This window comes from Melanostigma gelatinosum (assembly GCF_949748355.1).
Source record: "Melanostigma gelatinosum genome assembly, chromosome: 7".
Classification (NCBI taxonomy): Eukaryota; Metazoa; Chordata; class Actinopteri; order Perciformes; family Zoarcidae; genus Melanostigma; species Melanostigma gelatinosum.
In genome coordinates, this window is record NC_136640.1 from 2,287,754 (window position 1) to 2,348,701 (window position 60,948).

At 45.4% G+C, this 60,948-nt stretch overlaps 3 protein-coding genes across 5 annotated transcripts; 1 reads left to right on the forward strand and 2 right to left on the reverse strand.

Annotated features, from left to right (window-relative positions):
- Window positions 1-9,777: 9,777 nt before the first annotated feature.
- zbtb44 (zinc finger and BTB domain containing 44) lies at window positions 9,778-21,971 on the reverse strand. 3 transcript variants are annotated; one of them, XM_079271781.1, is made up of 6 exons: window positions 21,763-21,971; window positions 17,310-18,401; window positions 16,380-16,464; window positions 15,453-15,604; window positions 13,716-14,016; window positions 9,778-11,589 (listed from the first exon to the last, which is right to left on the reverse strand). In XM_079271781.1, exons 2-6 carry the CDS (start codon window positions 18,361-18,363, stop codon window positions 11,142-11,144), a joined length of 2,040 nt encoding a protein of 679 aa, XP_079127907.1. In that variant the 5' UTR covers window positions 18,364-18,401; window positions 21,763-21,971; the 3' UTR covers window positions 9,778-11,141. The 3 variants fall into 3 exon arrangements, with proteins under 3 accessions (XP_079127907.1, XP_079127906.1, XP_079127908.1); XM_079271780.1 differs by having other exon boundaries at window positions 21,649-21,971; XM_079271782.1 differs by having other exon boundaries at window positions 11,506-11,589; window positions 13,933-14,016; window positions 21,649-21,971.
- A 1,195-nt stretch (window positions 21,972-23,166) lies between these two features.
- LOC306779310 (A disintegrin and metalloproteinase with thrombospondin motifs 8-like) lies at window positions 23,167-38,552 on the reverse strand. Its single transcript, XM_079271172.1, has 9 exons — window positions 37,741-38,552; window positions 35,607-35,846; window positions 33,654-33,786; window positions 33,389-33,556; window positions 32,385-32,677; window positions 30,487-30,673; window positions 29,267-29,439; window positions 28,634-28,809; window positions 23,167-25,756 (listed from the first exon to the last, which is right to left on the reverse strand). The coding sequence occupies exons 1-9, from the start codon at window positions 38,458-38,460 to the stop codon at window positions 25,012-25,014; spliced, it is 2,835 nt and encodes a 944-aa protein (XP_079127298.1). The 5' UTR covers window positions 38,461-38,552; the 3' UTR covers window positions 23,167-25,011.
- A 1,498-nt stretch (window positions 38,553-40,050) lies between these two features.
- Window positions 40,051-59,615, forward strand: LOC306780233 (A disintegrin and metalloproteinase with thrombospondin motifs 15-like). The gene is made up of 8 exons (XM_079272515.1): window positions 40,051-41,123; window positions 43,726-43,858; window positions 49,120-49,287; window positions 53,188-53,471; window positions 53,569-53,746; window positions 54,423-54,598; window positions 56,036-56,211; window positions 57,164-59,615. The coding sequence occupies exons 1-8, from the start codon at window positions 40,185-40,187 to the stop codon at window positions 57,939-57,941; spliced, it is 2,832 nt and encodes a 943-aa protein (XP_079128641.1). The 5' UTR covers window positions 40,051-40,184; the 3' UTR covers window positions 57,942-59,615.
- The last annotated feature ends 1,333 nt before the right edge of the window (window positions 59,616-60,948 follow it).

Sequence of the window (60,948 nt, forward strand, 5' to 3'; positions counted from 1 at the left end):
AAAACAAGAAATATGTGTTGAGTTCAAGCAGAAATATGCGGCGTGCATGCGGGCAGCAGTCACACAGCAGGACTTCTCTGCTTCTGTGCGAGAGGCCGCACTCCTTTCATATAAATCATAGTCTCAGGGCAGGAAGCCACCTACGCAGGAGTTAAATAGGTCGTCACGGTGGTAACCGTGCTGTACCGTGATAAAGACATGCAGCAAAGGTTGATTTATGTTATGCAACTGACTGGATGGCTCGCTGATATTTCGGAAAAATGTGCTCCTGGCCTCAGGATAGACAGGTGGCCGGATAAATTTGGAAACAGTATCTGAAATAGATTTTTCGAGTCAAAACATTTTCATACAAATGAATGTTTTACCACTTACTATCACTCAACAGTAGCTTTTACGTTGACCGCCGCAAATACAAGCCATCTTGTCTTTCCTTGCTTGTAGAAAGTATAAGTCCCACTGTGGGCCATGTGCTTCTGTTTGGAGTAAACAGAGGAGAATAGCTTGTATAGTTTGCGTGAGCAGTAATGACAGCTCACAGGGAAAGATTTCTGCCTACAGAGACGCAAATTACAAGCAGCAGAAATCCACCCAAACAGCAACCAAAATATTTGTTATAGCAAATAGACTTTGATGAAGGTATGGCTAAGATCATGCGACAAAAATATTTAAGAATCGGAAGATTATGGTCACCAAAATCAGTGGTTTTCATCCTCTGGGAACCATGAGTCATGGCAATACATCCAGATTTTGTTACTTCAGTCTTGAACAAACTGGTGCAACGACCAAACAAACATAACCACGCCATGCGCAGCATCGCCAAGAAGTCTGAAAGGACGCAAACCAGGTGGCAACTTCTGGGTCTGCCGAGCGAAGCCAATGCTAAAGTGTCTTAAGCCGCATTCTCTCTAATAATGTACTGAATGAACATCATGCTGTATTGAAGAAGACTTGAAACTGGAGATTGAGACCATGAACTCATGTTTACAATGTTTACTGAGGTAATAAATCAAGAGAGAAGTAGAGTCATTTTCTATAGACTTCTATACAACCAGAGGAGTCGCCCCCTGGTGGACACTAGAGAGAATGCAGCTTTTAAGACATTTAACGGCTTCACTCGGCAGAACCGGAGGTTGCCGCCTGTCCTATATCCTTAATGTTTCCATGTAAATTAAAAATATGCTGTCCTCTTTTTACCTTTTTTTTGGTCACTGACAACCCTGTGTTTGACGTCACATTGCTATGAATTGTGGGTAATTCCCAGAGGCAAAGTTTGCAAAAATGCGGACTTACGTAAAGTGTTAATAAAGGGCTCAAAATGCCTGCGAGAGAGATTCAAACACTCAAGGACTTGAGAGTGAGACAGAACTAAACCCTCGTGGACGCTTGCCCTAAAAACCCAGGTGTGAAGAACGGGGTTGGGCCTCGCTCTCTGCCTCGCTACATAAATGGCACACTGCTTCCTGTGTTGGCAATGATCGTAAACCCTGAGGTGCGGGATTATGAAAATGGAACATCATTTCTCGGCATACTTGGCTACAAAAAGGGCATCACAGAGCTGACACACTGCTTGATTGATGGGCAATGCAAAACAAAAACATCACAGTAATGACTTAATTGCAGAGAAAAAAACTGATAAATTATTTAAAATGGCAAAAGGGAAGTGTCTGGAACATCACGATCAGACACACTGCAACAACAATACGAGGCGTTCTGCAGGGAAAGCATGACCTTAGTTTTTAATCAGGCATATGATCCTCAGAGAATATGGTGTTTGGCTTTTTTGTCAATCTGACGTTTGAGGTGCAGAAATTAAACTGATGCAATGAGAATTATACGGCGAGAGCTTTGTTTTGGCTGGTGTAATGTTAATGTGGGCCAGGGGACAATGTGACCAATCAGAGAGCCCTCCTGAGAGCGATGTCCTGGGCCTCCAGTGCTCCGAACATGATGCAACCTCTGATGTTTGGAGACGAGCTCAGGGCCATGCAGGTAAACTCTCCACGTGGGTAGCACATCACCTGACCAGCAGGCCACAGTTTGCACACTTGGATAGAACTTTGATGAGCTAAACGGCCCCCCAGGGGACTGTCCCCTCCTGCTTCCTGTTTACTCTGAACATTACCAAGACGAAGGATCTGATCGTGGACTTCCGCAGGATTAAACCTCCTCAGTACCCTGTATTCATCCATGGGGGAGGGTGTCAAGCCGGTTCACTCCTATAAATACTTCAGGACTATCTCCAGTTCTGAAATGTGAAGTCAACGCTTCATGTGTTAAAGCTGCATTCTCTCTAGTGTCCACCAGGGGGCGACTCCTCTGGTTGTATAGAAGTCTATAGAAAATGACTCTACTTCTCTCTTGATTTATTACCTCAGTAAACATTGTAAACATGAGTTTATGTCTCAATCTCTAGTTTCAAGTCTTCTTCAATACAGCATGATGTTCATTTAGTACATTATGGTCCATTTAGAGTCACACAGACCATAAAGCAGGGGATGCTTTAGGGCGGGGCTACAGCGGCTCCACGTCACTCCTCCTCAGTCCAGATGTGGTCACTTCCTGTTCACTGGTTGTAAGAAAGCCAAGAAGGAGACGACCAAAATGCCAAACTCTAAACTTCATAACATCTACAAACCAACGAGTGACATCACGATGACTGTGTCCACTTCTTATATACAGTCTGTGGGTTGGAACCAAACACAGATCAACAGATTTAGACGCAGCAGGAAGAGTTCAATGATTTATTGAAAAAAAGAAATGAACAAAAGCATTTAGCACGGTAAAAAGTAGACACTAAGACAACAAGACTCTCGGAAGAAGGGCTTGAACACTGGACACAAGGAGAACAAAGGCAGTGGACTGGTAGTGAGTGACTGATTGGGGAAGTGAGAACAGGTGAGCAGGAGGTGAGCTGAGTGCAGGGCTAATGAGGGACAGCTGACATTAATCAGGGCAGACGTCTAAACTGGCAAGAAAACACACAAAGGTAGAAATAAAAGTGATGTGAAATAAAACAAGAAGCATTTAACTTGAATGATGAATGAATGTAACGAAGCAGCTGGGCAGATTATTCCCACATTAACTTCTGAATTATATTTACAAGCATTTTGCACACCTTACAGCAATTTGCACATTGAATTAAAACTTTTTATATTAGTATCATAGACTGCATAAGTGTGGACGTCGTCATCGTGATGTCACTCATTGGTTTGTGGACTGACGTTTTGAAGCCTCGAGTTCAGCGTTTTGGCCGTCGCCATTGTCACAAACCGGGCCGCACGGCCATGACAACAGACTGAGATGCACACAACCAAGCAAACAAACTTATTATTAACTGAAAGGCAACATAAGAGGCGAGCGGAAACCGTTTTAGCAATCAGTGAACAGGAAGTGAGCATATCTGGACTGAGGAGTGACATAGAGACGCCGTATACGTCTCTGGTAGAGACCTGTCAATCACTGTGTAGCCCCGCCCCTAAAGCATCCCCTGCTTTATGGTCTATACAACCAGAGGAGTCGCCCCCTGGTGGACACTAGCGAGAATGCAGCTTTAACACATGAAGCTTTGGCTTTATTTTTCAGAACCGAAAGTTGCCATCTGGTTCGTATATGTGTTTGACATTTGTGATTGCACCATTCTTTCAACATTTCTCCCCAAGGGATGGCCGATCCAGTGGCATCACAATAATGGGATGTAGAAAACAACGATTTTCCGTCATTAAAAAGCCATAAATGCGATGTGGAGCAACGGGAACAAGGTGTGAGCTGTTAGCTCCAGGCCCTTTCGGACAGCCCTCTCACATGTTTACCTCCTCTTCCTTCCTCCGTCCACGCGCTGCGGAGGACGTCACGTGATCCGAAGGAATTTACACTGGAATGAAGGCTGGCTGTTCCTCGTCTGGCTGAGACGAGGCTTTTCTTCCCACACTAGAGAGCAGATTCATTTCTGAGCCGTAGTGGAAAGAATCAGCGAATAAAAGGTCTAAGAAGCACGTTAGAAAACCGACATAATACGGGATGAAGTGATTCCCTCACTGCCTCTATCAGCAGGTATGTGGTACAGTGGAGCTGCTGGTGGACAGACATGAGCTGAGCTGTGGAAAAAAACAAGGGGAAGAAATCAGCGTGGTCAATATACTTTACTCCTGTCATCGCCGTCCCCCCGAATCCTGGAACAGAATGTATTCACTTTTGTTGCACAACATCAGCCACGAGAATGGGCCGGCAGGTCCACGGGGTCACTTCTTGAAAGGCGTTTGAATGTCCTGACTAGTATTTTTTTTTCGTGGGTACAAAAAGCAAAATGAATCTGGCAGGGATGTGATTTGTGGAATATTCCGTTGAATCCAACCCCTCCATTGATTGGGAATGTATGACACGTGTATTAGTCATGCAGTGTGTTTTATTTTTCCTGGCAGCGAGGCCTCACCGCAGCATTATCTCTCTCTCTCTCTCTCTCTCTCTCTCTCTCTCTCTCTCTCTCTCTCTCTCTCTCTCTCTCTCTCGCTCACAAACTGCTGTCTCCAGTTTTGTCCAAAAGTCCCCCTCCGGCCGTGCACGTCCAACCGATAAGCTTCGAAATGTAAACAAGTCATGAACACATCTGCAAACACATTTTTGGCTCTCCAGTAAAAGTTTACAAGGAACAAAATAAGAGCCCTAGAGTTACGCAACAGGGGGGGGGGGGGGTGTAATGGAGGCAATGCATGCAGAGGGTGAAGGGGTGAGTTCCATCAGAGTTCTCAAGGATGAACCTCTGTATTGGCCTTTATAATTAACAACTCGCTTGCAGCTGTTCTGAGATTTCTTCTATCAACAATACGGAACACTGCAAGGACGGCAAGGGCCTATAGGAATATATTTCTTTTATATATTTCATAAAAAAATTCTGTGCTCTTAATTTGACAACGGAGAAGTTTCTCTGATGAGTCGACAGTCCTACCAGAGGCCAAAATCAACAGAAATCTGGCTCTGTGAAATGGAACAGATCAGCTTCAGAGTCATCCAGCGATTTCTGTCCTCTTCACCAAGAGTTCCAGTCATACAATAAAAAACAGTTGGTCACGAAACACAGACTTAAAACCAGACCTGACATGTTAACAATGCTCTTTCAACTAAAGATCCCTTAATAGTCATTTTTGAGATAAATGCTGCTTTTAAAAAAGCAATATATTTGATCATATTTGGATTAATCGGTCAGAAGTGAGGAAACGTCTCCATTCATTCGGGAGATGCAATGACTTTAATGAGAGCTATGAGTGAGGAAAACTAACTAACTTACTCACAAAAGTCTGCTAGCTGCTAATTCATGCATCGTAAAACAGCAAATCACATGGTAGTGGCACGTAATGTGTTAAAATGACGCAACGGCACCACGAAGACAACGCCAAGTCAATTAGGATCCATTTTCCTGGTGGACACGTACTAAACGTATCCGTGTAGTAGATGCAACGAGCTAGTGACGCAGCATGAACATCGACAAAGACCTCGAACAACGGTGGAGAAGGAGGGTCAATGGGTCAAACAAACACAGGACTTTCAACCAGGAGACCAGTGTTCGTGTCCCAAAGCGTTGTTGAGTTATTATGAAGTTGCATTTGTGACGTTTCAACTAAACCTGACTGAGTGATTTTGTTGCTTACACCTAAGTTGAACTACTTATTTAAAGCCCAACCATGTTTTGACTGAATCTAAGTCTAAGTTTTGTTGCCAGGGTACATTGTTGTCAATATGCCGACACGTCACTTCAACACATTACTCGACGCTGCAGAGATTGTGGTCATTTCAGATATTTCGGTGCGATCAAGTTGAAAATACCGTAGACTTTCAGGATGTGCCTCGTCTTGGAGCTGCTTTGGGGAAACCTAATTTATTGTAGATTAAAGCCAGGCCTCCGGTTCAACCGAGTGAAGTCAAAGCTTCAAGTGTTAAAGCTGCATTCTCTCTAGTGTCCACCAGGGGGCGACTCCTCTGGTTGTATAGAAGTCTATGAGGAAATGACTCTACTTCTCTCTTGATTTATTACCTCAGTAAACATTGTAAACATATTGTAAGTTAATGTTGATTGCAGGTCTAAGACAAGATGGGAAGAGTTGCTCTCCTGCATCAAAGTTGAGCCTCGTGTTATGGCAGGTCTTGAAATAGACAAATCCATTATTCTGTGTCGCTTAGCACAAAAACAATGCTAATGGGAAGTCAAATAGGATCCTTTTTCATGGTGGACACACAAATTTCTTCACAAGTCTTCACTAGAATCTTACTGTATCAAATAATTCAGACTCGTCCTGACTTCTTTCATGCGCCGGTGTTTTAAATAGTTCAGATATCGCTACGCTGCATGTCTGAACTACAACATGCATGCTTGGGAAGGACCTTTTTTAAAGGTGATTGTGTAACATCTCTTTTGATTTATAAATGTTGATCCCATCAATGCAGCCTGTTCTTGACAGCCTTCTCTGTTCTAAACACATTCCATATGAACTCCTCAGCCACACAGGCACTGATGCCGTCTCTGTTTATGGAGACAATGACTCTGGAGTTTTTTTTGTTTTGTTATATATGAAAGAGAAACACAGGAGTTCGCTCTGGCAGCCGAGTGTCATCAAATCAGACGAAGAACTCAAATTCCACCAACAGAAATGCAGATGAAGAAGAAACAGATGGATGGCTCGAGGTTGTTCACTGTTGAAAGTACAGGATTAGTGGTAAACATATTTTTTACGTTTTGCCGTCGATGCCTTTGTTTTCCTAGAAAGACAGCGGTGCTGACCTACATAATGGCATCCGATGCTGTGGGCTGATAAACCTGCTGTTCCTTATAGTTCTGAAGTTAAAATTTTACTGGGAACGCCAAGTTACAAGAATAGATCGGAGCCACACTGAGCATCTGTGCATCTCTGAAACACTGGTACGTCTCCATTGGTGGACTGTAGGTCTTTCAACGGACATTCTAAATCCAAAAATGAATTCCAAATGTAAAATAACAAATATTGAAATATATGAATTGTGAAAAAAGGCAGCGCTACCGAATCTGTCTGCCTTGCGCACATTGAATAGAGAGGGGAAGTCCCTCCTCTTCCGGTATATTTTGGGAAAAATGTGAACCGGAGCAATGTACAATGTACGTCACCAACATGGTCGTTCGCTTGGCTTGCTAGCTAGCTAACTTAGCTATGTTCCAAATGTAACGTTGTCTTTACCCGATGTGTTTTATCTGACATGAATGTTAAATACTGACCTGGCAACATAACTCCTCACAGGGCCAGTGAAGACGACAATGTTAACAATTTGAACGATGAAGTTCATTCCCCATTTAACAGTATACTTCACGTAATAATCACGCTCAAAGGCCCGCTAGCCTTCAGCCGAGCTAACGGTAACGGTGTTGTCTGATTGACGTCTGAAACACAACACAACGTATGTTTCTGTTTCTCCGTCAGCAGTCGACGAGTTAGTATTTATGTAACTAAATGTGTTTTACAACACGTACAATGTATTAACATGTGTATATATATATATATATATATATATACATATACAACAATTAACAATGTTAAGGTATGTGTTACCAAAAAAGATTGTTCAGTGAACTCAAAAAAAACGAATTCAGACAAGTGTTTAGACGTATTTCGACATAGGTTTTTCTTTTTTATTTACATTTCATACTTTTTTTTTAATAACAGGACTGCAAAGCCAGAACACTAGCAAACAACCATGAGCTCTAAAATACAGAGTGGTCTTGTCAGTTTTTAAACAGCCAACTGTGGAATATGATCCAGTTAAAACACTCAACACCACAAACGTCACTTCTCCCGATACAATGTGCAGGTTGCATTACTATCGGGGATGTTTTGCACAGTTTCTCCAAACTACAGTTTAAATACAGTATCAAAGACACAAAATACAACATCTGTCTCAAAGCAGGTTGTAATCAAGTAGCCTACAGTATAAAGAATATGCAACATAGTATGAGTGTATATATACTGTATATATATATATATATATATACACACACACTGCAGACAGTCACAAAGTGAAGACTACTAAGGCCCCCGTACTCCCACACGAAGCTGTTCTATTCACATTTAACAAGAATATCCAAAGATGCCATGAAACAGCAACCATAATGCAAAAAAGTCACCAAAAAAAAAAAAAAAAAAAAAAAAATATATATATATATATATATGTATGTATGTATGTATTCCGTTATGAAGAGCTACCATGTGTTTTATCTTGTATTTTCCTTTCTTTTAAATAAAGCAGAAGGACTGGAACACATATACAACATCAAGTGTACATTGAGAAGGCATGTCCTGTATATAATCAGAGATTAGAAAAGAAACAAAAAACATTGCACATTGATAGAAAAAGAAGGGATAAATGTACAGACAGAAGAGGGCATGCTGAACATACGCTGGATGAAGAACCGTCGACTAATAAGGCCGTGACAGAAGCAACTGAAGACATGCTCTCTCACTTCACACGCGATGAGAAGATGCAGCTCCAGAGACAAACCGCCGTTTGATATCCGAGCTTTGTTCCTCGTTTCACAGATCAAACGGGGTCCTCGCCTCTTTCATTCACCTTCACTCACATTTAAACTCAATTATACATTGTTGTTTTTAATATATATATATATGTATATATATGTATAATTCACCATTCCAAAGACTAAATGAAATCTTTTTAAAAAACGACACCTGTCCATTTATTGCACAACCATCGGGTCACAAAAATATTTTGGGCACTTTTGCGTTTTTCAACAATACAGCAGCATATTTCATTATAAAAGAGTTGTTTGGATACAGACAACACGACATGATGACAAGCAATCACGTATAAATGGAGAATAGAAAACTTCCTTTCATTTGTTTTTTCATCTTGATATTGTGCAAACTAGAGTGTATAGGTCCGTTTACTAAGGCTAGCCTCTTCAATGCACAACATCGTGTCCTGTGTGTGTGTTTTTGTTTTTCAGGGTGAAGACAGCAGCACCCCCTTTCTGCTAAATAGCATGGAGCACTTAAAGAACGATTATCTCTCTTTTATTATGTGCGATTACTGATTGCCATGGCAAATCCCTAATGAGATAGAGAACATTTGGTCCTGTACCATTTCTACCCGGATACAAAATAAATGAAAAAAAGGGCAAAACCTTTGACTCGGGGTGACCTTTGACTCGGGGTGACTCAAGCTGCTGCTAAGACAGCGCTCAGTGACTTTCATTGATCGGGGGAATATTGAGGCCGTCATCACAGCGTGATATTCATCTTTACATTTACAATCAACCCTGTATGTGAGGTCTTACATCCTGCTGTGATGATCCTTAATGGCGGCTGTTTGGACTACTTTTAAAGTGTGTGTGTGTGTGTGGGGGGGGGCGACAGGAAGCGAACGATAAACAACACGCCCAGTCACAGTCAGTAGCATTCAACTCATGGGTTATTACCACGGGTGTCATTAACTCCTTGGAAATACAGGCACAACTATGTCCCAACTACACCGTCACAGCCGTCACAGGAGCCGGAGGTCTGCACTGAAACAAAGACCAACGAAGGAAATGAAACGAGTGACTTCTAAAAGCCCGAACTGAGCTCAATCAGTTCAAATGATAAGCTCTCTTCTTTACACAATATATATATATATATATATTCATCATTTATAATGATTCAACTCACAGTATTTTGCATTCGCTCGTCAGCGTGCTCCTGTTGCTTAGCAACGTTATCACACGCACCCCCCCCCCCCCCCCCCAAAAACAACAGCCCCCACCTGTAAACTGGCCATCACAGACAGCATTCATCATCTGTTTGCATCACTTCCTGCTTCCTCTGGTCTGCAGACATTGTTACTTTTTATTTTAATTAAATTTTACTCGTGGACTTTTACACAATGTGTTTTTTTTTTCTCCCTTTGTGACAAATTACGTAAATCAAACAGAATACCGCCGGTCGATCCAGCAGTATTCTACACGTGTAACTTAATATTCTTGGTTTACGTTTTCAAAAAAGACAATCGTTCTCTCAGAATATCAGCGATGAAGCAAGAACTCCATTTAAATATTCAGAACACAAGCTGCCTCCAATGCAGAAACCATGTGATAAGCGCTGCTACATTATCGTGTCTTAGGAGCACATTCGTGAATTTAACCGCAGTCGTGAGAAAACCTTGTTACTCCAAATTTTTTACATTTTTGGTAATTTTTTTTACATTTTCTTTTATTGTCATTTACTTGTTGGACTTTGAAACAAAAGCTTAAAATAAACTAAATTAGCCGTTTTGGAGACGCAAGGTTTCATTTCACAACAGCGTTCACCATAAAAATTTAAAAAGGCGAGAAAAAAATGATATACTGCACAAACATCTTCAAGGGAATACTCTCAATATAATTTCAAGTTCTTTTTTAAACACTTAAAAAATGAAATGTACTGTGTTCATATAGATTAAAAGAAAAATAAAAGCACATACACACACCTGACATGTCATACTGTCACAACACCCAACATACACAGCATTCAAATAGTAAAACTACAGTACGAGCTATTGCAATCGAGATAATATTGACACTGAACAGGTTGCCTACAGCGACGGCACTGAAGGAGTAACAGTCTCAAACAAACAAGCTGCATCACTACAAATGAAATACTACGGACTTCTTTCTTCTTCTTTCTTTCTTCAGCTCAGTTTGCAAAGACTTGATTTGTCGCCGTCGGCAAAGTCAAGAGGTCTTCGTTAAAACGGGAACTCTTCAGGCACTTTCCAGAAGCAGGGCGAGGCTCTTCAGATTCAACGGACCTCAGGTCGGCAAAAGACAGTAAAACGACTTTAGCTAGTGCTGCATTCACGTCACATGGGAAACAAGAGAAACACAAAGAACTTCCTAATACTTGATTCTTCAAGAATTCTGCTCACAAGTTTGAGGGGGAAATCATTTCAGAAGATAAAATGATCATTTTACTTTTTGCTGGATTTGGTTTTAGAACGTGAAACGTAAATAAGTGCATCATCATCGTGGCGGCGTCTTCGAGAGGAGCTTTGCTTCCGAACGTGTCCCAACTCGTCCCTTTTTATAGCCGCCAAGCGGATATTCCCCGAATGACATGACTGCAGAATGAGACGCGGGGCCAAGTAGAAGGCTTGGATCACTCGATGGTGATGGAAGCCAGCTCCTTGGTCTGGGCACCATGCTGCTGCTGCTGCTGCTGCTGCTGCTGCTGCTCTTCAAACACCTCCGGGGAACTGCCTCCCACGCCGCCATCGCCGTCGTCCATCTTGGTCTCCCCCGTCGCGGCGGCCGTCTGGTCGCCGTCCATCTTGAGGGAGGCTGGGGCTTCCAGGGGGTCCAGCAGGGGCTCGGGCGAGAGGAAGCCGGGGGAACTTTCGCAGTTCTGGGTGGAGGAGGAGACCTGGGAGATGACGGGCATCTGGACGGAGCAGGAGGAGGATGACGAGGCGGCGGCGGCGTTGACGGCGGCGGAGGTGCTGCCCGGGTAGACCGGGTGGTGCTCCTCCTCCTCTAACTCATACTGGACCCCCAGCGCCTCCTCCTCCTCCTGGACCTGGCTCAGGTAGTCGGGCACGAGGAAATCACTGCGGAGACGAAGGAGAACCGGAGGAGTTCAACGGCCTTTCATCTGCTACTTTGACACTTTTTACATTCAATGTGATATCAGCGATTTTCCCACAAAGATACAAGATATACACGTTGCATCCTGAACAAGTTGTTATACACAAAGAGCTCTGATAAAAAAATACATTCAAAGTGTGACGTTCTTTGTCTTTCAGGAATATTTGCCTCCAAACAGGAAGTGATGTCGTTGACCTTAAAACCACCAGAACAGACCAACAAAATGTTCACATCAATGAGAAGTCTCAGCCTGACGACATGACGCCACTCTGGGATTTATTGTTGAGTCGATCAACAGGAATGTGTCTGCAGATATTCTCACAATCGTTTCTGTTCGGGACAATTTAAAGGCCAATAACTGATCAGATCCAAAGGTTTGGAACAAACTCATCACGAATAAGACCAGAACCTTCTGTTGGGACTTTAGGAAGAAATGAGTTTCAAATTGTTGCTTTTAATGAAGTAATTACATTTCTCATACTTGTTTTAAGGGTTTTTATACATTTGAATTTTTTTACTAATATTATCAGATTCTTTACTTTATTATTGTATCTTGAGCACAGTTCTTCTGTGATCATTGAAGTGTAATTAGCGTGTTATAGTGGATGTTTCTACTATATGTGGTGATAATAACAATACCCAGTTCATGAGACAATAGCCTTCATATTCCTGTCAGAGGCGCTCTAGTGCGAGTGTCACACGGTGGTGAACTAGATTCATCCTGCAGCTTAACGAGCACTTCGATCAAAGGGAATGAAGAGCTCAGGACCCAAGATAAACAGTTGAAGTGGAGTGAAGTCTGCAGCGCAGACGACAGCCGAATGTGAAGAATACGTAGTCAACACATCTCTGTATGTGAAGGCGGAGGACGGGAGTTAAGAGGCTCGACTGGACTTCGCCAGACAATATTTTCCACCGTTATGATCTCAGGCGAAGACTTTTCTACTCTAAACTTTCTAAGGAGTCAATGGAGCGTTTGAGTCCCGCCGACCTGTGAGGCCTTGAGGTGATTAAGAAGTGGAAAAGTCTGGGGAATAAAAAACAACACTTTACGAAGACACCGTGTTCTGACTTTCACGAGGCTTCTGTGGGCCGAGCTGCTGGTCAAACGACACTCGCAGAGAAACAAAGTGATGCAAGTGTGCTCGATCCTCTCAAGTATAAAGTGAGTTTCAGAACACTGTACTGTGATCTATTATTGGGATTCAACTCACTGAATAGAAACTGCTTGATCTCTTCGTCACCACTTCACAATCCAAGAAAGACTTGAGGTGTTTGCCGTCTCCGGTTCAAGAGTTGGAGAAGATTGATATCACTCATGTCTGTATGGTGAATACGACGCTAGTTAGCTTAGCATAAAGACTGGTAAACGGGTAACTAGCTCGCCTAGCTTCGTCCGAAGGTGACAAAATATGCCCACCAGCATCTTTAAAGCTCACGAATTAACACGAATCTCGTTCGTACAAAAACATTTTTGGGGCGTCAAAGTCGGAAGGCGCGCTAAAAATAAATAGTTTATGTGTTATCTTTGTTTTGACTTTTTTTTGTTATGTCAGTGAGGTTTCCTGCTAAATTACCGCAACTTTACCATCAACCTGGCAACCGGTCTCAGCTGAGAAACAGTCCGGCCCATAACCCCCCCCCCCCCCCGGTTTACACCGCTGCTGACGGATTTGACAAACCGGACACAACGTATAAATCAGTGATCCGCTTCAGAGGAGCTCGTAGGCACTTTGTTCTGGCCCCACCCTCCGTTTCCAGACTTAATGCTAAGCTAAGCTAAGCGACTAGCTCCCGCTACATAGTCACATCACAGATCTGAGAGTGGTGTCAGTCGTCTCATCTAACTCTTGGGATAAAAGAGTCAAACTTTCCCTTTAGGTTAGATAAAAGCTCCCCAATGAACACAGTGACATACTGCAGGTACACTTGATCTGTGCATTCAAATCACCTCAAAAACAATTCTACACAATTAATGTCAGAAAAGAAATGAACCACAGGTATTAGAATCTGAGCTGAAGATATTCTCTGATTCTGAGTGAGTGATGGGGTGGGGGTGGGGGGGTGTCAGCGCCCTCGGACTCCTCACCTGCTCTGGAAGTAGTTTGCTAGTTCGGACGCCTCGTGGTTCAGACTCCTCAGGTGTACAATTAAATTGCCAGAGTTGGTGAACATGGCCCCGCACGTTTTGCACTCGTAAATCCGCGGCTTGCGGATTATGTGTCGGGAGACCCTCATGTGGTGCTTATATTCACCGAAGGACGTGAATGTGGCGCTACAAATCTGGCACCGGAAACAGCGTTTACCTTCGTGCTTCAGCCGATGCATCTTTAGGGAGTAGGCCCGTGTGAACTTTTTCCCACAGCGGTCACACTGGAAAGGCTTAATGCCTGAGGGAGGAGGAGAAGAAACACAACGGTGAGCTGTGAGTTCATCACATGTCATATGACAGAATAAACTCATCAACATCTGAAGAGGAGGCGTGGCCTATTGGACCAAACACCACCAAACTGCCCCAGAGAAGAGAGCCCACATTGAAGCTAAGCTAACCCAGCTAGCACCTGAGGCTACTCAACTACCCAGCATGCATCCTGGCTGTCTGATGTTTGGTCTCAGAAACATACGATGGATGAAAGCAGCGGGAGGTCGGTGACTGTTGAGCCCACATCTTCACAGAGACATGGATCCATAGTGGAGGTGGACTCTGGTTGGGACCAGAGGAGGTGGACTCTGTTTGGACCAGAGGAGGTGGACTCTGTTTGGACCAGAGGAGGTGGACTCTGTTTGGACCAGAGGAGGTGGACTCTGTTTGGGACCAGAGGAGGTGGACTCTGTTTGGGACCAGAGGAGGTAGACTCTGTTTGGACCAGAGGAGGTGGACTCTGCTTGGGACCAGAGGAGGTGGACTCTGTTTGGACCAGAGGAGGAGGACTCTGGTTGGGACCAGAAGAGGAGGACTCTGCTTGGGACCAGAGGAGGAGGACTCTGGTTGGGACCAGAGGAGGTGGACTCTGGTTGGGACCAGAGGAGGTGGACTCTGCTTGGGACCAGAGGAGGAGGACTGTGGTTGGGACCAGAGGAGGAGGACTCTGGTTGGAACCAGAGGAGGTGGACTGTGGTGGGACCAGAGGAGGAGGACTCTGGTTGGAACCAGAGGAGGAGGACTCTGGTTGGAACCAGAGGAGGTGGACTGTGGTTGGGACCAGAGGAGGAGGACTCTGGTTGGGACCAGAGGAGGTGGACTGTGGTTGGGACCAGAGGAGGTGGACTGTGGTGGGACCAGAGGAGGAGGACTCTGGTTGGAACCAGAGGAGGAGGACTCTGGTTGGAACCAGAGGAGGTGGACTGTGGTGGGACCAGAGGAGGTGGACTGTGGTGGGACCAGAGGAGGAGGACTCTGGTTGGGACCAGAGGAGGTGGACTGTGGTTGGGACCAGAGGAGGTGGACTGTGGTGGGACCAGAGGAGGAGGACTCTGGTTGGAACCAGAGGAGGAGGACTCTGGTTGGAACCAGAGGAGGTGGACTGTGGTGGGACCAGAGGAGGAGGACTCTGGTTGGGACCAGAGGAGGAGGACTCTGGTTGGAACCAGAGGAGGTGGACTCTGTTTGGACCAGAGGAGGTGGACTGTGGTGGGACCAGAGGAGGAGGACTCTGGTTGGGACCAGAGGAGGTGGACTGTGGTGGGACCAGAGGAGGTGGACTGTGGTGGGACCAGAGGAGGTGGACTCTTACTACCTTTAGTGTTTCTGACTTAAAACTAAGAGACGTAAGAGATGTTACATTTCCAAAAGTATCCCGAGATCAATACTTCCCGTCTCACGTACCGGAGTGAATGAGCATGTGCTGCTTCAGGTTTTGGATGCGCGTGAATCTGACTCCGCAGGTCGGGCACTGGAAGGGCCGGTCGGGGCCGTTGGTTCCGGGCCGGGCTGAGGGGCTGATGTAGAGGTGGTACGGATACTGAATACCTTCTAGCCTGAAACACACAGAGGAAATTACTAAATAATAATAATTTACTAAATTAGCATCATGCTGTTTTGAAGAAGACTTGAAACTAGAGACTGAGACATAAACTCATGTTTACAATGTTTACTGAGGTAATAAATCAAGAGAGAAGTAGAGTCATTTCCTCATAGACTTCTATACAACCAGAGGAGTCGCCCCCTGGTGGACACTAGAGAGAATGCAGCTTTAACACATGAAGCTTTGACTTCACTCTTCAGAACCGGAGGTTGCCTCATGACTACGTCTACGATCCACAAACGTTGAAATAGTTTCAAATGACCAAAGTCTCATTTGATTGGATGATTATTTTGTCAGCGCCCTTGAGTGCAGGACCAACTTTAAAAACAATCTACTTTGACATTAAAATAACAGATTCATCTGCTTGACACCAGAGACTCCTTGAATTGAATATCTTGTGACTTTTTAAGCTCAAAAAGGATCCAACTGTAATCTACATGAAACTGGTAAATGTAAAATCAATGCTGTTACATGTTGTAGAACATGTGTTGCTCTAACAGTGATATGCGTCAGATTGATTGACGTTCATAGATTTCCAGTCATGTTAGTGTCTGGAGGCTTTTACAATACACACAGCCGTCATCCCCCGTGACATCACTTCATGACATCATGACGCCTGCATTCATGATCCACACAGGAGCGGCTCAGACATCCGGCTGTGAGGTTTGTCTATCTGTTCTCTACTGCTCGTGACTTGCCTTGCTGCAAGTCGGAACAAATCACGATACCTTTCGTCATCCTCGCCGTGTCCTTCGGTGTTCGAGGCGCTCTGCATCGACGGCAAGCCCTCCGACACGCCCTCATCCATCGACCCTGAGAGGAGGAGGACGCTCGTTACTCGTGTGGCAGCTGAACACCTGACTGCAGAACGCAGCCTGAGAGCAGGTCGGACTGTGGGCTTTGAGGGTTAATCCCATATTTAGAGATTGATGCCGCTACATTCCTCTTCACTGTCTGATAGTCGACAGTTTAGGAAAAAAACCTGCAAGTGTTTCCATTTTCTTTTTATTCATAGCAGGACAGAAACGGCTTTTTCAAACAGCATTCGGGCCGCCAGACAATAAAACTTTCCACTGAGAACAAATGAAGCTCTTGTGGGAGGAAAGGCCGCTCGTTTACATGAAACAAATATTCCACTTATTCTGAAGAAGACAATATTCTCAGTAAGCTGTTTACACGTTAATATTCCTGTTCACATGCAGCCGTTCATACTCTGGTTACAGTAACCGGCGGAGGACTCGTTGGACCTCCTTCAGTCCTTCAAGCAGCTTCTCTAAAAGACATCTGTTCATATAAACCTGTTGGTGTCCAAGTCCTTCATGATGTTTCTCCTTCTGCTCTTCTGACATCATCTCTACTGACTTAGTGTTCAACGCACAGAGAGACTCTGGTAGTGAAGGAGCTGTACACATGTGTAGAGTATATATATATATATATATATATATATATATATATACACACACACACTGTATACTAACCCTTCTCTAGCTGTTACAAACGACAGCAGCTCGGAAGTGTTTTCCACCAATGAACGATCGTTAATCTCTACGCAGGAAACACGTTGCTTGCTAAGCTACGATTGGACAACCTTCAGGGTCGGTGTTCAGTGGTCAACTCTAAATGCTGTGACAGATTTAGGAAAGCAGAAGAGCCCTCACCTATGGAGGAGGACTGTGGGCTGATGAGGAGCTCCTCGTGGACCTGTTCGCTCCCCGGCACCGTCTGCTGGTCACTCAGCGAGCTCTGGGAGGCGCTGACCGGCTGCGAGGACGCCTCCTGGACCTCCTCGTCGCTGAGCCGCTCCACCTTCACCCTCACGTCCTCTGCCGGCACCGGCGACGACATCGCCTTGGAGCTCTCGCACGTCAGGAAGTCGCTGAGCCGCCGGCCGACCGCCACCTCCGAGGTCCCCGCGGCGCCCTGCTCCAAACAGCGGGGGCTCTCCGGGAGCTTCGATTTGTCCGAGTGGAACCTCCGGTCGATACCGAACGGGAACGTCCACGGGAAGGCCAGGGAGGACTCCACGGGCTGGGCCGTTCCGTCCGAGAACGACGGGGACGGGTTGGGGATCTGAGGGGAGGTGATGACCATCTGCGTCGTGCATTTGAGCGGACTCTCGGGCGACGCCATCGTCGCGAAGTTTTTGCGTTTCCGTCGCGATTCGCGGCATATCGGGACGTTCCTCTCCATCACGCTGCAGTCGGACGACACCGGCGACACGCTGCCGTCCAGCGGCGTCAGGGCACAGTTTGACGAGGCGCTCTCCGGCGCCGATTCGTGCGGCTTGTCTGCCGCGATGTTGTTGTTGCTGCTGCCCGGGCTCCACAAGATACTCGACTTCATGAACTCCGAACACGTGCTGGCGACGGCAAACATCTGCATGTAGCTCGCGGCCGCCAGGACGTCGATGATGTTCTCCGTGCTGATGGAGAGGGTGGAGGTGTAGGCGTATTCCAACAGAGGGGCGAAGCCGCTGACGGTCACGTGATGGAGGTCCAGCACAAACTTGTCCTCCTCCTCGGGCCGGCCCACCAGCTTGGAGCGAAAGAACTCGCTGCAGCAGGCCAGGACCACTTTGTGGGCCAGGAAGAGCTTGTCCTGGACCCGGATGGTGACGTCGCAGAGGTGGCCCTGGTTGCGTAAAGCGTTGAGCTTCTCCAGCATCTCCTGGCTGTGGGAGGTCGAGCTGTGGGTGAAGGTTTTGACCCCCATGTTGGAGTCAGTTTAGGACTGTCTTCAGGAAAGGCCTCCTGCAGAGAGATGGAGAGGAAAAAACATTCAGTTTACAAAAGATAAACTCCATGAACTGTTTTCATTAACTGTAGCGCCAAATATCCATATTTTTGTTCGGGTTTCTTGTTCTGTGTGTCAAACAGTGACTGTAAATAAGAAGTGGACGTAGTCATCGTGACGTCACTCGTTGGTTTGTGGACTGATGAGTTCGTCGATTTGGCCGTCGCCATCTTGGCTTTTTGCAACCAATAAATGAAAGTTACCATATTTGGACTGATCTAAATGGACCATAATGTACTCAATGAACATCATGCTGTATTGAAGAAGACTTGAAACTAGAGATTGAGACATAAACTCATGTTTACAATGTTTACTGAGGGAATAAATCAAGAGAGAAGTAGAGTCATTTTCTATAGACTTCTATACAACCAGAGGAGTCGCCCCCTGGTGGACACTAGAGAGAATGCAGCTTTAACACACGAAGCATCGACTTCACTCTTCAGAACCGGAGGTTGCCTCATGACTACGTCTACGATCCACAAACGTTGAAATAGTTTCAAATGACCAAAGTCTCATTTGATTGGATGATTATTTTGTCAGCGCCCTTGAGTGCAGGACCAACTTTAAAAACAATCTACTTTGACAATAAAATAACAGATTCATCTGCTTGACACCAGAGACTCCTTGAATTGAAATAATATCTTGTGACTTTTTAAGCTCAAAAAGGATCCAACTGTAATCTACATGAAACTGGTAAATGTAAAATCAATGCTGTTACATGTTGTAGAACATGTGTTGCTCTAACAGTGATATGCGTCAGATTGATTGACGTATATCACGATACCTTTCGTCATCCTCGCCGTGCCCCCTGGTGGTCACTAGAGAGAATGCAGGTTGAACACTTGAAGCTTTGGCTTCACTTGTCAGAACCGGAGGTTGCCGCCTGGTGTCAGTTACTTTACGTCATTATAGTTTGCATATAGCACGAATGTCTTTGTATAACGAACACCTCACTAAAATAAACTCAGCCGTGGAAGTAAAAGAATCGGGTGTGAAATGTCACAGTGGACCCTCACTGAACCGTTAGAAATCAATAAGTACAAAGACAAAAGGAGATGTCATAAAAAACCAGGCAAGTGCATTGTGGGAGACTGGGTTTAGGTAGAGGAAACCGCTGAGGTCCTCTCAGAGAGGAAGGCGAGGTAAGAGGGGGGGTGATAGGGAGCACGGGGACAAAATGCCAAGTTACGTAACAATCACAGCAGATGCGCAGCGATGCGAGCCAGACCCATGTGGAGGCCAGTGCACTACAGGATGCTCAGCAGCTGTCTGCGAGACATGTGGATCCTCTGAGGCATGAGATTTTCCATCAAACAAAAGCTCAAGTGAAGGGGGCTCTCGCAGGGAGAGCAGAGCGCTGCTCCCCTTCACCCGCACAGACACAAAGCACAGGGAAATACTCCCGTCGACGCTGGCCCAGTGAAGGCAACGCGAGGTGCACAGCTGGGCTGCAGAGGTGCAACAGGAGAGATCCTGGTCCGGACCAGCAAACAGGGACGGGAGTCGAGAGATTAAAGTTCACCGTGTGAAAACAAAATGTACGGCTTTATCTTTTCCGCGAATTAGTGTCTAGAACTTGGTCAAATGCCTCGTTGAAGATAAACCTTGAAGGACATGTGGTGGCTCGAATAAGATAAGATAACATTTAATTGAATCCCACAGCGGGGAAATGTGCAGCAAAGTGGAGAGTCCTACAAGAGACATCAGTCGGGAACAAAACATGTACAATAAATAATCAAACCGTAAAAAAATACAATTTAATCAGACTGAGCTGTTGGATACACATTATAGCACATATATTATATAGTATTTATATTGCTTATATACAATAAATATATAGAACTATAGTGGTTATAGAGCCATACATGAATGAATCGACTATTTTAATGACATCAAGAAAAATAAGAACCTTATTGTGTAGCTTCTCAAACGTGAGGATCTGTTGATTTAGTTTGTCTTCTATGATTTAGACTAAATAAGCTTATTAACTCGTTAATATTTATACATATATTTATATACTTACGGATCAACATATTGATCAATGACTACGTGACTTAAGAGTCAGCAAGAACAGAAACAAACTACTCAAACACAAAACAATAAAAGAAGAACACTCATGATGGCGATGGGGGGAAAAGGAGGCGTGGCCTTCCGCCTCTCGCTACTTTTACTATGTTTACATCACGTAAACAAGTCAGCACGAGCTGACAACAGAGGCTCACAACGAGCAGAGAGGCCGTGTGTGTTTAAGACATGGAGGGCAACAGTCTGGTGTAAAGAACACGCTGAACGGACGAATGTCTGCAACAACAATCACAGTTTGGCGAACACTAGCTTTAACAAGCTGGCCTGTCAAGTCTCCCGCGAGGAGATGAGAAGCACATCCGAATTGAACTGTCAAAATAAAAGAGCGGGGGAAATCCACAATAACTAAACTATAACTAAAAATATGATATATGTTGACAGAATAGTTGTTGTATTCGCCATAAATTTGAGCGGTATCCAAAATTTTAATTCGACTTATAATTATCTGCCACTCTGACTGGTTTTGTTCTCATTATTGTTCTAATTATTCGGGGGAGTATATACTCTCTTTTCCACTTTAGTGACACGTAAATGTACACCGTGCAACACAACAATGATTCTGTCTCTATATATCATATTTTAGTTATTGTGGATTTATTTACTTTTTTACTTATTTAATATTGTTTACTTTTCATTATTATTACTGTTTTATTATTATTACTTATATTATATTCTTTACTGTTTTATTATTATTGTTTTATGATTGTTACTTATTTATAATACTTGTTATGAACTTGTTTTTTTACTACGTATCTTGTTTGCACGATACTATATTCTAGTGTACTCCTGTAAATAAAGGATTATCTTATCTTATGTAACCACTACTATACAAACAACTAAAAATGACAATAAATAAAGTCAAAAAAAATATTCAATAAAATACCCCCTTTTATTTTGAAGCCGAATTAGCCACATTTCCGGTTTGGCCGCGGATAACCCTGGAAACGTCGACGCAACTGCTAAAAAAAACAGCCGTTAGCTACCAAGCTAGCACTGGCAGACACAACAACACGAGCACTAACAGTTGGTGATGAAGTTTCCTTTCATCGATACTTGCACAACTAGGTAGCCGTATTACACGTCCACGGTAACGGTTATCTAACGAAGGAGGGGCTTTACCTTCTGGAGATGAAGCCCGTGATGTCGACAGGGCCTCTGGATGCGAACAGCTCAGCTGACACTCACATACACACACACACACACTCACTCACACACACACACACACTCACTCACAAAAAGCAGCGATGTGCGATTTGCGCCCCTGCCGCTTTCTGCTCCGATCGCTCACATTCCTCGCGCTTCTCAGGCAGTTTGTCCGCCTGCGAAAGCCGCCCAAACATCACAACAGGTGGAAGTTCAACGTTTTTGCTTTTTTTTCCCGAGGTGCTTTGTTTTTTCATTCCTTTGTGCTTCCCCCCGCTGTCCCCCTTCTTTTTTTTCTCTTTTTTTTTCCTGCGCTGTATTTGTATCTCCCACAATGCAACGCGAATCTCTCTCACGGTGCTGTACAGTAAGAAACAGGAAGTGTCACATACAGTAACATGTAACGAGCACTTCTCAGGAGTTCCCGCTGTTTGTATTCATTCACATTAATCTGATCATAACATTTATACACCTTTCTTTTCTTCATATTAACATTTAAAGAATTCTCATACACTTCATATTTTTTGTTCTTCTATTTAATCTGTTTCTATTTTAGTTGATTGTTTGACTTTATTTATTTACCTTACTTTTGTTACTGTTGTGCTCTATTTTACGATGGTGTCAGTATTATCGCTTCACACTTGATGATTGTTATTGTATTGTTATATATGTTTATAGTTTTATTTTATTGCTTTTTCTTCTGTTGCAATCTTAGTGAAATTCTGGCACAATAACTTCCTTCGGGATGAATAAAGTTGTATCTTATCTCATATTATCATACACTTTAACATATTCTGTATGTTGGAAAATATAAATTACATCTACCTCACTTCTTTGACACACTTGAACATGGAATTTGTTTTTCAAATTTTCTTTTAACTTATTGTGTATTGTGTTAACCTTTATCTTGTGTTATATTTATTTTCTTGTTTCTCATTTATTGTGTTTAATGTCAGACATCGAATGCCTTTCTCCATCTTCATTAAACTTGATAGACGGTGAAAACACTCGGGACAGCGATATGAATTGATTTCTGTCCCTGATAAAGTCTCATAAAGTATTTTATGTATATATTTGAATGTTGTCAGTAATACTTGGCTGTCTTTATTTCAACTGTCTGAGCAGATAAGTTCTTCCAAACTGGGAGGATTTCACTGAACATCTTCAGGGCTTTCAGTTTGTCAAACCAGCTATAAAGATCTGCCTCGCCCTACTTTTAAAAGCTGCCGACCCGCCTCGAAGAATTCCATCAGTCTGGCCCACGATGACCTAGAAAACATGGAAGACTGAACATTTGTTTTGAATTGATGGGTCAGTATGTAAGTACTTACCAGTCTGGGCAGAAGGATCCTCGAGTAATGAAGCCGTCGTACACAATACACAAAATAAAATGCACTGCACAAACGTAGCAGGAAAAGAGACTCATATGTTGACATAAATGTGTTTATTTTACCATTTTTATTGGCAAAAATCACAAAGACAGCAGCATCTGCCATGTTAATTACAATATTACAAAAATAAATAGCTTAAAAGGGAAGCTGTAATAATAAAAATAGCATGGTCCTTCACTGAAGGGATACAGGCCTAATGCTCCATCTCGTTTGTTTTATGACATAATGTAAATTAACAACAGGAATGAAGAAATCAAATATACATACAAGAGTCTGAAAACAACTGAACTGCATTATAACTGCATTACAACTGCATTACAACTGCATTACAACTGCATTACAACTGCATTACAACTGCATTACAACTGCATTACAACTGCATTACAACTGCATTACAACTGCATTACAACTGCATTACAACTGCATTACAACTGCATTACAACTGCATTACAACTGCATTACAACTGCATTACAACTGCATTATAACTGCATTATAACTGCATTACAACTGCATTACAACTGCATTATAACTGCATTACAACTGCATTATAACTGCATTATAATGTGCCTGAAAAGCTCTACAATGAAACTGCAGGGCAGAGGGAAAGTCATTATTGAGCCTACTTTATTTGACACATTGTGTAAACTCAAATTCTGTACATTTTTAGAAATTATACATGTCTAGTTCGGCATTGAGACGATCTGTTATGACAGAAGCTTAAATATTGTCAGATTTAGTTTCACTGAATGGTTTTCCTACAGTTCAAAAATGCTCATTATCAAGACAATCGTTTAAAGAACGTTGGTACGCGTGTAGAAATGAGAAGCGATCAAACAGGAGTGCATTACCCAGAGGCTTAAAGTTCCAATGCAGCAATCGTATGTTCCTACCTCAATAACAGGTAAATGGCTCGATCAAAGCTCTATAGGGGCTTGAGTTCGGTTGAGGACAGTTGGAGGTATGTTTACACTGTGCTGGTGTTCGACAGCAGGTTTCATGCCATTAATCTAGCCCCACCTTAAATGATAGCTCACTCAGAAAGACAACTGCAGATTATACCAGACTTCATCCAAACAGATCAAGTTTCTGTTTAAAGTGGGACGAGAAAACGCACACACAGCACCTTCAACTAGCATCTATACATAGCATCACATGTACATCCTGAGGTAGATCTCCATGGTTTCAAATAGTGGTTGTCAAATGTCAATAAAAGATGACAAAACAATATTGAGGCAAATGCCCCTGATGTGACTTGATGCGATCAGCTGGTAACTCGGACAGATTATAAGGCAATGGGCCCAGGCACAGGCATGTAAACCCCCCTCCGTGTAGTCATTCGTGATTCTTTGTGGCCATTTATGGTAGTTTTGTGTGTCTTTGTGGTCGTTTTGTGTATATTTGTGGTTGTTTATTGTCTCTTTGCAGTTATCTGTCTTTTTTGTGGTTATGTGTCCTTTTTGTAGTCGTTCTTTGTGTCTTTGTAGTCGTTCTTTGTGTATTTGTAGTCGTTCTTTGTCTTTTTGTAGTTGTTCTTTGTGTCCTTGTAGTCATTCTTTGTCTTTTTGTAGTCGTTCTTTGTGTCCTTGTAGTCATTATTTGTGTCTTTGTAGTTGTTCTTTGTCTCTTTGTGGTTGTTTTGTGTCTTTGTGGTTGTTTTGTCTCTTTGTGGTTATTTTATGTCTTTGAGTTGTGTCTCTGTGTCGTTGTTTTGTGTCTCTTTGCTGTAGTGTTGTATCTTTTTGTGGTAGTTTTGTGTCTCTTTGTGGTTGTTTTGTATCTTTTTGATGATTTTGTGTCTTCGTGGTAGTTTTGTGTCTCTTTGTGGTTGTTTTGTGTCTCTGCCCCTGACACTTTGGCCTGTGCCCAGTGTGCCAATTCAGTAATCCATCCATTGCTTGGTAAGTGCAGTCGGACCAAAAAACGGAAAGTTCACTCGACTCATGTTCCTCACAAGCACTCTTGGTTGAGACATCCTCCGGAGACGGGCTCTGGGATTTTGTTTGCGTCGCACTTCTCTGGTTCGACAGTCTTCCCCGTGTAGTCTATGCAGAAGACGCTGCGGCGGCGCTCCCCCTGGCCACAAGTTCGCGTACAGACGGACCAAGGTCCCATCTGCCACATGGGGCACGGCAGATCCCCGCAGGGCCTGATGTCCACGGGCTTCAGGTCTTTGTCGCACTGGCTGGACAGGAAGCCCGCGCTGTCACGGCATTCAACGTTCCTCCTGGACCACCCGGAGCCACAGCTCTTGGAGCACTCAGACCACTCGCCCAGCAGCCAGTCGGGCACGCCGAACGGATGGATCACATGCAAGGACAGCGACGAGCCCTTCCTCTCCTTGGATCTGTTGAAGCTCACATCTCTGGGGATGAAGAAAGTATATTTCACCTTGGGGTGGTTGGCGTCCCCGGCAGTGGCAAGGAGTTGGATGGTGATGACCTCCCTCAGCTGCCTGAAGCTCTGGATCCTCTCCAGCGTGGTGGAGGATCCGCTGTACTTTAGCACGGCACCCAGCACGGGAATGTCCTGCTCCACCGTGGACACGGAGAAGTTCCCGTTGAGGATGTAACCGCCGCTCTGCCTCTTGATGGCCAGGTAGTTCCCGTCATGTTTGATGCCCCTGTGGCTCCGCTGTTTGACGTCAACGTTAGTAGCGCCAACAGGGATTGTGACAATGTCGCTGTATCCATAACTGGTAGAGAAAAGAAACAAAGAACTGGATTTAAATAACGATCACATTTTGTTTCCTTACTTTAAAGATACAGGTCAACAATGGGTGATATTTGCTTTTTCTAGGGAGCATAGCTTTCTCAAATGCTCAAAAACAAGCCTCATAATACCTGTACAGCTCACTAGCTATAACTAATGCAAAAGTTAGAAATGTTGCAGAACGACCCAGCAATGGACCCAGCAACCACAGGAGCAGCTACGCTGGACAGAACTAACAGGCTGCTGGAGGAGATGCTGGAGGAGATGCTGGAGGAGATGAGAAGTTTCGCTGCTGAAGTTTCTCGGATTGGCTGGTTCGGGCAGGAACTAGCCCGGACAGTCAAGTCTCCACCAGTTCCAGCACCCGCACTATTCCCGCCTGTCCTCGCTCCGGCGGCCTGGGAATCCCCCGTGCCGGCTCCGGATTCCTATGACGGAACACTGGGGAAGTGCCAGGGCTTCCTGTTGCTATGTCAACGGGTATTTGACCGTCAGCCTCAGACTTTTGCCTTGGACGGGTCCAAGGTGTCCTACGTGGTTGGATTACTGCGGGGAAGGGCTTTGGACTGGGCCGCGAGAACATTAGGTTTTGATCGAACTAATACTGTTTGTTATGTGGACTTTGTGGCGGGGCTGATGAGAGTTTTTGACCCTCTGGGGGACTCTGATTATATGGCTAAGCACCTTCTCAGCCGGAGAGGGGGCCAAGCAAGCGTTGCGGAACACTCAGTGGTCCAGCCGACTCCGGCCCGCTGTAGTCAGACGGCATTCCAGCCAGCTACAGTTCCTACCGCTTCTGCGCCACAGCTTTCCCCAGTCCAGGCCGCCGTCTCCGAGCAGCAGCGACCTCCAGCCCCGGCCGCTGCCGTCCCAGAGCAGCAGCGACCTCCAGCCCCGGCCGCTGCCTTCCCAGAGCAGCGGCGACCTCCAGTTCCTGCCGCCTCCGAGCCGCGGCGCCCTCCGGTTCCGGCCGCCGCCTCCGAGCCGCAGCCCCCTCCAGTCCTGGCCGCCTCCGAGCCGCAGCGACGTCCATCCGCCGCTGTCTCCGAGCTGCAGCGACCTCCAGTACCTGCCGCTGCTGCACCAGCATCCTGTTCTCCGGAGCCCTTCCGGCCGCCCGGCCGTCCGCCGGAGCACCCGTGTCCGACGCTCGTCTGCGGCCCCGTGGCCGGTCAGATCCTGTCAGATCCTGTTTTTTTGGGTCGTTGAAAGTAAACTGCTCTCATTGCTGCAGAACCTTCCCATCAAGATAAGCCAGAGGGAAGTGAGGCATTTCCACGCTGCAGCCTCGCATCAGGGAGAACGTTTCAAAGAGGCTCAAATATGCATTCAATTTGTGCTTCCAGATGGTGATGATAGTAGCTGCTTGTGCAGTGCTCAGTACAACAGTGCTCAGTACAACAGTGCTCAGTACAATAGTGCTCAGTACAACAGTGCTCAGTACAACAGTGCTCAGTACAACAGTGCTCAGTACAATAGTGCTTAGTACAACAGTGCTCAGTACAACAGTGCTCAGTACAATAGTGCTCAGTACAACAGTGCTCAGTACAACAGTGCTCAGTACAATAGTGCTCAGTACAACAGTGCTCAGTACAATAGTGCTCAGTACAATAGTGCTCAGTACAACAGTGCTCAGTACAATAGTGCTCAGTACAATCGTGCTCAGTACAATAGTGCTCAGTACAACAGTGCTCAGTACAACAGTGCTCAGTACAATAGTGCTCAGTACAACAGTGCTCAGTACAATAGTGCTCAGTACAATAGTGCTCAGTACAATAGTGCTCAGTACAACAGTGCTCAGTACAATAGTGCTCAGTACAATAGTGCTCAGTACAACAGTGCTCAGTACAATAGTGCTCAGTACAACAGTGCTCAGTACAATAGTGCTCAGTACAATAGTGCTCAGTACAATAGTGCTCAGTACAACAGTGCTCAGTACAACAGTGCTCAGTACAATAGTGCTCAGTACAACAGTGCTCAGTACAATAGTGCTCAGTACAATAGTGCTCAGTACAATAGTGCTCAGTACAACAGTGCTCAGTACAACAGTGCTCAGTACAATAGTGCTCAGTACAATAGTGCTCAGTACAACAGTGCTCAGTACAACAGTGCTCAGTACAATAGTGCTCAGTACAATAGTGCTCAGTACAACAGTGCTCAGTACAATAGTGCTCAGTACAATAGTGCTCAGTACAACAGTGCTCAGTACAATAGTGCTCAGTACAACAGTGCTCAGTACAATAGTGCTCAGTACAATAGTGCTCAGTACAACAGTGCTCAGTACAATAGTGCTCAGTACAATAGTGCTCAGTACAACAGTGCTCAGTACAATAGTGCTCAGTACAATAGTGCTCAGTACAACAGTGCTCAGTACAACAGTGCTCAGTACAATAGTGCTCAGTACAACAGTGCTCAGTACAATAGTGCTCAGTACAATAGTGCTCAGTACAACAGTGCTCAGTACAATAGTGCTCAGTACAATAGTGCTCAGTACAACAGTGCTCAGTACAATAGTGCTCAGTACAACAGTGCTCAGTACAATAGTGCTCAGTACAATAGTGCTCAGTACAACAGTGCTCAGTACAATAGTGCTCAGTACAATCGTGCTCAGTACAACCGTGCTCAGTACAACAGTGCTCAGTACAATAGTGCTCAGTACAATAGTGCTCAGTACAATAGTGCTCAGTACACTAGTGCTCAGTACAATAGTGCTCAGTACAACAGTGCTCAGTACAATAGTGCTCAGTACAATAGTGCTCAGTACAACAGTGCTCAGTAGCAGCATGGTCAGCAGAAGCAGCCTCTCCAGTCCTTCTGTGACTCTGCTGCTGCAGTGCAAGAGATGTTTGTTTCAACTTACGTTGCTTTGTTGTAGGAGCCGGTGATCTTTCGACAGGTGAGCCCACTTCCTCCACACACTCCACACTTATCCACCCTCTTGTTGGATCCGATCACCTGGTCGCAGCCGGCCTTCACACACTGGCCCTGGACACACACCGACGTGGTGTCTGGGCCGCAGGTCGTCCCGTCGATCACCTGCAGGGACACAGCAAGCAGGTGATGTTGAGTCAGAGTCACCTGCATGTTGGAGACTTCTTCAATGGTGTTAAGATGCAGGGACGACACCTTTTGACGAAGGAAAGGAAACGCTTATTAGCTTTGAGAGGTCTCCAAAGAAGATGAGTGGACCTTGAGTTAAGATTTATATTGAAGTGATAAAAGAGTAAAAAGTGTCTTTACAAATACATATTTGACTTTCACTGCAGTCATTCTCCATGCTAACGTTACTTCAGAAAACTCCCAGATCTTCCATGCGTCCAGTTCGATGATTCATCATTATCATGCAATACAGATAAACATTGATATTCAATGATTTCGTGCGGTATTGGTCTGTATATTGCGGAGAGAAGCCCCTAACCTGTTATTCCCCTTCTGCTATAGATTATTATTCATTTCAGCCGTGATGAGCTGCGAGTGCTTCAGTAATCTGTACCTTGGATTCAAACACCTTGAACTCGCTGCTGCCTCTGGCCCTGCAGAACAGCTTACATCTGTCTCTGGGAGAAACGCCGGCGTACTTTGGGATCCACTGCTTCATGTTGCCGCTGAAGTCCAGGTAGCTGGGGCTGTTGTACTTCTGACACTGCTCCTCCCTGAAGCTCTTTCCTGAGGTAGAGACGGAGGAGAGGTGAGTATGCAAAGGTCCACGATCACAAGAGGAAGCTGCGCTACCAAAATATAATCATTTTAAAATAGTCCTACAGTCAAATACGTTGAATATGTTGAATATGTATATTCAAATAATAATATCAGTGATTTAGATTATACGGTTTGATAGATTAGCTGCTGTGTACTGCATCAAGAGACCAATCATCAATTAGTCCATTCATTCATTTAAATGAATTGATTTGTCAATTGACAGATCATTTATCAGACTTTGAGAACCATTTCCTCGTCTAAGTCATTTTCAAAGTAAAACTCAGTGTGGCGCCTATAATTCTACTGATTCGTTATTTGTCATGATAAACTTTGACAACATTTTGATTCAGAGGGTTTATTTCGTTACATGTTCATACAACATGTGCAGTAAAATGAAGGGCGGTGAACTATGGAAGCCCAGTGGGGTCAAAATGACAGATCCTGTAAGTCTGATGAAGTCAATGAGAAACTTTCACAACTTCTCAAAGTCTTTATTATTCTATCAGTAAGTCCTCATTTTGAGAATGTTTCTCTGTGTTTTGAGATATTAAGTGATTGTTTTGAAGCCTAGAGTTCGGCATCGCGATCTGGGATTACAGCTGTTGCTATGTTGTTTTTTCACAACCAATAAACAGAAGTGAGCATATCTGAACTGAGGAGGAGCGACGTAGAGACACCGTTATGGTAGCGGCAGCGACCTGTCAATCACTGTGTAGCCCCGCCTTAAAGCATCCTCTGCTTTATGGTCTGTGTGACTCTAAATGGACCATAATGTACTAAATGAACATCATGCTGTATTGAAGAAGACTTGAAACTAGAGATTGAGACATAAACTCATGTTTACAATGTTTACTGAGGTAATAAATCAAGAGAGAAGTAGAGTCATTTTCTCATAGACTTCTATACAACCAGAGGAGTCGCCCCCTGGTGGACACTAGAGAGAATGCAGCTTTAACACTTGAAGCATCGGCTTCACGCGGCACACCCGGAGGTTTCCGCCTGGTGAATCCTCACCGTCGTTGTCGTCACAGGGCTGCGTGTTGCAGGACTGGTACTGGACCCTCTGCCCCTCGCAGTACCTCCCTCCGTTCAGAGGCACCGGGTCAGTGCACTCCCTGTAGGAGAACTCCACCCCGCCTCCACATGTTCTGGAGCACCGCTGCCACGGCCCCCACGAGCTCCAGCCGCCGTCCACAGCCACCTGCCATACAAAAAAAAACACACACACAGAGAGGGAAAAGAGGAGTAGTTGGTGAGCGCTCAGTGCCAAAGTCAATCTCAGCTGCAGCTTAAAACCACAGTCTGGCTTCTGGGTCTGAGGCCGAGGCCGCACAGTGCGCTGGCGTGACGCGACTCCGGGCGAAGTCTGTGCTGAAGTTCGGCACGAGCCCGCTGTCTGCCTCGACCCAACATTCCTGCCACATGTGTCACTCACCACTACTGGAACCTGCCATGCTGCAGCTTTGTGAGGCACAATTCAACGTGTGTGTGTGTGTGTGTGTGTGTGTGCGTGTGTGTGCGCGTGTGTGTGTGTGTGTGTTTGCTGGCGTGAGCGTCCTTTCCAGAAGTTTTATGAGTTTGGACCAGCTAACATCCCAACAACCCAACCGTCTGGGTTCACCAGCAGATGTGTGATCATAACACGAGGAGAAGACATCAAGGCAGGCGAGCGAAGACGAAACTCTAAATGTTCTTTAAGGAAATCTAAACAGGCATCGTGAAGCGACCTGTAATCCATGTACTACGACTACAGAAGCCCCAACCTCTCATTCATGTATTCCTACTTTGCTCACAGCTGCAAGGCTGACTAACCCTCCGCTGACTGAGACGCTGTATTTACTCTCAAGAGTTTCTCTTTGTGACTTCCCTGTTCGTTCCTCACGCAGCAGATTCACACTGGAAGCTTTTTGTCTTTGTTTGTGGTTCAAACCGCATCAAACTGTTTCTGGAGCTTTCAATTGTTTTCACAATGCGACTGGGGTTTGCCCACAATTGTAGATGTTCAAATGTTCCACTTTTCAAAGGAAGTGACTCGTCGAAACCAGTTCCCAGCAGCCAGCAAGCAAATCAGCACTGTCAGCAAAAAACATGCAAGGAGAAGCAAATTATAAAAAGTGAACTGACGGTCATATTAAATGCTTTCAATACTTGTGCAGCTTTAATTCTGTCTTGTGTTTAAATCTTTGGTCTTACGTCTGCATTCTTCAGAAGTAAAACAAGTATAATATCACATTATGGCCTCATAAGGTCGGTATGACTGATGCATAAGCAAAAATCCAGCAGTTAAGGTGCCGTGCCATTTTGCGGACAGCCCATCATCCCAACACCCCCAAAAACAAAAGCCTGTTTGTCCTAACAGACCTCCCCAAGTCTGAATATATTCTTTTCCCCACTATGGCTGAGGCATGACCTGCCAAGCTCTGCCTCTGGTTGGCTTCACCTGATATTCTTACTCGAACCAATCTCACTTCTCGTGCCGAAACCTAACAAACCCAAGCAAGGCAGGCAATGGTGCTAGCCAATCAGAGGCAGAGGAGGATGGAATGATGGGAGGTTGCATCATAAACAGCCATGTGCTTCAGTTTGTTGCAGGGAGAGTGTGTACTGTCAAAGCAATGGCCGTCTGAACAATGGGCCTTTGTTTTTGAGGTAGCGGGCTGTCGGACTAATGGGCTTTCTGTCCAGTGGGACATTTTTTTGGACTATTGGGGTTTCTGAAAAATGGGCCCTCTGAGCAGTGGCCAGTCCCTGAGATGGAGAGCAACATGAGCCCTATGATGGAGTCCTGTTCATGGTCAGCAGATGAACATAAGTCCAACATGCCGACTGGGTCGGACCTACGAAAGCTGTAGCAGCAAAGAGTGTTTCATTGTCAACCAATTCAACTTTCCAGAATAAAGACGCGTCCTCACCAGCGGCTGCATCACCTCCTGGGTGGACATGCACGCCCCGTGGAGGCAGGTCCCGTTGCGGCTGCAGGGGGTGCCGTCGGCCCAGGGCAAGCTGCCGTTCTTGGTGGAGCACTGCAGCGTCCCGTCCTCCTGACACCACAGCTGGCTACAGACATCGCTGTCTGAGGAGTTGGGGCATTGGACGAACTCCTCTCCAAACATCTGCTGGCACTGCTGGTCCAGGCTGTACTTGGTGCCCGGCAGCTCTCTCGGTAACGGCATGGCGCTCTCTGGGACGTCCAGCAGGCAGTCCCCTGTGGAGACAGCACAAAGCACAGCGCTGTGTGAGACTCATCGTCTCCTGCTTTGTGGGGATCATGGACTTTGTGGGACTGTGACAGTTGCAAATGTGTTCGTGAGAGGCATGACAACAGCGGGAAAATATTCAGGGCAAGTTGTGTCCTGACTATAAAAATGAATCATTTAAATCAAACCAATGGAGTGCACTTTTATAGGCAGCATAATGTTCTGAGTCTGGACCACTATTCCATGAGAATGAAGTATTTCCCCCGAATGATTCTTCATTACATTCGATGCGCTTTTTTTTTTTGGAGTCGCCAACGACGTCCGCGGTTCGGAATGCAACACAGTTTTTTTCAAACTGATAAAGAACATATTTTGCTGACACCAGCTGTTGCTGTTGGCTGAAGAGCAGGAAGAAGTCCATTGCATCACTCAGTGGAAAAGAAGGTTGACCGGCAGGTCTAGCAAGGACACAAACAATACAAGATGCACAACAGGAGACGAGGGAGGAATAAACAGGAAGGAAAAAGAGAACACCGAGGACAAGATGAACCCATCATTTGAGGGGAGCGACATGTTTAAGCAGGAAAGCAGCGCGAGAGGAATGAGAGTGTGTTCTATTCATCTGTGAATCAGCCATCATCACAGAGCCACGTGTCGTGCAGACGTCTCTACGGAGCGCTGCTTACTTTCCCATTGACTCAACCTGCAGCGTTTCCTACCGTGTCCATTGTCGAAGAACTCCGTGATGTACAGCGCGCTGCAGGGAGACCAAGGCGCCGTCTTGTTGAGGCTGACGAACAGAGGAGCCATCAGGTGATGTCCTCCCAGATCTCCAAACAGCCTTTCACAGGTCTTGGAGTCGTCGTGAGGCATGCTCAACACGTGACCTGCAGTGGGAAAAGAATGCAACGATGGTGGAACACGCTCACAGATGCACAGATACAGACACAGCCCACCCGTATGGCACATGAGACGTAGGCTAACCGAGCTCGTGTGCAGCTGTGAAGGCGGCCTGCAGGCCGTTGTCCTCGATAACCGAGCAGCTTCTCTTGGGGTCGCACATCGTCCCGACATCGGCGACGCCCAGCGTGTCGCAGCTCTTCTGTCCGCAGATGTCCTGCAACACAAACAAACACACTGAGACCGGAAACACACTGAGACCGGGACACAGAGGTCAGGACACAGAGGTCAGGACGCCGAGGTCAGGACGCCGAGGTCAGGACACCGATGTGGGATTTGAGGCAGCGGATACAAACCAAAGTATACAAAGGCATATGTTCAAAATCATCATTCTGACCATTTTCATGCACCAAATTAAGTAAACAGTTGTGACCGTTTGCTTAGAAACAGCTGGCCGAGTGGACGATGGTAAAAACGTCTGTCTGTCTAATGGTGGATATCTGAAGTGCATGGGCAGCGCTGAGTGAATGTTTTATCAATCATGCACAGCCATCCTTCACTGTCTAGTTCTGTCCAGTTGTTTTTCCGCCGCTTTTAACGAAAGAAATCAAAAACAAGTTGCTCAGTGTTTCCGTCATCAAACAAAACAAATAAACATCCTCAGCATGCAGCCGTCCACAACTGTGACTTTGTGTCTCAGAAGTCTTTCCGCTGCTGCAGAAGACTGCTGTGCAGGACGGAGACGGACGGGCCCGTGGGCTCAGAACCGCCTCCCAACAGAGAAACCACTGGGCTGAGCCGCCGTGATTCAGAACACATCTGGACTCGGCGGCTGCCACGCCAACGCAGCTCAGCGTGTGTTCGTACACCTCTTCCCACAATTGCATCCATCACTCATGTGTGCTGACACAAAGCGAGATGGGTCAAAGCATTTGCAGGCGGTGCGGACAGACGGACAGAGACACGCGTACAGGACGAGACCACAGACATGTTCCCACTGCATGCAACAGAGCTTCCAGCGCACGGCAGCCAGTCGTCAGTGGGAGACTGAGCACTCGTCTCTCAGACACACTCGGCCGCCCGTGAAAGCGTCTCAATCATGTCCGGGTCTGATTTGTGGCGGCACTAAAGTTCGCTGATCCACGAGGAGCATCTCAAAGCACATCTCCGCTGAAGCGGAAAAACAAACTGTTTTTATTTTGTGAATGATGGTTTCCACGACTGACTGACAGGACTGCAGCCCACGTGTTCCCTTCATCACCTCCCTGACCCGGGGTCAGAGTTACGTGCTAACGAGAGGCAGTAGGCAGACGCCAAGCTTGTCGTGGAATCAAGCTGTGACCGGAGCAGCTTGCTGTAGAAACGTGATCATAGAGAAGCCTTGTCCACATGCACACAGCAGATGGAAGAAGGCAGCCGAGTACAGCAGAACAAGCCAATTACAGCTCAAACCCGACGGACTCGTGGAGCTATTTCTGCATGGAAAAGATTACAAGTCCTCCATCTCCAACGTTCCCCTGTCAGCATCCTCACTTTACCCAAAGGGCTCGGAAGGCTTTCCTTTCCCTCTGATCCCACATGTGTGTGCAAGATATGACAACAGGCCCTAAAGGAAGGGGCTCGTTCTCCAGCTGGGACCCCCCCACCGGCCCCACAATGCACCTGTGTTGCTGTAAGACTCTGCGGTTGAGCCTGCTGCTCAGAAACCGCACGGACCGGATCCCTTCATGGGCTTCATTTGTGACTCGTCCTTGCTGAGTTATTGCCTTCTGCATGGAGAAAATATCCCCGAGAATCATGAGTGAATAATACCAACAGTCTCACGAGACAGTCACCAAATGCAACCGATTGGTTCGTGTCCGGGGACACAACTTGTTTCTCGGGATGACGTTACGTGGAAACAGAAGTTAGTGAAGTGGACCTTGAGTGAAGAGGAATGGCTCCACGGTGAAGACTTACGGTTGCAAAGGTTCTGGAGCAGATCTCTGGCTCATGAAACATGAAGATGAGGTGCAGACGGTGGTGTGTTGTTCTCACCTCTCTGGTGAAGAGCACGGCCGTGTCGTAGTGCTCTGGATTCCTCTGGCTCGGCGGGTTGAAGAACTGCTGCCAGGAGCAGAAGTTCCTGAGAGCCACGCCTCCGTTGCTGGAGACCTGCGGGCCGGCCTCCTCGTCCTCCACCACCAACATCTTCACCACCACCACGTTCAGCGAGTTCTTTATGCTGGGGTGCTTGTAGAGCTGGGCAGCCATCGACATCAGGGTCAGAACGTATTGCTGTGGGGGGCAACATTTAAAAAGTTGAAACTCGGATGAACGTGGACTTCTCTGCTCATGTCGCGGTTCAAACCACACGGGTCAACGCTGACGCAGCGCAAGCAGCTTTGCCGTGAACGTTGTTTCTGCTGATTACTAAATATGGATATTATATCACATGAGACGTTCGTAACTGATCACGTTTGACACAAAACCTGACTTTTGGTACGAGTTATGGACATGACCGCGATCATGTTTACGTTGTCTACTTGTCGTCCGATGGACATGACTGAGCATTCTACAGTCTCGTTAATACAACATATTGACAGGACCAGTGATTATTAAGTTATTGATCAATCCTGATACATGGAAATCACCTCAATCATGTCTTCATCATTGTGTTATCGTTAGATGGACCTGACCTCGATCATTTGACCGTATCGAGTTTATTTTGCCTGTTGTGTTCACAAGTTGCATCTTTTTCTGTGTTTGCACCGACGTTGCACATTTTCATCAATAGAGCCCGACAGGTCTTACAATTACAATAACATCGTTCATGACAATTATTTCTGAGACAATTTATCGTCCAACAAATGTAGTTATCGTGACAGGTGCTGACCAATATGGTGGACACGCCTCTGAGCTGTTGCAAACATATCTTTTGCTCTTTTCGTGCAATCTTTACTGATGGACGACACAAATATCTGCTTCAAGCCAAACGTTGCTGGGAGACCTCTTCAAAATCACTGAACACAATCTTTATGAAATTAGTTTTCACATATGACTGTCACTACATCTAAAATGATTCATATAATGAATCATAATAATTGTACTGTACTACTAGTTTGACGCCACCTGTATATAATATACAGCATTTCACTGTTTCATGAATTTTAAACTGCACAAATGTCTTTGCATCTTAAGTTTGAAAGCATTCTCTGCACAGCGCTGCCTCCACATCCTCCTGTTCGCTGTGATGGTGTCTGAGGAGGCGGCTTCTCCACCGCGCTGTCACGGTTGTGTGTGTTTCAGTGGAGAGCTGGTCAATCACAATGAATGTTCAGGCTGCTGAACTCACTCTTTCTAGGGTGGATGATTTTCCCATAAAAAGGTTTTTCCACATGAGCCGCTGTGTTTTTGTCTTATTTCCCTGCGACCTTTAACTCCCTGAAGCTGCCCTGCTCACACACACACAGGCTGGTGAGACTTGAAATAAGTCGAATCTAATTTGTGATGAAAATGGGATGCAAACCCAATTCATGGCCAGCCTTCACAGACTCACTTGACTGTGAGGAGGCAGAGTCTGGCAGCTGAGCAGCTTATTAAGGACCAACACGGGAATCTGGCTGCTGCTGCTGCATCGTGGATCCTACTCTTGTTTAAAAGGCTGACTGATTCTAGGAATGGAGCATGACTTTTTCATACAGTGTCACCATCCATCACATTTTGCTGGATTGGACTCGTGGCTGTTATGATGAGCAGCAGGAAATGGTCCATGAATTGAATGACAATGAAGAGTAAATACAGAACAGAGCCGCTGTTGAAGGCCTGTGGCTCTTCTCTGCATGATGCTGTGGCTCAGCTGCCAAATCGTGACCAAGTGCGAAGGAATGCGTTTCAGCATTGCTTGCATTTCTGTTGCCTGACTTCTTACTCAGCCTGTGAAAATCAGGGAGCCCACCGACTTCCTCCCGAAGCCGCCTCTCTGCCAAAACGTGTTTTATGAAGCAGCACAGAGAAAACAAACCTGTCGCTATATGTGTGACGGAGAAGAGAAGCCTTCAAGCAGGATGGGAAATAAAGGGGGAAAAGATGACGCCTCGACGTTTGTTTCAGGGACAGTCTGCGAATCTAAGGTGTGTTTAGCTTCCTATCAACAGTGTGTGCGGGAAAGAATAAGTTCATCGTGTCTGACCTTTACTTCATCTCCATAGAAGTGGGTCATGGTTGAATCCGTCACCACCAGGGTCTCTATGAACCGCGGCGCGGAAACAAATCGTCTCCGGCGAGGTTCCCTCCGTGCGTCACCGTCACCGTGCGTAAAAGTTTCCCCGTTTTGCTTCGCCTCCGCCGCCGCCGTCGCCGGGTAATCAAAGAGGAGGGGAACACCGTGGCTTTTGGTGAATGTCCTCCTCTTGATGACATGCAGCTGCTCTGCAGAGTCTGGCCCCAGGCCGCCGCGAAGTTTGGGCTCAATGAAATACTCGTTCCCCTCCGTTATGAAGGAGCCGAAGATGCCGGAGCACAAACTGACAGCCACGACCGAGCTCTGGTCGTGATCCACGATCCCCGAGTAGAAGCAACCCCTCAGCTGCCCCCCGCTCTCCTCCGTCTGGAGATCCGCGACGGGCCGGGCACCTGAGGCGCTGCGTAAAGCACCGACGTCTCTGGCTCTGACGCGCTGTACGGTGAAGGACGGCGCGAGGAAGCCGGTGTCTGGGATAAGATTCAGGGTCAAGTCCTTGCCAAATGCGCTGAGGGTAAATCTCGGCTGCTCCGCGCTTCTTTTCCGAAAGCGGCCGCTGATTCTCGCGTTTATCCGAACAGGTACAACGTCCTCAGACTCAAACGGGGTGGAAAGCGCCGCGCTCATTACGCACAGGAGTGAGAAGGTGAAACACACAGTGGAACGCATCTTCTGCAATGAAAAGGTTTTGTTTATTACAGTGTGTGTCCTTTATCTCTGGTATGTGGCGCGTCTCCTCCAACCGAATACGAATCTCCTTAAATCAGAGATCTCCACAAATGAAGAGCTGTTCCCCCGCAGCCAGTCAGCGTGTGTCTGCTATTTAATTTCAGTCCGTCTGAGTTTCTAGTTCGCTAAGCAAGCTCAGCCCTGTTGTACCTCTCAGCAGCGCCGCCGCGGTCTGGACACATCCGGGGTATTTATACCTTCTGCTTCTCTGGACATGAGGGGGTTTATTTTTGATATCCTCCGCTGCTGGAAATTCTCCTCCCACTCGCACTTCATGAGAATGGGCCGACACTCCCCCCTTCTGAAATAGCTCGACAACCGCGCTCCTATTATTAACCCGGCGCGTGCGGGACGTCTACACTACGCGTAGCTGGAAGTCCGCTCCTCGGGTTATTTCGGAGCCGTGTGTGTGTGAGTGAGTGGCAGGCCCCCACGGAGCCCCCCCCCCCCCACGAGGCCGAGCCGCTTTATCCCCACACAAGACCACCGCTGCCCCGCCAACAGCTGTACGGCTGCGAACACAACTATTGTGTTGATGATGCTGATAGAGAGCTTTCTGCTTCATAACTAAACACATGTTCTGCCAGCCACCACGTGCATCACCTCATTCAGAGCGCGTGCCAGGAGAATGCCAGCTCTTTAAAACTGTGAAACAAAAAAAAAGATCCCGGAAGGTGCAGTTCCACACGTTCACCGGCAGGTGGCGCCAGAGGACAGCACGCGCGTTCAGAGCCGCTGAGACGCTCTGAAGCTCCGCTAACAGGTGGCGCTCTTTGCCCGCATTTCACTTCGCACGTGCGTCTCTGAACTTGTTTTCTTGTGCAAAGTGATGAGCAGGGAAATAAGTGGGTTCACTTTCTCGTTATTATTATTGTTATGGTGGGTTTTTTATTCATTCAACTAATTTAATGTTTAATGGAATAAGAAAACACAGGCAAACATATTTAGCTTTACAGTTGGAAGGTTCTGGTGCAGCTGCATTCGTTTGAAATGAATGTAAGAAACCAGCTTTTATTTGTTGCTGTCTGTCTGTCTGTCTGTCTGTCTGTCTGTCTGTCTGTCTGTCTGTCTGTCTGTCTGTCTGTCTGTCTGTCCGCTAGTGGAGTCTGGGCCGCGGAAGGGGGGGGGGGGGGGTTGATGCTGCAGCTCCTGTCACATATACCGTACAGCAACAATACTATTTGGAGAGTTACAAGTTGCTGCACAAACCCAGACGCATGACCAATGATCTCTCTCTCTCTCTCTCTCTCTCTCTCTCTCTCTCTCTCTCTCTCTCTCTCTCTCTCTCTCTCTCTCTCTCTCTCTCTCGCTCTCTCTCCCTCTCTCTCTCTCCCTCTCTCTCTCTCTCTCTCTCTCTCGCTCTCCTTCCCTCTCTCTCTCTCTCTCTCTCTCTTCTCTCTCTCTCTCTCTCGCTCTCTCTCTCTCTCTCTCTCTCTCTCTCTCTCTCTCTCTCTCTCTCGTGCGCGCACGACCCTCAGACGTCGACAGGCCGACTTGCAGAAGCTCAGCAGCTCAGATGAGCCGGTGGTCAGAGTGGAGAACGGGACACGATGGGAGAGAAGCTGGCAGGGCAGTGCGGATGCTTCGTTCTCTGAGGGACGCACGCGGACGCACTCCGTGCTACTGCGCGCAACATCTTCATCCTTTACTGAGCAGGAGCAACGATGGCTCCGCTCATTAGTTCTCTGATTGTCTTCACAAAGTTGCTGCTGTATTTTAAACTAACGCACTGCACGGAGGTGGATTTCTGCGTACCTGTCCGCGTGGATCATCAGAAGCATGACAAGCATCTGCACCGGCACGCGGAGCAGATGAATGACAGACAGATAGTATTCAGATTAAGTGCATTCAAACAGGAATTCTACCTCCACCTCACGCCGGATTCCAGCTTCCTCGCTCCGGGCAGCTCGCTGCTCGTGAGCGGCTCCTCTGCAGCCGCGGACTTACGGGAATGCTTCTACTCCGGTACCGTCAACGCGGAACCGGACTCCTTCGCCGCGCTCAGCCTGTGTAAAGGTCTCCAGGGGGGGTTCTCCTATAACGGCATGGAGTATTTCATCAGCCACACCGGGACCGGAGACACTGGATACTCTTTCAACGGGACGCACGTCATCCGCCGCTGGACACGCGCCACACACTCGGGCGCAAACTCCACCAGCAGGTGCGGTGTCACACCTGACGCCAACTTCAACGTGTCCCTGGAGAAGTACAAGCACATGAGCGGACTGGAGATTGATGGCTTAGCTGAAACGGTGTTGAAAACCCTGGGGAGGTCAAAGAGGTTCGCCTCCATCCCCAGGTTCGTGGAGGTGCTGGTGGTGGCAGATGAATCTATGGCTGCATTTCACGGGGATGACCTGAAGCATTACCTCATGACCCTGATGTCAGTGGCGGCCAGGCTTTACAAGCACCCCAGCATCCTCAACTCCATCAACATCGTGGTGGTGGACTTCATGGTGATAAAAGAAGCTGACAAGGGACCAAAGGTTTCCACTAACGCAGCGCTGACTCTGCGCAACTTCTGCTCCTGGCAGAAGAAGCTGAATAAACACAGCGACAAGCACCCAGAGTACTGGGACACGGCCATACTGTTCACCAAGCAGGTAAGCAGGTCACACTGTCATGTTTCACACTGCTGGTGGAAAGAATAGAATATAAAATGCTGCAGTTGTACACAACTTGTGCATGACGGGTTATGAGACAATGGGCCCCCGGGTGCAGACCAGGAAGCAACCTCTGGTTCTCTAAAATGAAGCCAGTGGCAAAGTGTGTTAAAGCTGCATTCTCTCTAGTGTCCACCAGGGGGCGACTCCTCTGGTTGTATAGAAGTCTATAGAAAATGACTCTACTTCTCTCTTGATTTATTACCTCAGTAAACATTGTAAACATGAGTTTATGTCTCAATCTCTAGTTTCAAGTCTTCTTCAATACAGCATGATGTTCATTTAGTACATTATGGTCCATTTAGAGTCACACAGACCATAAAGCAGGGGATGCTTTAGGGCGGGGCTACACGCTGATTGACAGGTCTCTACCAGAGACGTATACGGTGTATAGGTCACTCCTCCTCAGTCCAGATATGCTCACTTCCTGTTCACTGGTTGCAAAAAACAAACAAGTAGCAAGGCCAAAATGCTGAAATCCACAAAACCAATGGGGGACGTCACCATGATGCCCCCTTCTGATGTCCTGTCCATGGAGCAGACCTTTAAAAGCCTGTAAAATATGTTTGCAGTCATTTGATTGACTTTACAACAATACATTTGAACTGTCCCTGTGTTCAGTCATCCATCCATTAACCTGTGTGGTGCTGACTGCACAGCCCTGCTATAGTCTCCTTCCTTTAGTCAAATGAGTCACTGGAAAAGAACAGCCAGTTCCCTCTGTCTGGTTGTTAATGCCTGCTTTCCATTAGGTCCAGTTTGGTTCTGGCTGTCCATCTGATACGCGGGCTCGCTCCTCGACTGCATGGGAACATGCAAAATCCCTTTAAGGTCAAAAATCACGGAGTAATGGAGAAAAGATCCCTTATTTACAGTGAGGGCAATTAAATGCAGGAAAGTCCGGGTCCGGCGTTGTTGTCCTTGTAGGGCACAATGGGTGCAGCTGCTGAGATGGAAAAAATCTTGTCATAGGTTACGGAGAGAAAGTGGTGTGGAATAAACATGGCTGGCAGAGGGAGCTTCTGGCCTGACTGGGCCTCATCGTAACACTGGGTTAACAAGTTCACCGTCCACTATGTGTTGTTTTCACTCCCAATGAACACAAAGACACGGAGGCAAAATCAACTTTAGGTAAGAGGCCGTTATCTTCCTGATGACCAAGGAGTCACGGCTATTTCCACTCAAAATTTAATTGTTCCAGTGGGAAGAGGCTCACAACTTTAGATAGACTACAGCCATGCTAGCAGCTTCAGAGACTCTCCATGTACTGTGGTGGCAGTCGTGCTTTGAGCTAAATGCTAGCATGCTAACCATAGTCTGTATATTAGAAGTGGATGTAGTCGCCATGACGTCACTCACTGGTTTGTGGATTGCCGTTTTGGCCGTCGCCATCTTGGTTTTTTGCAACCAGTGAACAGGAAGTGACCATATTTGGACTGAGGAGGAGTGACGTAGAGACCTGTCAATCAGCGTGTAGCCCCGCTGTCATTTTCTCATAGACTTCTATACAACCAGAGGAGCGTCATGTCAGCATCATGACAGTATTTGGTCACAAACAGGAGCTCTGGATGAATTGAAATTCTGACCTGATGACGGCGATAGATGAGAATTCAGAGTAGTATGATAATTCAACACAATAATGTGTCGTCTTTCAATGGAATTATATCGTGATAAAATCAAATATCGAGATATCGTGATTCAAAAACTACGTAAATTGATAAAAACCAGCACACACTGACTACAAACCAAACAATGTGATTATTTTTGCACTAAAGTTCTTAAGTAAATGAGAAAATACTGACTACTTTTCATTTGTCAAGTATTTCATTTAAACAGGAGTTTACAAATATATTTGGTTATTTCATATAAAGACTATTTATTAACGGAATTACCACAAAACATGCTATGTCGTGATTCACATTGAAAAATTAAATTACCTTTTTTTGGAATGGATTTTGACCGTATCGCCCAGCCCTAATTCAGAGGAGCACCAAAGTTAATTCAATGGATCCGGAGGGAAACATGAATGTCTGCATCAAATTTCATGGCAATCCATCAAACAGTTGTCGAGACAAGAAATAGGGCCATGGGATCAACAGAGTCATGAGGGTTCATCCTCTGGGGATCACGAGTGTATACAATTTCAGGGCTTTCTATCAAAAAGCTGTTGAGATATTTCTGACTCCACCAAATTGGTTACAATTACAAAGTTAATCCCACGCCACTAAAAACTGTCAGATATACTTAACGGGGTAAGAGTTGGTTGTGGACTGACCCAGCCAGATGCAGGTGGGACTCATCTTGTCCCTCACAACATCTCTTACCTCTTTAACTAAACAGCGAGAGGAATCTCCCCTGACCCTCTGCCATGATATATTTTAAGAACAGAGCACCAATAAACAAACCACAGTCCCATGTGCTCTGTATTAGTGCTCATTCTGCAGCTCAAGGCTCAGCCACACAAAACAAGACTCCAAGTCTCCAATCGGATCGATCAAGATTTGTATGAACTAAAAGTTGAAATGACCGGTTGTGTCTCCAGGATCTCTGCGGCGCCACGACCTGTGATACGCTGGGGATGGCTGACGTCGGGACCATGTGTGACCCGAAGAGGAGCTGCTCCGTCATCGAGGATGACGGCTTGCCCTCCGCCTTCACAGCAGCCCACGAACTTGGTGAGCAGGTTGTGACTTTAGGGGACTGAACACTCGCATTATGCCTTTTAGATGCTAATGCTCGTTTGGCCTCCACCAATCGCCACGATAGTCGCGAATGCAATCTATTGGTTTCGTGTACATGGACATGACTTTTTTTCGTGTCTCTCAGCACAACTTCTTCTTCGGTACGACATTACGTTAAAAACGAAAGTTTGGTTTATGCAACAAAACCACCAACAGTTAGGGTTTAGGCAACAAAACCACCAACAGTTAGGGTTCGGCAACAAAACCACCAACAGTTAGGGTTCGGCAACAAAACCAACAGCAGTTAGGGTTAGGCAACAAAACCACCAACAGTTAGGGTTTAGGCAACAAAACCACCAACAGTTAGGGTTCGGCAACAAAACCAACAGCAGTTAGGGTTAGGCAACAAAACCACCAACAGTTAGGGTTAGGCAACAAAACCACCAACAGTTAGGGTTCGGCAACAAAACCAACAGCAGTTAGGGTTAGGCAACAAAACCACCAACAGTTAGGGTTAGGCAACAAAACCACCAACAGTTAGGGTTAGGCAACAAAACCACCAACAGTTAGGGTTCGGCAACAAAACCAACAGCAGTTAGGGTTAGGCAACAAAACCACCAACAGTTAGGGTTAGGCAAGAAAACCAACAGCAGTTAGGGTTAGGCAACAAAACCAACAGCAGTTAGGGTTAGGCAACAAAACCACCAACAGTTAGGGTTCGGCAACAAAACCACCAACAGTTAGGGTTAGGCAACAAAACCATGAACAGTTAGGGTTAGGCAACAAAACCACCAACAGTTAGGGTTTAGGCAACAAAACCAACAGCAGTTAGGCTTAGGCAACAAAACCAACAGCAGTTAGGGTTAGGCAACAAAACCACCAACAGTTAGGGTTCGGCAACAAAACCAACAGCAGTTAGGGTTAGGCAACAAAACCAACAGCAGTTAGGGTTAGGCAACAAAACCACCAACAGTTAGGGTTCGGCAACAAAACCAACAGCAGATAGGGTTAGGCAACAAAACCACCAACAGTTAGGGTTCGGCAACAAAACCAACAGCAGTTAGGGTTAGGCAACAAAACCATGAACAGTTAGGGTTAGGCAACAAAACCACCAACAGTTAGGGTTTAGGCAACAAAACCAACAACAGTTAGGGTTAGGCAACAAAACCACCAACAGTTAGGGTTCGGCAACAAAACCACCAACAGTTAGGGTTCGGCAACAAAACCACCAACAGTTAGGGTTAGGCAACAAAACCACCAACAGTTAGGGTTCGGCAACAAAACCACCAACAGTTAGGGTTTGGCAACAAAACCATGAACAGTTAGGGTTAGGCAACAAAACCACCAACAGTTAGGTTTAGGCAACAAAACCACCAACAGTTAGGGTTAGGCAACAAAACCACCAACAGTTAGGGTTAGGCAACAAAACCACCAACAGTTAGGTTTAGGCAACAAAACCACCAACAGTTAGGGTTAGGCAACAAAACCACCAACAGTTAGGTTTAGGCAACACAACCACGACCATAAAACCAGAATGTGGTGTTGAACACTGTCTGCTGGTTAAAGTCCTGTTTGTTTCCACTTCCCCTCACGCCCAGCAATAGTCGTCTTTTCAGATATTATAAAGTATGTCACTTGCACTGACTGTTGCTTAGTCACGTATATGTATTTAATTTGTGTCCCGACCACAACAAGCAACACAAAAAACTGACATTTCGTGTTCATGTACATGAAACCAATAGATTGCAATCTGCAGCTATGTGATGAACTCGCTGACACTGTGATGTGGCCTCAGAGTGAGATACGCTGCAGAGCTGCATGCAAGCGAACAATGTCAAAGGAATTCTGCTCTGGCGAATAATCAGCGTGGAAGCTGGCCCAGCCGGACGGTTCTGTGACTTGATGATCTACACGGCTGCGGTTCTCAGTCCTGGTCCCAGAGCACTTTCAATCCCTGCAACTATTTAACTTCATTTGCCTGATGTTCAGTTTTTAAACCACTCCCTCATTAGTCAGGCACAATCAAAACCAGCAGGTCTCTGAGAACAAGGTGGAGATCTGTTTGTGTTGGACGTCACAGCTGCACAACATAACTCTGCACACTGGCAGCTGCACATGGGAGGCGAGAGATAACAGCCAGACAAATCTGACGGCATGAATTATTGCTCATGATAACATGATACTAACATATATCTTGAACATTCCAGTTAGTCTGTGATGTGAAGGGATACATGGAGCAAAAGACATCACAGAACAGAACCCTCACTGCTCTTTAGGAGACAGTTTGCACTTCAGGCTAAAACCTCCAATCCTCTATAAGAGTATGGTATGCGCTGCAGCGTGCTTCAGCACACACTCATGTATGTATGTATGTAAAGGCATGAATTATGGCAGTTGGCGTTGAAATGGCTTCGGGATAGTTGTTTGGGGAAATATTCTTATTTGCATATTGTTTGAGAGAGACAAGATTGACAATCTGAAATATTTGTGCACAGTTGATAACTTGAATAAAGATAACTTTTTTGTCGTAATTGCTCAAACTCAATATAATCTGACAGCTGTACATGAGCTGACAGCTGTACATGAGACAAAATCCGGTTCCTATTTGCAAGATTCCAGCCACAGACTGTATATAAGTGGACGTAGTCATGGTGACGTCACACGTCGGTTGTGGACTGATATTTTGAAGCCTCGAGTTCGGCAATTTTATCCATCGCCATCTTGGTTTTTAGCGATCAGTGAACAGGAAGTGACCACATCTGGACTGAGGAGGAGTGACGTAGGGACGTCGTATACGTCTCTGGTAGAGACCTGTCAATCACTGTGTAGCCCCGCCCTAAAGCATCCCCTGCTTTATGGTCTGTGTGACTCTAAATGGACCATAATATACTAAATGAACATCATGCTGTATTGAAGAAGACTTGAAACTAGAGATTGAGACATAAACTCATGTTTACAATGTTTACTGAGGTAATAAATCAAGAGAGAAGTAGAGTCATTTTCTCATAGACTTCTATACAACCAGAGGAGTCGCCCCCTGGTGGACACCAGAGAGAATGCAGCTTTAAGACCCTTTAGGAATGACTTCAGGAAGCTGACGCCTGATTCCATCACAGCCCAAGAAAAAGAACCAAACAGAGCCGATGAGTCTCTTATCACAGCTGTCAATCACTGCTGGTGAAGCTCGTTAACTCCGATCAAACTGTAAAACTAAGCATCACCGATCAAATATGAATCCAGATTTTCCAATGTTTAGAAATACACCTCTAAAGCTCACCAATTAATACGCTATATCTTTCTTTGCTCAACCTGTGCAGAAAGAGATATTTTGCATGATGGAAATATTTCCTGGCATACAAACAGCTACATGCTTCCTAAAGTCTTGTTGCCAGGTTTCATTCAACCGATTCAGAGACCAAAACCGACCGTATCTTGCAACTTAGCCGTAAATGCTACAGTGAAGTACTGGTCAGATGAATTAACTGTTGTTTGTCAAGAAATACCTGCCGTTAAATTGCCATTTTACAATATTTCCATGTACAGCTTTAAAACCACCAAGACACATTGTGGAAATCAGACAGTTTAAAGTGTATGTTTTTATACTCTGGACAGAGTTTAGCTAGCGGTTTACGATTTTAATGCTAAGCTAGGCTAGCTAAACTGGCTCCAGGTTCTTACTTAACCCACAGACATGAGATTGATATCAGTTATCTTAAAATGCTGAACTATTCTTTTCTATTTTAAAATCACTGTTTCTAAAATTCTTGTCAAATAGCTCAAATGAACAAATATTGATTGACATAACAGCTGTTTCATGGTGAGTGTACACGCTGTTATTTGGACAAAAAAGGGGAATCTACAGCGCTGCAATTCTTTCTCTATTAATCTGTCATGTAGGCTGACTCAAACATCTCCTTGTTTCAGCTTTCAATGACCGGCTTTAGTCTGTGAACGTAAATGTAAAAGCAGCTGAAGTTGAACACCGATAATCCTTCAATAAAACCTAATGTGTGGTATTAAACTTCTATTCTGTAGTTTGACAAACTGTCTCGTGAAGGCAAATCCTATTCATAATACAAGTGACATTTCTTTTTTTTTCAAATTATAATCAGTGGTTGAGGCTTTAAAAGAAGCAAGACTCCTGAAACCAGATGCACGAGTAACTCCCGAGGCCCCCAGAGAGGAATTGGTTTACACTGTCCTCATATATGTTAAGTCATTTCCTCCCAAAATGGTCCTGTTCCATGATTGAAAACACTTTTTTTTCTTTTGGAAAGTACTTCATGTTCGTATTTAAGGAGTGAAATGATTTCCTTGGGAACTAAATTCCCCCGTCAGGCCCGGGTTAGAACATGGACGTACGCCACGCTGTATGTTCCCATGCATAGCTGCATTCCTGTCCGCTATGACATCAGCTTCAAATCAGTCCAGTGTGCTTTGCCTCATACTTACATGTGTGTTGAGGTGTCTGGTAAAACATTTCTCTTTCTGTTAATCAACCAGGACAAACATGTTAAAACAGAGGTTCAGTCTCAGGAACATTTCAAGAATTAGACCTTTTCTTTCCCCCAAAAATCTGGAAACCGTCATCCACGCATTCAAAACTAGTCGATTAAATTACTGTAACTTCTTTGCTCTCTAGCATCAGCAGAAATATCCCAAACTCTGCAGCTAGGATTCTGACTCAGACATGAGCATGTCTGGTGCTGGCTTACTTTCACTTGCTACCTGATGCTCTGATCAATCAGATCTCTTGTTTACCCCCAGATCCTCGGATGCGTGGAACTTGTTGTACCGAGTTGTCCTGACTCTCACATAAAGGTGATAGAGTCTTGGCGGTCGGGGCTCCTAGACTGTGGAATGGTCCAGCCCAGTATCATGGCAGCATGAAAACAATGCCAAAGGAAAGTTAATTAGGATCCTTATTGGTGGTGGACACACAAATGAAATGCATCTACGTGACTAAGAAACAGTCAGAGCAACGTGATGTACTTTATAATTTCCCAAAAAATGATTATTGTTGGTCGGGAGGAGAGGTGGATCCAACAAACAGGACGTTCAAATAGAAGATATATTCAAAACTGCGTCGTGGTTTCATGGTCGTGGTTTTTCAAACAATGTGAGACAGTTTTCCCTCAACTTCACGATGTGCTTTTGTTGCCGAAACCCAACTGTTGGTTTTGTTGCCTAAACTTAACTTTTGTTTTCACTACTTGACTCTAACAACCTTCTGTCTGTCCCCCATCGTCCCTCAGGCCACGTCTTCAACATGCCCCACGACAACGTGAAGGCATGTGAGGAGGTATTTGGGAAACTAAAGGACAACCACATGATGTCTCCCACACTGATTCAGATCGACAGGAGCCGTCCCTGGTCCGTGTGCAGCGCCGCCATCATTACCGAATTCCTGGACCGAGGCCATGGTCAGTAAACTCTTCCTGCACACGTCTCTGGACTCACTAACTCTGTCCAGGCTTCGTGCTCTCAGCTGGTTGTCATCTAATTGTGCTCACAAAGAAAGACCTGGGCTCTATTCGGTCTCGGTTATATTGGTAATTTCAAGATCAGTTTCAAATTGGAAGTGATCACATATACTTATTTTATGTTTTACTCTGATATAAGGAACTATTCATGTTATTTTACTTGTTTTGTTAACATACAGTATCTATTTGTGTAGCGTCAACTTTTTCAATCACACGTCACATTAAATCACACAGTGAAATCCAACAGCAAGAGGACAAAACCTGATAACAGCACAATAGCAACTGAACACCATGTTTAAGTTGACAATCAATCAACAATAAAGACTTTTGGAGCAGAATGTGACTACAAACTGCATTTCACTGCACGACTGTGTTGTACAATGTCAATAAATAACCTTGTAAATGTAGATTTCCAATATAATATTTGCATGGTCTTGGCAAGTTCAATCAATATGAACATGAGCTGCTCGCTCTCAAAACCAGGAACCAGAAAAGGAAGTATGAAGTATCGAGTATAATGTGGAGCTGCTTCATAGACTATGAATGGGAGACTGATTTAGTGTTTTCTATAACCAGAGGAGCCTTATTGTATCGTATTGTTCTCAGCTGTGAAACAGAAAATGAACTTTATACTCTACTATTCACCCGGCTGCTCTAAGTGTCGTCTATAACATCTTTAATTTTTTTAATATGAAGAAATCACTATTTATATATGTCGATCACTGTTTAATGTGACAGCGATCACCTGTAGCGATGTACCCAGCTTTGTTCAGCTCATTGTTTTGGTTTTCTGGCCCACAACTTCAAGTTCTTGGCTCAGTCTCACCAACTTTGTTTCTTGCCACAGCAGGCAGCTGTTTTTACCCCAAAAAAGCTCAGAAGGAAAAAAACTGGAGAAATTCGTGTTTATCTGCCAAACTTAGTGGAACGTTTTGCAGATTTTCATCTTGGGAGTTGATGAAGACCAAAACAGATGGTGAATGTGACTGACATTCAGCAGGTGGCCAGAAACACAACAGGCCTGCCCTATACACATATGTGGACACAGATGAGGTCCAATCTGTTTGGTTGGTGGACGCCAACGTTTGGTTGATGGAGGCCAACGTTTGGCCGATAGAAAACAACGTTTGGTTGATGGACGCCAATGTTTGACTGACAGAAAACAACCTTTGGTTGGTGGACGCCAACATTTGGTTGGTGGACGCCAACGTTTGGTTGATGGACGCCAATGTTTGACCGATAGAAAACAACGTTTGGTTGGTGGACGCCAACGTTTGACCGATAGAAAACAACGTTTGGTTGGTGGACGCCAACGTTTGGTTGGTGGACGCCAACGTTTGGTAAGTGGACGCCAACGTTTGGTTGTTGGACACCAATGTTTGACCGATGGAAAACAACGTTTGGTTGATGGACGGCAACATTTGACCGATAGAAAACAACGTTTGGTTGATGGACGCCAACGTTTGACCGATAGAAAACAACGTTTGGTTGATGGACACCAACATTTGACCGATAGAAAACAACGTTTGGTTGATGGACGCCAACGTTTGACCGATAGAAAACGTTTGGTTGGTGGACGCCAACGTTTGACCGATAGAAAACGTTTGGTTGGTGGACGCCAATGTTTGGTTGGTGGACGCCAACGTTTGACCGATAGAAAACAACGTTTGGTTGATGGACGCCAACGTTTGACCGATAGAAAACGTTTGGTTGGTGGACGCGAATGTTTGGTTGGTGGACGCCAACGTTTGACCGATAGAAAACAACGTTTGGTTGATGGACGCCAACGTTTGGTTGGTGGATGCCAACGTTTGACCGATGTCCACTTGTACAGCAGTTGTCAAGTCATAGTAGACCTGTTGAAGAAAAAGGAATATTTTCTCTAACAGACAAGTCCATGATTAAATTAGGAAATAATTGTTCCCAAAGCACATTAATACCAAGCCTAAATGACCTTACATGGGATCTGCATCATGGTCTAGAAATCTTGTTTGACCAACAACATGCAGCAGCTGACCCCTCACAGCTTCGGGCAAAGCTCTGGGAAATGCTTGCGAATGACAAACGGACATAATCGCTTACGTTATATGCTGATTAGAGCTAAAAAAAAGTATATTTTGTTGTATTTTGGTGTTGTCACATCCAGACGTAAAGCAACTATTGTACAGAGATGAGAGCAGAGAAAATAGTTTTCTAAGACACCAAATGTCAGATTTCTGAGCCAGAATGTGAGCATTTCATGATAGAACTGGCACATACCAGAGTCTCACTTGCCTCGACAGAAATGTGAAACACTTTGTGGCAGAATTACACTGGAGTTCAATCAAGTGTATCCGGGGAAGTATTTTTTCCTTGAGATGTAATTTCATATGCTGATGATGACAGAGTATCCACTTCCAGTATCTACGTTCAATAAAACATTCCAAAGTGTATTCATATATCACTCTGCTTTTTCTCCTCAGTGACTCCTTCATGCCAAGTCTTTGTCTGTCTGTGTGTAAACTCTAATAAGTGACTGTCGACCAGCCCACTTACTTTAACAAGCAAATGAGCATTTACTAAGTTTAACACGGCTGTCTTTTCTACATGAGTCATGTGGTTAATCTAAACATCATCTGGTGCCTGTACTGTCTCATATTGACAGCTTGCATTCTGGCTTCATGCAGACTGAAGGAAAAGTTACTGAACGTTCAGTACCAACAGTTTAAAGCTCGTTCATGAGCGTTCTTTGAATGTTATAATCCATCGTTTTATTGTCCTGCAGCCTTGCACAACCTGCAGTCAACATTACCTTGAATGGACTAGCCGGAGCCACAACAGTCTGAAGGAGCAACATTCATTCTGCACTCCTCCCACTGGACAATGAATGTAGTTTGTTTTAGTCTTTTAGGGGTTTTAAGGGTTGGTAATCTTCTTCAAAAACACTTTTTGTTATATTTGTTGAAATTCTAAATACATCTCGACTGCAATCAATAGGTCAAATGCTTTGACACAAAACAAATGGTATCTGTGGCTGTTGCAGGACTAACAGCAGCCATGTTGGTTGTTTACATTCATATCAATAATTTGGGGGGAGTGGCTTTAGAGGAAGGCCTGACAGGATGGACTGACAACTTTCTCGCTACATTTAACAACTTTTGAAGCTTGTGCTGCTCGCTACTTTCATTGGAGAAGAGTTGGCGACACTGGGCTAGCTTTTTAGGTTGGATTGTTTAAAAAAATCTAAAAAGATCATCAACCCAAGCTTTAATATTCTTTAAGATTTATGGACGGGTGAATCATAAATTGTTTCAGAAAATGCTGTGATAGTTGAGTTAATTGTTTTATTTAGATGTTTAATTTCTCCTTAATGCAACATTTATTGGCCACATGGCTGCAGTGCAACAAGCTGTAAACAAAACATTGACATATTACCACATTAATAAATTGATATGTTGAACGGGTTAGCAAACAGCAGCATTTTGTTTCTTTCCAACAACGTAAATCCAATGATCCAATGAGCTACTGTAGGTTTCGTTCTCCTTCAACTCCTGAGGGAAGTATCTGGATCTTTACCACCTGCTGGTTTGCTGTTTGGTGCTGTTTAGCTTTTGCACTGAAAACAGTTGCTTGCTGCTGGAAACGAGTTGCAGCAATGTAAAGTTGCGAGCCTTGAAACCAAAACAATGAGCTGAAAAATGCACAAACTCCATGTAGAGCTGAGGCAAAATGAGACAATATTCTGTGGGTTCGTCAAGCAACACCTTTCATATTAAATACAAAAATACAAATTGGTGCTTTTAAGGTTTTCAATGTGAATGCTGTCTGATTGGTTGTAATATTGTTGGTTTGTGTCTTTAGGAGACTGTCTGCTGGACCAGCCTCAAAAGCTGCTGTCTCTCTCAGACAACCTGCCCGGTTCCAGCTACAGCCTGCACCGCCAGTGTGAGTTGGCCTTCGGCCTCGGCTCCAAGCCCTGCCCGTACATGCAGCCCTGCTCCAAGCTGTGGTGCACCGGGAAGGCCCGCGGCCAGCTGGTCTGCCAAACCCGACACTTCCCCTGGGCGGACGGCACCGGCTGCGGCAACGGCAAGGTCTGCTACAGAGGAGCCTGCACGGATAAGAACAACACCATGCACATCAAGGTGATTGTGTGCAGAGAGCGAGCCCGGTGCTGATGGTGGTTGTTTTTTTTAATCACAGATTGATGTACCGTTTTGCCTGTTTTGTCTTTTGTCCCAGGTGGATGGCCGTTGGGGGAAGTGGGGAGCATTCGGAGGTTGTTCCCGGAGCTGTGGTGGAGGAGTTCAGCTGGCCAAGAGGGAGTGTGACAACCCCGTTCCTGAGAATGGAGGCAAATACTGCTACGGCCTTCGCATCAAATATCGCTCCTGTAACCTCAATACTTGTCCTGAAACAGGTACACTAGTCTCTGTTTGACTACGTTCACACAGTAAGACACACCTTAAGGGCTGTGACCATTCAACAAAAACATGTTCCCCAAACAGTGATTGTACAATTAACTTTGCAGAAGTTGAAGCAACCAAAACCAAGTGAGCAAAATTGTAAGGAATGGATGAAACTGTGTGTCTATCGGTCCTAACGTAAAAACAGGTAACTAGCTTCCAACCTATAGACCCTTTTACAGCCAACAATCATCTAAAATAAGCGTGTGAATGTTATCAACTTCAGTGTTGTTTTGCCCCGCCAATCCAGATGAGTTATCAAGCTTTAAACATTTGATTTTAAACTGTTACCAGCATCAATTATGTAAGCTATGGAGCTGTGGACCCCGTTTGCCAGTCTGCCAGAACGGTGTTTGACACCAACCCTTAGAGTTAACGTTAGCTTGATTCGCTCGCTAGCTAAAAGATGCTGTTGTCTACCTCTGTTTGGATTCAAGGACCTGTTTTGGGGAAAAATTTCAAAAAGCAAATCTGCCGCCATCATCTTTGAAAAAGGCACACATGTGCTGCAAGAACAGAAAGAACAAAGTGAGCGGTCAACTGCAAAACTGCAACCACATCCCGTAAGAGGTCAACAGTGTTGGAGTAGTTGTCGATCTAATGGCAGGTTGTTGTTTTTTGCGTCTCCAGGTAAGAGTTTCCGTGAGGAGCAGTGTGAAGCGTTCAATGGTTTGAACCTGAACACCAACAGACTGGGTTCCACTGTGGTTTGGGTTCCTAAATATTCGGGCATCTCTCCCAAGGACAAATGCAAGCTTATCTGCCGCGCCAATGGGACTGGGTACTTCTACGTCCTCGCTCCAAAGGTACGTAGCTGATTTAATATGTCAACTGTTCCTCAGAGTGGCCACAACATCAAGTCTGTTCTAGTAAATAACTCTTTTTCTAATCATTGAAAAACATGGAATAAGTTCAAGAACATAGATTATTTTGATCATATGTATCATATATTTGCATTAGTAAAGTACAGAAACTTCTTCTAGTCAAACAAGCTGTTGACTACTTGATACCTGCTGGCTGCAGTGCATGTTGTTACAGCCTGTAGACGATGCGCAGAGTAATGCTGTTAGCTTTTAGTCCTAAAAGGCGGCAACCTCCGGTTCTGAAAGGTGAAGCCAATGCTGCACAGTCTTGAACCTGCATTCTCTCTAATGTCCATCAGGGGGCGAAAACCAAAGTCCTGCCACACTTAGATCTGTATATAAAGACCGTAGACTGTAACAATGTCAATGACAATGTCAGTTATTGGTTTGTGTGCTGTGGTTTTGAAGTATTGAGTCTGGCATTTTGGCCATCGCCATCTTGGTTTTTTACTGACCATATTTGGACTGTAGAGGAGTGACGTAGAGACGACATACGTCTCTGGTAGAGACCTGTCAATCACCGTGTAGCCCCGCCCTAAAGCATCCCCTGCTTTATGGTCTGTGTGACTCTAAATGGACCATAATGTACTAAATGAACATCATGCTGTATTGAAGAAGACTTGAAACTAGAGATTGAGACATAAACTCATGTTTACAATGTTTACTGAGGTAATAAATCAAGAGAGAAGTAGAGTCATTTTCTATAGACTTCTATACAACCAGAGGAGTCGCCCCCTGGTGGACACTAGAGAGAATGCAGCTTTAACACATGAAGCTTTGACTTCACTTTTCAGAAGCGGAGGTTGCCTCCTCGACGTGTTTTATATTCTGAGCTAAGTGTGTATCAACTGTTGTACTCACTAATGCAATCTGAACTCTTTGTCACTGAACACCTCATGGTGAGTCAAACGCTCACAGGAGGTGTAGTTGAAACTTTCATAGACGCAGCTCTCTGTTCACAAAGGTTTGGCGTGTCACTGCCTGGTGTGATTTGTTCCTTTATTCCTGAGTGAGAGGTGATATGTTGGTGCCTTAGAGAGCGGTGAGAGTGGTGAGAAGGGGAAACATGCAGGGACAGGATCACCTCACAGCTCTGGCTTGTCAGCAACTATTTATGCAACCAGAACGGAAACAAGCTCGTAGCAGCGATGCTATCCAACATCTTGTTTACACTAAAGTTCACTGTCCACTCCCTCTGGTGATACTTTTCACATTCTATTCATCTACCTCTTTGGTTCATTATGTTTGTTTAGTTAGAAGAATAAAGTATGTATATGGTGGAGCACATATGTGGCAAGTCTCGCTCTTCCCTTCCCTCTTCTTGTTGTTCTTGCTTACATCTTATCCACCTTTAAGATGCGATGTCTTGAAACCCTGCAGGTGGTGGACGGGACGCCCTGCTCTCCTGACACCTCGGCTGTATGCGTTCAAGGAAAATGCATCAAGGCGGGCTGCGATGGCAAGCTAGACTCAAACAGGAAGTTTGACAAGTGCGGCGTGTGTGGCGGCGACAACCAGGGCTGCAAGAAGGTCTCGGGAATGTTCACCAAACCTGCGTAAGTAGCACGCCGGCACACGCCGGCACACGCCGGCACACGCCGTGCCGCTCTTTAGTGTTGGGTCTCGGTCGACGCAGAGGTGAACTTCATGTTTCTGTGAGCAGGTTTGCAATGGAGATGTCTTTGCTGTCTGTGTGTTACTGAAAAGGAAGAAATAGCTAAATGTTATCTTCACTCTCAACAAGTATGGAGGTATAAATGGACGACACTTCGGTCACACGTAGGCCCCGATTACACCGAGAGGCGTCGGACAAAACAGCTGATGAGCTGGTGAAGTGGAAATTATATAGTTCATTGTCATTAAAAAACGCTAATATCAGTGATCTACCGGCATCAAAACAGGAAGTCGGTGGTAAGGTTGTAAAGCCCGCCTCTTGCTTGATTTGATTGGCTGCCTGGGTAAAGTTTGACGTAGACGAGCGGTGCGACTACGCGCCTGGTGCTGAAAAATATTTTAACTTTTATGCACAAAACGTCTACAAAACGCCTGAAAAATCAAAGAAAAACGATGGTTTTGCAGCCGCTCGTCTCGGTGCGATCGGCCCCTTTCGGCAGTGATTCCCAATATTTTCATGGAAATCAATCTGCTTTAACGAGAAATGGTTTGAGGAAAGTTTAGCCGACAGTATCTGGCTCTAAATTAAGAATTCCAACACGTTATTTCCATCGTCTAACAAAGTTCAATCAATATTTCCGAACATGAGCTACTCGAAGCCAGAAACCACCAAGTCTGTATAAAGTCTGGAGCTGCTTCATACACAGTGAATAGGAGACTGATATTGTTTTCTTTTTCAATAAATCCAATTCCCAAGAGTTTTTAGAAGCGTATTTTTGACATCAAGACTGTGCAGCATTTGACATCTAGTTCTATTTACATCCATTGTCTTGAAAGACTAACCAGTGGCCATTCAGCATCATTCATGCTCTTCATCTCCACTTTTCTTTTTAGTCATGGCTACAACTTCGTGGTGATGCTGCCCGTCGGAGCGTCCAACATCGACGTCCGTCAGCGCGGCTACCGAGGGATGGTCAGCGATGAGAACTACTTAGCGGTGAAGAACCGCCACGGCAAGTACCTGCTGAACGGCAACTACGTGGTGTCGGCCGTGGAGCGCGACCTGCTGGTGAAGGGCAGCTTGATGCGCTACAGCGGCACCTCCACATCCGTTGAGATTCTTCAGTCCACCCGACCGCTGCAGGAGCCTCTGACTGTGGAGGTGCTGTCTGTGGGGAAGATGACTCCACCCAGGGTGCGCTACTCCTTCTACATCGCCAAGGAGAGCAAGGAGGAAAAGACTCTGCGGAAAGAGGATAAAAGCCACGCGGCGCACAACAGCGTCCTGGCGGACAGCAACAGGGTGGAAGCCAAGAAGCAGATGATGAGTAAGAGGCCGGTCAGTCACTGGGTGACAGGAAGTTGGGACTCGTGCACAGTGACTTGCGGGAACGGTCTGCAGAAGAGAGCGGTGCACTGCCAGAGCACGGAGGGGCGTCCGGCGGTGGACTGCGACGGCACTGACAGGCCTGTAGCGGTGAGAACCTGTGGGGATTCGTGCCCCATGTGGGACGTCGGGACCTGGTCTCACTGCTCCAAGTCATGTGGAAGGGGCTTCAAAAGGCGGCCGGTGCGCTGCTCGACAGAGAACGGCCTGAATCTACCCAGAGACCACTGCTCCGGGAGGAGGAAGCCTCAGGAGCTGGACCTCTGTAATCTGAAGCCATGTTAAAGCAGACACAGACACCAGCCCAGGGACTTCTTTTTCTCAAATTGACGATTTGACTCGAACCTTCACGCCCGAATCTGCGTGATAATGATCCCACGGCTGCGTTGGTTGGAAACACTCTCCAATGCTGCCTGAAGGGGCGTCTGCTACACCGAAGAAATCCAACGGAGACGGAGAGGGTCTCCCTCCATTGTTTAAAAAAGACATCTGTTGAGACAGGAGAGCTGTCTTCTTGTAAACTGTCAAACCATCTGCCTCAGGTCTGACTCACCGTTGGTCTACCTCTACCAGGACAGATGCCTGAGCACGTACGGAGAGTCACGGAGGAGGAAAGATGCAGAGACAGTGACCACACACGTCTGCAAACAAACCTGGTTTATTGGTATCGTTACTCGCATGGGATGACATTGCAAAAGCAAAAGAGAACTGAAAGTCCAGGACAAAAACAGAGGAAGCGTGGTGAGGTATAACCTCAGAATCTCACCTGTGAACTGACATTTTTCACTGAAAAACTTCTCAAAATGTGAAACACAGTACTGTATCACTCTAGCAACATCCACGACCTGATGGGTCCATGCAGGTTCTACATCGTTTTGTTGTTTTATTTGTTCTTGATTCAGTGCTATTGGCGGTTTTCTGGTCCAGACAACAGTTGGACAGTTGGTTGCAACAACTAATTGTAAATGTTGTCGTTGATGAGTTGGATCTATGTAACGATCCATTCCTTGGTAATGTCTCCGTGGGGCAGTCAACCAGCCGCTGTGTTTTTCAATATTCAAACATAATGCATCTTTGTCTGTTCTGTGTAAAAAAAAAAAAACCGACCAACGCTCAGCTGTTTTTTCTCTGTTGCCAAAGAATGATAACTTTTAAAAAGCCTTAGTAGGGTGAGAGACACCTCTCTGAGCCGGTTTCTGTCTGCGACATGTGCTCTGTAAATCACTGTCTTCTTTGAAAACAATTCTGAAACCAAAAGGGGAAAAATTCATATTTGATATTGTTTTGGTTTCATAATGTCGCCCCCTAGTTTTATATTCATTTGATGCAAATCAAACAAACGCCAGCGTTCAACCACACAACAACAACCACATTAACTCTAAAGTCTCCTTCTTATATAACTTACAAACATGAACACGCGATGTGTTAGTCATAAAAACCAAAGATAGTTTAAGCTGGTTTGCTGCTTAGTGGAAGGCTGGGGTGTAACGTACACAACATTCACAGTTAGGCAAACGGAAAACAAAGAAAATGCAAAACAGTTACTTATTTTTGTTCATTCATTTAAAAAAGAACAAACCTTGAACAGTTCGTTCATAAGTGGCCATAATTCTTATTTTAACCTTGAAGGCACTTAAATACTGCCATATTTGCATCATGGGATGTTTTCCTTCCATTGGTTACTGCACTTGGTAAATAAGCATTGTTACATGTTCCACTTCCAATTTCACACTTCAATGCATCAGACACGGCGGAATAATAGACAACTATTTTTAAACCTTTTAAACCGACAACGCAACACGTCCTTCAACAGATAATTACATTACTTTCCAGTCTGATTCTGTTCAGAGGACCAATTCTGCCATCTATAAAGATGGCATTGTACAGTTAGTGTTTCTTTTTTTCACATCATGTACAGTTATTTTATATCAGTTGTGTTTTGTATTGTATACTATGTATACATTCATCTAGCTGTATAAAATAAAGTATATATATATATATAAGAATATGCTGAATATGATTTTCAAGCTATTAGATATTGAAATGTTACTTTCCTACAGTCAGTCTGTTCATTGTATTTGGATGACGGACTGGATGGACATCTGTTGTCTCTTGAATGTCTCCCTTTGCTCCAGCAGGTTGCTGCTGTCCCATGCAGTCTTCCATCACACGAGAAGAGACAGTCTTGATACCTCAGCTCTTCTCCGACCGAAGCCCGACCGCAGATGAAAACACGTTCATTCATCCACTTCGGTATTCTGCTGACTCAACCTGTGCTGTGAAAACACACCCAGTTTGGCAAGCGGCTGCCCAGTAAAGCTCGATGCATTGTTGGACGGACGTCCCTCAGACCAAGGATTTGACCCAAATGAAGGTCCAAACTCATATCAATATTTTTGTATGGAAGTTGTGGATGGTTTGAACACGTTCTCATCCCAACTCGTCACACACTGACGTTCGTCAGAACCTCCGGTTCTGAAAAATGAAGCCGTTGCGGACGTGTCTTCAACCTGCAATCTCTCTAGTGTCCACCAGGGGGCGACTCCTCTGGTTGTATAGAAGTCTATAGAAAATGACTCTACTTCTCTCTTGATTTATTACCTCAGTAAACATTGTAAACATGTGTTTATGTCTCAATCTCTAGTTTCAAGTCTTCTTCAATACAGCATGATGTTCATTTAGTACATTATGGTCCATTTAGAGTCACACAGACCATAAAGCAGGGGATGCTTTAGGGCGGGGCTACACGCTGATTGACAGGTCGCTGCCAGAGACGTATACGACGTCTCTACGTCACTCCTCCTCAGTCCAGATATGGTCACTTCCTGTTCACCGGTTGCAAAAAAGATGGCGACGGCCAAAATGCTAAACTCAAGGCTTTAAAACCGCAGTGCACGAACCAACGAGTGACGTCACAGCGAGTACTTCCACTCTTTACATACAGTTTATAGACCCTCCCCCACAGTCCAGATATGGTAACTTCTGTTCCCAGCTTGCAAAAAACCAAGATGGCGACGGCCAAAAACCAAGATGGCGACGGCCAAACTCGAACTCGAGGCTTCAAAACCACACACTGTTGGATGTTGCATGTTTGGAAAATTTGGTTGATGTTTTCAAGACTTGAACCTTATAAAATGTGCGTTTGTGAAAACACAAGAACACAAGGTTCCCATTAACACCATGGAAGGCGGCTTTGAGGATAGCATATATGTTTTTATTTTTGCAAACAATTGTCATTAAAAGACAAAACCAACATGAATTAGAACCAACAGTAATTGGCATGGTCTCTCTT

Excerpts from the sequence above, each read along its gene's own strand:
- zbtb44 (XM_079271781.1), bottom strand. The coding sequence starts at position 18,363 with ATGGGGGTCAAAACCTTCACCCACAGCTCGACCTCCCACAGCCAGGAG. Across the intron at positions 14,017-15,452 it reads GCACATGCTCATTCACTCCG|GCATTAAGCCTTTCCAGTGT; the intron begins GTACGTGAGACG and ends CTCCTCCCTCAG. Across the intron at positions 11,590-13,715 it reads GCAAACTACTTCCAGAGCAG|TGATTTCCTCGTGCCCGACT; the intron begins GTGAGGAGTCCG and ends TCGTCTCCGCAG.
- LOC306779310 (XM_079271172.1), bottom strand. The coding sequence starts at position 38,460 with ATGCGTTCCACTGTGTGTTTCACCTTCTCACTCCTGTGCGTAATGAGC. Across the intron at positions 33,787-35,606 it reads CCGTGCTCTTCACCAGAGAG|GACATCTGCGGACAGAAGAG; the intron begins GTGAGAACAACA and ends TTTGTGTTGCAG. Across the intron at positions 28,810-29,266 it reads TCAAGGTGTTTGAATCCAAG|GTGATCGACGGGACGACCTG; the intron begins GTACAGATTACT and ends GTGTCCCTGCAG.
- LOC306780233 (XM_079272515.1), top strand. The coding sequence starts at position 40,185 with ATGGCTCCGCTCATTAGTTCTCTGATTGTCTTCACAAAGTTGCTGCTG. Across the intron at positions 41,124-43,725 it reads CCATACTGTTCACCAAGCAG|GATCTCTGCGGCGCCACGAC; the intron begins GTAAGCAGGTCA and ends TTGTGTCTCCAG. Across the intron at positions 49,288-53,187 it reads ATTCCTGGACCGAGGCCATG|GAGACTGTCTGCTGGACCAG; the intron begins GTCAGTAAACTC and ends TTGTGTCTTTAG.